General features: G+C 40.3%; 2 pseudogenes; both read right to left on the bottom strand.

The window, feature by feature from the left end:
• Positions 1–49,910: 49,910 nt before the first annotated feature.
• On the bottom strand, positions 49,911–50,489 carry LOC143675547 (dnaJ homolog subfamily C member 5 pseudogene; annotated as a pseudogene).
• A 5,900-nt stretch (positions 50,490–56,389) lies between these two features.
• On the bottom strand, positions 56,390–60,250 carry LOC143676059 (ubiquitin carboxyl-terminal hydrolase 32 pseudogene; annotated as a pseudogene).
• Between the last annotated feature and the right edge of the window lie 11,839 nt (positions 60,251–72,089).

Raw genomic sequence — 72,089 nt, 5'->3', positions numbered from 1 at the left:
GGAGCTCACAGTCAGGCAAAGACAGCCTAGCAAACAACGACTTTCACTTGACCGGTTCAGGCCAAGTGACTTTCACTTGACCGGTTCAGGCCAAGTGCTCGGAAGGCAGAGAGTGAGTGAGCTGTTCTTCCTCGCAGAAGGAGAGGATGCTATAGAGATTGGCCTTCAGCACTTACCTATGAGATCGGCATTCAGCACTTACCTGTGACGTAGATACTATTGTTCATCCCATTTTCCAAATCACGTCTCTGAGTCACAGTGCAAGTGACAGAAAGACAGAATTCAATGTAATTCCGCCTGGCCCCAGGGTTCACAAACTTACCCACCCATCCACTGCCACTTTAAAAAGGAATAAAATTATTATAGGTAGGGAGGAATATTCCAGACAAGGGAGGGAAAAAAAAGCAGACTCTGCTTTGGTCAGTATTTTCTTATTTTCCCAATAAACAGAGCACCAGAGTAGAAGTTAAAGGAGAGGGGAGAAAGCTAACCTTAGCTTTCCTTGTAGTTAATTCCATCAATCATAAGATTTATTTTATATGCCTTTTAAAAAATGGCATCAACTAAATTTTCACACTCCATTGATCTTAAAATGTGGAAAAGAGAATGTGCAGCTTAGAATTGATGAAATCCCTTATTAGCAGTGCGGCGTTTGTACAACTCTCCTCTGCCTCAGTTTACTTATCTGTTAAATGAAGAGAAAATGATCCCCTACCCCCCTGACCTGCTTCCTTGTAACTCAGAAGTTGTGAGACATGATAGCAAATGGCATAATGTGCGAGCAGTTGGTCAATTCCTGAAGTTCACTATTCAAGGTTGCTCAGTGCCTCACTCCAACCCCACTGCCACCTTCAAACAGACCACCAGGGGCCACCCAAATTATCACGCTCTTTCACCTGTGCCCTTGCATGAGAAGCATGTTCTCTCCAGAACAGGAGTTGTCCTGGCTTGGTCCCCCAGTGAGCTCCATGTGGGTTTGTCCTTATTACCACGGAAAAAAGAGCAGAGGAAATCAAGAAGACTGTAAGTTCAGCTACAGGAACTATACAATTTCCAACTACTCTCTGGTCTGGGCTGTCCTAGCTTTTGGACATTTAATAATGCAGAGGAAAGTCTCTTGTTTTATTAATTATTAATCTCTCTTTTTTGCAGTTCTAAGGACAGCAAGGAGATGAGCTCTAAGGCGGAAGAGAATGGGGCTGAAAGAGATGTGTAAATGGCACCAAACCTCCCTGCCCTCTTTCTGCAGGTTTCATTCTAATCGTGTCCTGGGACCCAGCTGCATGTGACAGACATTGTTCTCTCCAGCCCTGCTTGTGTGTCTGCACCCACGATGCATGGGGAAACTAAAATTTCCAAGTGCAGCGATGGGTCCTCTAGCAGGAAAAAATAAACAGGTAGGTTGGTTTTGAAAGAATTTTCTTTGTCTCTGAAAGCAGCGAGTAAGCTCCCCACCCCCTTTCTGTTTACTTGGGAGAAGGTAAAGCACAAACCCCACATGTGGGTCCAGACGTGATAATTTCCCTGTCAGCGATGTGGTGGGGAAATCACTCTTCCTGCTAATTGCGGTGAATTAAGGTGTTTTTTTTTGTTTTGTATTTTTTTTTTTTTTTTTTTTTGCAGCATGCCCACTGTTCTTTCTGAGCAGCCCTCTCTCCTGCCAGCTATTTCACACTCGCAGCCATGGTGCTCACAGCTCCCTGCACCCACTGCAGGCCAAGGTGGAGCCTGCTGGGGAATCTGTCAGGCACAGCTATTTCCAGTCCCTGCTCTCCCCGGCTCTCCCTGCTTGGCAGTGGAGCTCATTACAATCAGACACGCAGGGGCAATTATGGTTGGGATGGAGTCACTCTCTCACTGACAGAACAAACATCTTTCCCTTCCATTACATAGTCCCCTGTTATCTTACCAATGTGTCCCTTGCCCTTAAGAAGCAGAATTAAAAAAAATAAATAAAAAGAAAGGAAACTAGAAATGTGTTGCCTCAGTTGCACATTGTTTTAATCCCATTCTTTCAAAACACAGGAGGGAGGTCGCTGTATTGCATTCTCTCAGGGGTGAAGAGGCTAATGGAAGGGGAAGCAGGGAGCCCGGCATTCTCCTGCCTTTCTTTGTGACCTTGGATTAGCTTCATAACCCGGCCAGGAAAATAAAGACCAGCCAACATGTTCTAGAGCCTAAAGGAAGAAAAAAAAGTGCCAATTGGAAAGGGCCATAAAAAAATTGTTTCTATACCCACAAGGGGCAAAACTGAGTCCAAAAAGCAAAGGGACTTGTTTGAGGTCTCAAAACTAGTTAAACACAGAGCAGGACCCAGAACGACAGAATTTCTACTCTTCACTGGGTGCAATTTATACTGTCCCACCCCACTCTCAGGCCTGGAAAAAATCAGACATCAGGCCTAAAATTGTCCTTTATTAACTTCTTAAGCACTTGGGAGGTATTTAACATTGTCCTAGGACTGACATGTCTTCTTCTATAAAAGAAGAGGAAGACTTGGCCCCTGTCCTTGAGGAGCTTATAGTTATCACCAATACACATGAGAAGAAAACATTTACTTCTGGCCCATAGAGGATCTCTAAGAGACACCCAGATACTCCAGCCTGCAATTTGCCCATGTCTACACAGTAAATCTAACACTTAGACAGGGAACTTAAGAATTTTCAGAATCTCAACCAAGCTTATTTTCCTACCTCTTTTCCTACTTCATGTTCTGCTCATGAAATTCTGTTGACTTCCAGAATATGCCAGACCCATGTATTATTTCTACATGGGATGTCAACCCCCCCTACCTTGTAATTTCCTGGTCATCTTTCTAGACCTACCTGAAGTTTACCTCTTCTCTTGTTAGCTGGAAAATATGCTTGTCCTAGCTGAGCTTAACAATCTACTCTTTGTACTTAGTTCTCATAACATTAACCAGACCTTCGCAGTTCTGCTTACAGAAATAAGATAACAGAAAAGCATTAAGAACACCCCATGGCTCAGTGAACCAGGACTTCCTCTTCAAAAGACAAGTTTGGCATTCCTGAGGGTCAGCTAAGAAAAGCATCATGAAGACCCTGTATGTAAGAGCTTGTACATCAATATCTGAAGCTAGTCACTGAAGCTGGAACAAGAGATGTACTTGAAACAAGATAGGATGAGACGTTTGCCCGTGCCTTCTTCACAGAGATTCAACATCATTGCTGACCTGACAAGAATGCATCATGTGGACATTGCTTAGTTTTGATCCCTATCCCCCTTCCCTTTACCTATAAAAACCCTGACCCATATCCCCACTTTGAACTTGTTTTGGGAAGATTCCTCCAGTTCTTTGCAAAGTGCACTTGCAATAATTAACCTTCACACTCAGAGATATGTTTCTCCTTTGTAGTGTTGCGTCAGGTGGGTTCTTCTATGGAAAGTACCTTCCATGCGGTAACCCTATGAAAACTTCTTGATATCCTGAACAAGAGTTAGCTAGTTGTTTCTCTGTGATCTAATCACTTTTTATTCATTACTCTGTTATGACACTTTGAATCCTATTACAGTTTATTATTTGTGTGCATTTTCTTTACTAGATTGTAAGCTCCTTGGGATCATTGCATACCTATATTGGCATAAGTAGCCTGCTCCTTCATACCAGGGTGCAAGGCTTGGCAAGTGGAGCAAGCCTCTTGCCCACTTCTTACCCCTTTGATGGGTGCTCTTGTGGAAAACACACACTTTCCACCTTGATGTGGCTTCCCTGAAGTCCAAAAACATGTCCTTCTATCTCACAAGGCCTAGCGCAGGGTCTGGCAACCAGTAGGTGTGCAAAATGTGTCTGTTGAATGAATGAAGCCTAATTGGCCTCTTTACGTCTTGGTGGAAACAATTAGAAATCGCTGAACTGCATTTAAGTTCTCTCCCCATTGTTCCTGTAAATGCCTGCAGCTGTTGAAGAATACTGCAGCCAATGGGGGAGATATCACGGACATAAAGCAGCCACAACAAGAACACTTTCTTCTCAAGAGTGGTCAAAAGTAGCCATGGGAATACACAAATGTGGAAGAGACTGCAATGTATATGTGGTATTTATCTCTATTTTATTCTGTTTCTTTATTGTGTGTCTGTGGGGTTTGGGTCTACAGTGTAATCAAGAAGATATTGTACTCTGCTTGAAGCCCCTCGAGCATTTCCATCAGTTTCAGAATACCCAGTCATATTAAGACAGCCAAAGTTTCATTCCCCCTCTCTGGCCCTGAATTTAGCAGCTTGAGCCATTTGAGGGTTTGAAGGATTGGGTGACTTAAGCAATGAAGCTATCCTTCTTGACATTTCAACTTACCCAAACTCCAGAAATATGGCACTAGCACAGGTATCATTTTGAGTAACTATAGGAGTCTATCTGTAGAGAATATTTCTCATCCATAAACCACAGCAGATCAAAGGCATATTGATGTTAAAACATGTGAAATAGAGGAAGAAGTGTAATAAGTATTGCGCATTTCTGTGCAATAGTTTTGCACGTTTCATTGACACTTTAAGGTGGATGTTATCATCCCCTCTTAAATGGACGAGGAAGCTGAAGTCCGAAAATTTAAGTAACTTGATTGAAGTCACCTAGTTAGCTAGGGTTATTTGATTCTGCAGTCAACATTCTCTCTACTTCACCAGGATACCTGTATGGCAGGCTCTTCAGCAGAGGTAACACTTGGGTCTGGCAACAGAAGGTGTGCAAAATATGTCTGTTGAATGAAGGAAGCAATGAAGCTATTCTTCTTGACATTTCAACTTACCCAAACTCCAGAAATATGGCACCAGCATAGGTATCATTTTGAGTGACTATAGGGGTCTATCTGTAGAGAATATTTCTTATCCATAAACCACAGTAGATCAAAGGCATATTGCTGTTGAAACATGTGAAATAGAGGAAGAATCAATCCAGGGTCCATTTTGATCAATCCAGACAGAAATGGGCCCTGTTAATGCACCATTCTGTGGAGGAACTTCTTTTCTCTCTCAGCCTACCTGTGTTCAAAGAGGACTGCAAGAGTGTATGTACTCCAACTCAGGTCAGTAGTGTCTCCTCTAAATACCTGAAGGGCTTCTTTTAACCCAGGTCTTTATAATGACTGCAACGGAATTTGCATACGGAGAAACATGTGAAGCTGTGCATAGTTCCCACAGCCTTAACTGGCTTTTGTTACCAGTCTGCCCTCGACAGGTACTAGAGAGGCTCCTGCCAGGAGTGGCCCGTGTCTTCACATGCCCTTTCTGCCTTCATCCCCTGGACCAGCTTTTATGTCTCATGCCACTGGCCTCTTCCACTGACCTACGTATGGGAAATGCAGTTTGCTGTGTGTTGTTTTCAAGTTTCTTTGCCCTGTCTGTACATTATTTATATTCTCTACAGAGAGTATTAGCTGAGGAGTCAAGGGATCTGGATTTCCATCTAAATTCTCTTAATGGTTACGATGATTATGTGATTACCATGTGTCAGATGCATTATCTCATTTTTATTCTCACCACAGTCATGTAACATGGGCATTTCTGTCTCTGTTTTACAGAGATGAAGCTAGAACACAGAGAGGTTAAGTGACTGACTTCAGGTTACAATGAGTGGGAGAAACCTTAATGGCTAAGAACCTGGCTTTGGAATGCCACACTGTCCTGGGTTTCAGTTCCTGGTCCTAACTCACTGAATTGCACACATCTATCTTGGTTTAATTACTTTCATATCAATTTATTGTAAAAAATTTTTCTCTATGCACGAAGCTCAACACATTTACTCTTATGTGCTTAATATTATATTGTATGGAAGTACTGTCATTTAATTAACCATTTTCCTAATTGTGTATACTTGTATTGTTTCTAGTTTTAATATTATAAATAGCATTGCCATAAACATCTTTGTCAATGAAATTTTTATTCTTGTTTTAGGCTATTTAATAAGAAAGTTTCCCAAAAGTGGGCCAAATGACCTAGACCCTAAATCCCTCGACACCTATTGTTTTTCAGAAATACTGTTTTATTTCAAAATTTTATTGCCACCAGCAATATACAAGAAAGTCCTTATCACTACATTTTCATTGGTAACAACCTATACTATTAATCTCTTCCAATTTGATTGACATTCATTACTTCTCATTTTAGCATTCATTACTTTGATGATTAATGTACTGGAATTTTTTTCCATATTTTCATTGGTTATCTGAATTTTCTCTTCTGGAAAGCATCTGTTCCTGGCAAGAGGATTATTGGGATCTTAGCCCCAGCAGCCAGTGGAGGCTGGAATTAAGTCTTGCTATATTGGTCTGCCGTCTGACATTCGAGGACCTCAATCTGCAACTTTCGTTCCGTCTCATACCTCTAAATTTAAGCCTAAGGTCATCTAACTGGGATTTTGCGAAGGTTTTCCAGCATCCACCCAAGCTTCCCAGAATTGACCATTGCATATTTTGCAAGTCCATGATTCCCACCTAGCATGACCCACCCTTGAGGACTGCAACATGTTGCCAGGGTCAAGGTTGGGGCTTCTCTCCCAGTGAATAGGTCACTGAGAATCTGCCTCCATCTCTGTCACTTTGACAATTTCCTGACTCTTATTGCTTTGCCACATTCTTCACTCCCCTTTTCTTCCAGCCCACCAAGGGCCTTTGGACTGGAAAACTGTGGTCATGCTGGTTATTCTAGTCCTGACACCTCCCCTTGGGCTCATCCTGCTAATGTCCTGTCATGTCTCCTGGCTGAGCCACTTGGCTTTCAGACAAAGATTTCTTAACCCTACTGGTCTCACTAAGGCGAATGTGTATAAGAGAATTGTTTTCTCATGAAGCCACATGAGTTAAGTTTGACTTAACTTATTGAAATTATAGCACATCCAAGCTACATGAGAAAACACTCTTCCGTTTTAGCCACAACAGAGGAAAACTGTGAGAATGAAGAAAATCAGGTTTTTTAAAATGCAGTTAAAAATTACAAAGAATTCTTGTTATTTATATTGAGTTTCTTGTTTGTGCAGATGGGCCTCAATAGCCAAAGGGGACAGACAAGCTAAGGAAGGAAAATTCTCAATTCATAATGAATTGGAAGTGAAGAGGAAGACTTAGATATTAAACGTCATGCCATGGAAACTATCATTTGCATGCCACCTTAAAAATGGATGTTGAAGTTTTTCTTGAACTACAGGCCAGGTGACTATAGCTGTTTTGTCCTGTTCTATAGGCAACATAGAATATGAGCAGCTGTCAGGTCTAAACTGAAAATATTAGAGTAGGTGACATTGGCTTTAGTATGGCAGCATCATGGACATCATTTTAAAGAGCTGGGATTATATCTAAACCAAAGCTAGGGAATGATCTCTGTATTTTTTTTTTCCATTTTACAATGGGAAGAACACCATTTAAAGCCTTTCTACTTATCCTTGAAAATGATAAAATTCTATAGCTAATCCACAAGTAATTATATTCCCATTACTACTATGGACAAACCTCTTTCTCCACTTTTCTCATGGAGTCTTTTCCCACCTTCTATTTTATTGAAATTTCCCTATTTCTAGAGGATACCTTATCTCCTGCCAAAGTTCCCTCCAATGGACGTTGTTGACTCAGCTCCACCATCTAAACTTTGTCAGCAAATATTTCAATCTGTAATCCCTATCAGTGTGGTTTCTGATCTGCTTGCATCTAACATTGTGGCGGTGGTAATTGAGTCACCTCAGTGTCCCACGGTCCCTGAAATCCATCACCCCCAAACCGGAGCATCATATTTCCCTATCCCAAACTTCCTCCTCCTCCTTTGTCATTTAAGACTCTCCGCCAAATATTTCAGATCAGAGACTTTGAGTCATCCTTCATTCCCTCCTTAGACCCCTATGGCCAATTTAGCACTAAGTTGTTTACCATATTCCCATTTGCTTTTCTATCCCAGCTCCTGTCACCCTTGCTTAGGAGATTTTTGGTTTTTTGCCCACAGGAGCACAACAGCTCCTATAACAGGATTCTCCTTCTATTATTGACTCCCTCAACTTGATCACAAAAATAATCACCAGAGAGATATTTCTAAAATGTCAATCTTGATGGTATGACTTCCATGCTTAGAACATTCAGAGGCACTTCATAGCCCCCATGGTAAAAATCTAAATTCTCTCTCAAGACCCATAAACTGTCCGTGACCAGGTACTGTCTACTCTTTCAGTTGCACATTTTTACCATATATCCTTCCTCTTCCCCCATTCTTCCAGCATCGCACACATACACCCAAAATAGACTAAGACTACCTTGAATATGCATTTTTGTACAATGTTTAAAAGAATCCAGTCACAATGTATGTTTCTTGAATGAATGCATGACTCAACTTTTTCAATGGCCTTTTCATATGTCTTCAAAATGTAGTTCTTCATTGTCTTCTGTTGCCATGGTAGGTACCTGAATTATCCATATTAATGACCCATTAAGAAATGAACATTTGTGGTCACTTTATAATAATCTCAAATTCAGAGACCATCCTCTCATCTCAGCTCCTTTTAGCCAAGATTTTGGATACATCCTCAACTTCATCAGAACTGCTGCAACATCAGAGTCCTTAAAATTGCAGGATTTTATTAATTTTTCTTTCTCCTCACATCTGCCTTGTATTTCACCCCTCCTATTTCTTCATATATGAAGATTTCTCTCCATCTTCCTTGAGGTTTCAAATCTCTTAACCCCTCACTATTCCCTCCATCCATATGCCTTTCTGTTTTCACTTACTTATACCAGTCATTCATTAGGCTTTGGCTAGTTCCCCAGAAACTAGAAAAATTTATCTTCTAACCTTCACCACAATCCCCTTTCCAATTGCTAGTTCTAAGTTTTTTCCAAAACCCACTTTCTATGCTTTCACTTTTAGATCACTATGTTTAATGGAGAAAGCCATGAAAATGTAAGAATTGATAAGGCAAACCAAAAATGAACATTTATCAAAATTCTATTGGACAGGGGGTGCAAGGGTAGTTCAGTGGTAGATTTCTCACCTGCCACGAAGGAGACTTGGGTTCGATTTCTGGCCCATGTACTCCCTAAGAACATACAAACAAGCAAAACAAAGGAATAAACAAACAACAGAAATGAAACAAATGGCGCTGCAATAACAGGATAGTCACATGGAAAAAGAACGACATATGACCCCCACCATACAGCATACAAAAAAAATTATATTGGACATACACAGTTGTTCTTTGCTCCCCAACATCTGATACTCTAATTATTACTTCTTTCTGGGGTAAAAAGAATGAATGAAAATATTGTTTTAAACTTTCTTCTTCCATGTGTTTTTTGACATCACATATTTTGACTGTTTCCCTAATGTTTTCTTTATCTTTCACCTTTCTGGAAATTCTTTCTTGCTTACTTCCTAAGTCTATTTATTCTGTAGATTCTTTGTTGACCATGATCTATCGCTATATAAATTTTTTTTATATTTAGGAATGAGGAATATTTCTCAACCGTGTTCCTTTCCACTGGCACTTGGTCTTCAGCCTTCTCAACTCGACTTTCTATCGTTAAAAAATGTTGACATCTTTTACCTGTTGTTGTGTTTTCTGATTTTGTCTACTTTTCTTCATTCCTATGTGTTTACAATTTTTATTCCTTTGGCTTTCATTTCAGAAAGAGTTGAGGAGAGAGCAGAGGTAAATGCTTGTGTGCAAACCACCATGTTTACCAAAAGTCTCTGATTACCTCTGCATCAGATTCTTCTAGAAGCAGAATCACTATGTCAAAAGGCAAGTACCTCTTACACTGTGAAACATATTGTCTAATAGCCTGCCTGAAAATGGTATTGACTTACTCTCTTATCAACAAATGTATATGAGGGCTGGTTGTTTTTATTTTATGAATACTATTTTTCTTTCATATGATTAAAAAGGCTTCTACTCTAGAAGTGAAGCATGATGACACCGGAGTATTTTAATTAGTGCACTTCATTATGGAACATCAGAAAAATAAAATTAGTGTGATGAGGTAACTGTGTAAAGTGGTAATTCATTGTAGTCACTGCTGATAATGTGAACTGAGCCCGAAGATGTATAGTGCCTCTTTCCAACTTCAGCCTGCCTGAGGAGGGATAGTTCAGGTAGAAAATGTGTCTTGACCTATAGTGCACATTGTGTGAAAGATGTGTAGCTTTGAGGGACCAGTGATTTTGCATGAAGCCCTCACAAAAGCTGAAGAATTTGACAGAATCTGTCCAAGGGGAATTTCTTCTGTTGTTGAATTCTCTTGCTATATTAGTCAGAACAATGGTGGGAAAGTGAAACTGGAGTTAAAAAGAGCTCCCTGACCCTTAGAAAGTAGATGAAATCAGCTTTGTTCTTTGCAAGAGAAGAGAATGAAAGACACAGTCATTGTATGTGTGTGTTAGTATTGCTCAATGAAGTCTACCACTAGTTGGTATTCAGGCCAGCTGTGTTTATGTAGATGTATGTGTGTTGAGAAGGGGGTGATCACATCATTAAAAGCATAAGGTTAAAGAAATACAGGTTTAGACAGGAAACTGGTGCTCTATGTCTTATTTCTGGCAGTCAGTAGCATTGGGTTGTCCAGAAGATGTAAGTGTTGAGAAGGTATCTTTGAGGATCAATAGCCAGGGGGAAGAAGAAAGCACTTTGAAGAGGGGCTGTTGCTCAGGGCTCTTCCTGGATAAGCTAAGTTGGGGAACAACACGGTGGTCCCTGTTGCCATGGAGACAACCTTCACTGACAGTAGTGAGGAATGAGCAATTCATCAGTGGAACGCTAATTCAGACTTCAATTAGAATTTCCTGGAATACTCCACTTATATTTCCTGATCTTATTGTTCTTTTCTGGGTTTCTCTTTTCCCCTTATTTTTCCTTTGTTTCTGTTACATAATCAGTCTTCTCTTTTTGGAAAAGAAGTGTGGGCAGACAGGTGAAAGAGTCCTGTTTTAAAGACAAGGACACTAAATTTATGGAAGAGACAAGGGCATTTAACTTGGTAAGCAAACTCTCTAAAGAGCCTGTGTCTTAGACATAATAGTTACTAAGAAAATGTGCGTCGAATTGAATTAGAAGGAAATATGGACACTGTAAAATCTTTTCCTCTTTGTCCAGCCTATATTGGCTACTATACTTTTGGAACATCATTAGAGATATAAGCCGATTGCTCCACATTGTTCCCATCTAAATCTTCACTGTGTCTGGGAGAAGAATACTATTTTGGTTTATTAGAAAAGAAATGTAAGTCTAGCAGGTTAATATACTTTTCCAAAGTGAGCCAGGATTATGTTTCAGAAGGAAGGCTAAAAGAAGTCGGTTTCTAATCCTCAAGACTACAACAGTGTGTGATAGGGGCTTCGAGGTCCATCCATTCATTCAATGATATTTTTGAGCTAAGGTAGGGGGTGCTCTGTAGCTATAAAGATGGATTATACTTGCTGCATCCTTTCATGGGGCCTTACCCTGGATCATCTGTTCTGCATGACTGTTTAGGTAGATTCTGTCTACCAAGAAAGAGAATTGATGTCAGAACCTGTGATATATTGGACAGTGTCCATTTTCCAAGGAGATGTTTCCTGAGACACATACTGTTAAAAGCCATTTAATAGAAAGTGTTTTAAGTAGGACCCTTAGGGACCACATGAATTCTTCCCTTCTTCTGCTGAAGATTAGAGACTGAAAATAACTTAAAGAACACTGATAACTGATGACCTGTTATCAGGAAAATATATTCAGCAAACACTTATTGAGCACCTATCTCATGACAGGTACCAGAACATCTATGTCAAAAGGATACTTATGCAATGACCAGGCATGAAGAAAAAAAGAAAGGCTCTGTTTCACAGAGAAGTGAACACTTTACCTAAGTCAGGAAGAACGAATAAAACTTGACCATATATAGAAAAGGGAGGGAATTGTGTTCTGAATGACATGCAGGAAGAAGATAATGAGTGAAGACGTTGACTTTGGGATATTTTAGAAACCTGTCATTAGAAGGGACTTCTGGGAAAATGTGGTTCAATGGTGTTCAGACAAAAATTTTAAACACTGTAGTCCAATATATAAAAGTGAGAAAACTGGGCCATTTAAGTAGAAATGGGGTGGGGGTCACAGAGCCCTGCCCACTAATCCCAGTCTTCCAAGGACCCTGAGGCACCTCTAAGAAATCCTAAATTTCTTTAGAGCACAATTCTCAGTTAAAGAGTCTAATCCTTTCATTTTAAAGAAAAGGAAGCAGTGCCTTCTTCAAGGTCATAAAAAAATTTAATGACAGAACTGGGACTGTTGCTTAGGCTTCTTGACTTGAGAATTCTTTTCAACACCCTTCAGTGCTTCCTGACACATCCAGGAGAGAGAAGCTTTCCTTTCTTACCATGGGGCCCTGGCACATTCAGACAGCAGATTCAGTGTCAGGTGGCATGTCCCATTGCCACAGGTTCGTGGCTCTGGCTTGGCAGTTAACTAGCCCACTGTAGGAACACCCAGTTCTTAGAGGGGGCTTCTCGCTCCTCTTTGGTTTCCTCTGAATGTTAACATCGGGCAACAATTAAGTGAGAGGCTTTGGAGGCCTGGGACCTCAGTGAATGCTTAAACTTGCGTTGTAGCCAAGGAACCTTCAGGACCTTCAGTAGAGAAGAGACTGTTTCTTGTGTGCTTCAGAGGCAAGACAACCCAGTGATTCAACAAAGAGAATCACTCAGGGCAATAGCAATGAGAAAGCAACCTTGAAAGAGAGAAAGAGCTGTAGGAGCATGCCTTAATGAACAGACAGGTCAAAATACAATGATTCTTGGGTGACTCGCCAAAGGCCATTCATACACCCAGAATCTCACACCTGCTGATCTGCCACATATCTCTTTGGCATTGATGAGAGGTAGTCATGCAACACTACTCAGCTAAAACTTTCTAAGCTTCTCACATATATCAGTCTCTGTCCTGTGTGTTTCCACAAGTTTTACCTCATTTATTCCTCACAGAGGGCTGAGTAAGGAATCTAGAGGTGAAATTGAGGTTTGGAAAAGTCAAGTGACTGACTTCATATTATACACCAAGTGACTGGCTGAGCTGACGTCTGACACGAGGTCTGCCTGACCCCACTTTTGGGCTTTTATTAACACTACTAGCTTCTCCTTTTCTTATTGTTAAATTAAAATGTTTGTTTTTCTGAAAAAATAAAAATTTGATTATCTGACACCTCAGAACACAGACCTACCTCTATACCTAGGCCCAGAGCACATTTCTGAAGGGCAAGTCCAAGAGATGCTTGAGTTTTATTTTGTGCATAAGCAAGTTAGTATGAGAAGAGAATAAAAAAGAAGGATCCAGATTATGCCATGTTGCCCAGACCGAGGAAAGCATACCCTGAGCTTGCACTAGAGGGTAATACATGGGACATGAGAGGCTCAGTTCTGGGCTGTCAAGAAGAGCTAGGAGGTACAAGGACTTCTGGCTTTCAGGGGATTGCCTGGAGCAGGCCTTCTGAGAGGGCATCCCCCTCGCTGATGCTGCCTGCCAGGCTCCATGCTATCTCAGCCCAGAGATCACAGACTGAGTGACGGCCCCACAGGCAACCACTCTATTGCTCAGGCTGACCTGGCTGGCTCATGGCCACCACTTCCCTGGGGCCAAATGGCCATTAGGACCAGAACTCCAGCAATCTGTGGCTCCATGGAGACCGTCTGTCTTTCTTAAACTTTGTTAGGAACTTAATTACAATTTCTTCCTCTCTGCCCATTCTTATCCTCAAATTCAAGCTTTGCTGCATTTGTCCTATGAGGCACTTTGACATGTTGACTTCACCATGGAAGAAAAAAGAATTGCTTAGGGGGCCAGAGTGCCTTTAGCTGCAGCTGAGGCATAGTCTGGTGTTCCTTCTGAGCTTCATAGCAGGCTGCATCCCTGTTGGAACAGGTGGTCAGATGGGTTGTTTGCAGGGCAGTCGCCGGAGATGATCATGCTATTGATGTGCATCTGGCCGAGGCAGACAGAGCTGATCTGAAGGGCCTCTGGTCCTCAGTTCAACTAGAGTGGGACACCCTTGCACACACAGCTGTTAGCTAGCCCTCCTTTACACGTCAGCATGCCTGCATTCCCCACCCCACCCCTAACCCATGTACTCAAGCAACAAAGCAAGGCTTTCATATTTCCCCAGGCCCAGTGCTTTCAGGGGAAACACTTCTCAGTGTCTAACCTCAAATCCTCATGTGTTACAGGGAGATATGTTTTGTTTTTGTTTTTGTTTTTGCCTTTAATTAGCACCATGACTCACAGAGACCTTGTTGTTCTGATCTTTAGGATGGCTCAGGATGACAGAGCAGCAGGGAAAACTGTGGTTATTTTATTACTATTAAAGGAAAGATAAAAGGAGAGGGAATCTTTTCTAATTCAGCAGCTAATCCAGATCACTTATAGAGTGATTTTGAAATGCAAGTGGTGCTTTACACATTGAATTGTAGAAAAAAATTCAATCTTCTGCACTTTGTTGATTAATAAGATGACTACTGACATCGGATTGTGAATGTCTGTTCCAGGATAGTGGGCACCTCTTGTCTTGGGCAGTCAAGAGATGGGTCTAGATATATGATGCCATGCTGGGAGACCACTGGGTTTTTGGGTAGAGGAAAGGAGCTGGAAGAGGTTCTGGGAGCAACTGTCTAAAATGCAATGAAGATATGGCTAGGGGAACCATTTGTAGTGAGGGCATGCCCAGGAAGAAGGATGAAGGAAGAAAGGAAGATCAGGCAGACAATCTGGAAGTCCATATAAGCTAAATTTTAGACCTTAAGAGTTAACTCTTAATTGGATGCCAACAAATTATGCCCATACTAGTGGCTCCTGGGAGCTAACAGGGGGAATCCAAGAATTGTCTAAGGTAAGAAGCCCTGACCTGAACAGTTTCTATCCTCAGTGGTAATTATAAGGCTGGGCCAGCCAGGTTATGAGTAAGAGAGTTCAACAGGGAAGGTATCTTGAAGATAAAGGAGACTGGTACCAATTCAGAGAACTAGGGAATTAAGGAAAGGAGACAGCATATGAAAAACTGAAAGCCAAAAGGGGAACCTGAAGATAAATCAGAGAAAATGCCAGAAGTCAGCTCACATGGAAAGAGGTACAAACTTGAGTTTAATGCGGAATGCAACAGTAGCCTCTGGTCGGAGTGGATGAAGAGATGTGGGTAGCCAAAACCAGCCCAGCAAGATCATCACCACCTCACAATTACCCCATTCCAAATCTGCACATGTAAGAATAACCAGTCAACCCATGCACACCCCATGACAACTACCTAAGTGTCAACCACTGGGGAAAGCCCCCTCCATACTAGTGCTCATCATTTGCATCTCGTTTTCATTTCCCTGAACCCAGAACTTTGGGTTTTATATGTCAAAGTGAATATACAGCTTTGGGCCCTTAGCCTTATGACCTCTTCTTACTTCCTATTGGTCCTCAATCCTGCTGGAACCCCTGATTTCAGTCTCTGAGACCTTCCTCCAGTCTTGTCTAGTTCCAAGGGACTGTGCCATTATCCTGTCAGGGAAAGCTCTTGACATTATGGGGAGGCAGTAGGAGCAGAATAGGAGACAGCTCTTGAAATTATATTGATGATGCTCAGCTCAGTTCTTAGGGCTCCTGACATGGTCAGCTTCTGCTGCTCCACGTGGCTTTGGCTTGGCTATAACAAATCATGTAAATTAGTGGTCAGGATCCTAGGCAACCATGAAAAGATCTGCTAATTACATTGTAAACCTTAGCTCAAATGTTAGAAGGGAAAGTAAAACCTGATTCAAATGTTGTTTGAATTAAATTTTGCCCAGATTGAAAGATTTTCCCCAGTAAGAGCAGGGGAAAACAGACAAAAGTACCCAAAAGAGAGAGCCCAGAGCCAGGACAAACCTTGCCTGCTGCATATAACAGCAAGAGTCTCAGCTAGAAATTCAGCTGGGTTTGCTCTCTGAGTCACACCCTAGTTTGGGCATGCCAGGAGAGCCTGCGAAAGAAGCCTGTCTTGTGCTATTTGCATGGAGATTAGGAGTCTACCCAAGATGGAGAAAAGGAGAATTTGAAAGAATTGTCTCAAGGATGATGGACCTTGATCAGAGAGAAGACTATGATGCTGGGTCCACCTTAGTGCCAGTCACATCAGCATCAAACATTGTTGCCTCTGCCTGCCCCTTAGGGACTCGTGTCTGAATCCAAAGATGTGTGTGTGTGTGTGCGTGCACACACAGTAACAAGCCCAGTAAGAGGAAAAAGAAGCAGAGATCCTAATACTGTTCCTCAGCATCTCTTCAGGACTTGGAAAGCCCCAGGTGACAGTACAGCTTCCTAGGCCAGATTACAGAAAGAAGCACTTAAGCTCATGCTCTACCTGAGCGCTTTTAAGAATGTGTTGGAACCCAGAGTGGACATGTCAACCTGAGCCCCCATCTGAGCCACCACAGCTGGGGGCTTTGAAGCAGCTTTGTGGAGCCTGTGTTAGAGTTATTCAGAACTCAACAGATTTGGGATATTGGTGGTGTCAGCCAGTCACTACAGGGAGCCTAGTCGGGCAAGAAGAAAGCAATCTGCATCAAATATCAGCTAAGTGAACCGTGTCCCTGAACACAGAAATAGTTGGGAAGGACTCTGCTTTGAGTCTGTAGCCTTGAACTGGTTGATATGGACAGAACTGGAAAAAAACTGTTTTTGTATCCATGGTTCAGCCCCAAGTCCCCATCCCTGGCAGATGCTAGTTGGGAATATTAAATTACATTAATTTTGACTGAAGCAGCCTCTCATGGCACTTCCATTCTCAAAATGTCCCTACTGAGCTGGATCACTTAGGTTCCTGATAAGACCTGTGCTCTTATTTGAGCATTGAGGAGCTCTTAAACATTACCATCCATGGTACATGCTTGGTATATTACTGCCATGTTCACTGAAATTAGTACTCCACAGGGAAAGAAAAGAACAAAACAGAGGGTGGGCTGCGGTGGCTCAGCAGGCAAACTTCTTGCCTGCCATGCCGGAGATCCGCATTCGATTCCCGGTGCCTGGCATGCAAAAAAAAAAAAAAAAAAAAAAAAAAGATAGGAGGCACACCCAGTCTTCAGAAAGGGCATGCAATGAGCATTGTTTGAGGATTAGGAACACCTGACTACCCCAACTGCTAACTGCCACAATATCCAGGCTTTCATGAGGAATGGAAATAAATAATATTAAATGACAATTTGGCTGACAATGGAATGGGGTCAGAAGAGCTAGCAGGATTAGTTAATGGGAGGGTGTAAGGATTTATTAGGCCTGATACAGGAGGTATGACTGGGAGTAATGGGACAAATTGAAGGAGGAAAAAGTTGGTTGAATAATCAGAAAGAGCAGGTAGTGAGCGCTATTGCTCAGTGGAAAAGTCTCCCTGGAGAAGTGATGGAGTTTCCTGAGACATTGAGGACCAGAAGAGGCAAAGACAAAAAATCCACCAGAGATCAATTCTGCCCTGGCAAAGAAATGATCCTGATGATCTAATGGTCTTTCCTGCCTCTGACTTAATGACAAGGTGTGCAGCAACACCTACCTGGAAGATCATTTGCTTCAACAACAAAGACAGTTTTATTGAAAAGTGCATATATTCCCTTCTACACTCTTAGGAGATTTGGCACTTAATATTGAAGTAGACATTACCAGAAGGAACTATAATTTTAAAATCATTCACTACACAATGTCCCAATGTCCATCTGCTACCACAGATCTGAGGTTCAGCCTAGGTAGTTTAAAGAACATAGTTGTTGTATTTGCAATGATACATATTTTAAGACTCCTAATTGCTCTTGAGTTTTGCTCTTAAAAAGTTTAGTCTTTTTTAATCTGAATAGTTTATCCTACTAATTCAGGTTAGCTTAGTACTAAAACTTTCCCAATAATGTTTGTGTTCATGATACATAATATAAAATTTTAAGACACTTTCTTTAAAAACCTCCACGAACACTGTCTCCGATAAGCTTATAATCAACTTGGAAAGATGAAAACATAAATGGACAGGTGAGAACCAGCCACGAGAATCTGGATTCCATCTCAAAAGTTGAGGGAAGGCAGATGGAGCTTCACATAGATGCATAGAGGATGGGGAGAAGCCTATGGTCAGGGAAGCATGAGAAAGATACATTTAACTGTGAATAGTTTGCAATCCATACTAATTAAATAATGAGAACTGTCGATGAAATGGAAGCACAAAGTATGTTTGTAATGACAACCACCCTAGCCTGCTCAAACCAGTTATTTGATAGGTGTGGTCCATCTGCCCGAGACCAGTCCATTGCTTGCACCTCCTATCATGTCCATCTCCTGTCTTTTCAAAGGCATAACAAGATTACGTCCCTTTTCTCTCTTGCTTATTCTACCTCGCTTTCTCCATAGGCACCTCAAGTGCTCAAATCTCTCCCACTTAAACAACACATAAAACTAAAAACCTTTCTTGGTTCCCACATTTCCCTCCATGAGCAGCCTATTTCTTCTCCTCACACCCACATTTCCTGAAAAAATCATCTGTATTCTTTGTCTCTTTTGTGTCCTTCTCATTTAATTCTCAGCCCACTCCTGTCTGCCTTCCAGCCTATCACTCCATCACAAAATTTATTGCTACACTCACTGATACCCTCTTTAATGTTAAAGATGACAGACACATTCCGGCCTTTGTTTTCCTGACCTTTTCACTGCATTTGACCCAGGCGACCACTCCCTCCTTGGAAGGTCCTTCCCTCCTGGCTGCCATCTCACCACACTCTTCTAGATTTCCTCTTACCTCTCTAACTGCTTCTTTTTTATCTTCTTTGCAGAGCCCCCTTCCTCACTTGACCACTCCCTATTTTATCATAATCACTCTATATGGCTCTGCTATAATGTTCTTAAATTTTCCATAAGATTAGACAGCTTAGCTTCTTCAGGCTAAACTTATAGAATTGTAAATTTTTACTTTTTTAAACTAAGCTGCTTCAATATGTATTCCCTGTGCTTTCAAGCCTTGGCTTCATTACACCCTAACCCCTCCCCCACCCCCAACTTTTATTTCCAAATCCTTCTTCCAGAAAGCCTTTCCTAATTCCCCAATAGGAAGTGATCTTTTCTCCTCTGAATTACTTTGACCTTTTATCGACTCCGTTATGTCGTTTATCACTTTCAACCTTGTATCATGGTTATTTTCATCCAAGCTTCCCAGAGGCAGTTTCAAGTTATATTCATCTTTACATTGCCATATAAGTCTAACAAGACACTGGGTTGGAGTCTCTGCCCTGCCTTTTAACACCTGAAGTCAGTTCATTCAAATTTCTAACCCTCAGTTTCCTCATGTGTAAAATGGAAACATAACACCCATTTTCAGGGCTAATATCATGATGAGAGGTTGCAAACATAAAATCCCTGGTATCATCTCTAGCATTTTATAAGAATTCAATAGATATGACAGGTGATGCTATTAGTAATGAAAAATGGAAAAATCTGTTAAATGAATAAACGGAAAGATAGATAGATTAATAAATGTGTGTAAAGACATTTCTTAAGATAAGAAAAAGGAAAAAAGTAAACAAACAAAACCCCCAAAATAGCCAGCCAATTAATTAGCCAACTAACTTAACTTTGTCTTGCTATCACTTAAATTGCATATAAGCAACTCTTAAAAAGTAGCTTGTACTAACTTATTAGGAAATTCCTTCAAAACCCTCCCTACAGTTTCCCTCATTTTTTCTACTGTCCTAAATAAAGGAGGGTTGTGAAGATTTTGGGGGGCAGATGTTAGAAAGAGATTTTAAAACCTTAAAATAAGAAGAATTAGAAATTATCCAAAATTTTATGTTGAGAATTATTTTTATCCCTATGGATTTAGTTTCAAATCTAAACTTGCAGATTAAAATGTTGTTGGATGAAATGATTTACACTTCGCATTTCTTTAAGACCTTCACCTTATATGCACTCAATAACATGGTAGATTTAAAATATTCATGTAGCTATGTTGACAGGACTCAAATTGTTCCTCCCCATGGAAATTCATCAATATTATCTATTGATACTGCCTTTCATAATCAATGCACAACTGTAATCCATCTCCATCTTTTCATATGTTCATCTGTGAAAGGTCTTAGTCTGATTTTCCATTGCATATTCCCACTCGCATTTTAATAGCCCAGGTCTGTGAGAAAGAGCATCAGAATGGAAATTACTTCTAGAGAAAGTTGCAGCAGTTGATTGTAAGTGAGGGCTTCCCTATCTTTGATTCTTTGAGGTTGTTGATGAGGATGTGAAAATTCAAAGACATGATCTGTATTTTAAATTTCCAAATTTATTACAGAGGTAGCGGCATGTTGATGTGCATGTCTTCTTGTAGATCTCCAAAATGAATTTCCTGACATTAAGCTCTTAAACAAAATGTATATGTGTTACCTGTCAAAAGCAGGCTTATTTATATGTCCTGGGATTCCCAGTTTCCAGCAGCTAATCTTCAAGAATATTACTTGATGGGCCATTATGGAGAAGATTTACTTGATATTTGTCCTTTTTCTAAATTTGCACATTTATTTAAAATAGTATTTGGGGCCTTCTATTGAGGAATGGTCTCTAGACCTAGCCATTGCAAACCTGGATTGTTGCCAAACATTGATTGTTCAAAAGATAACAGCATCCACAGAAGCAAGTGAGGGAGGGGAAGAGGAAGAGTAGCTCTCGTAAGTTCAAAATGAATTTATGAAGGCAGCTGGCTTTCTGCCGAGCAGAATGTGGAGTAAACACAGATAAAGCAGATGGAGAATAGAAGACATTGCAAAAATATTTTTTTTGCATCTTCTAATGTACAAAAAAATTTTCCTTGCATTATCTCCCAACATTGTCACCCTGATGCTGGGAAATAGTGATGGCAGGTGTTATTGGTCCCACTTGACAAAGAGAAAGCAGATGATGAGAGAGGGATGAATTTGATTGTCCTAAAGTGTTGAACCAAAAGAATGTTTGTATCTGAGGTGGTCCTCAATGCCTAAGAGGTCCAGCAAGGAGACTGTTTCTCCTTTAAGCAGCCTGCACATCAGTTATGGGTAGTCAGAAATGAAAGCCAAGAGATCATAAATCTGAAGTCTGGCTGGGAGGCTGAGGTCAAAGACCTGCCTTAGTGGGCAGAAGATCTCCATCTGAGTCCTTGTTCTGCCATCACCTGGCTCTGTTAACTTAGGAAAGTCCTTTTACCCACCGTGATTCAGTTCTTCTCACTCATCAGATGAAAAGGTTGGGCTGGCTGGTAACTGAAGTTCTTGAAAGCTTTAACATTGCATGATTTATTCTGACAATTTATTTTTGACTGCCCACTAGGTAGGCACAAAGCAATGCTAGGTGCTGGTAATACTGAGATAAATAAAGTATGGCAAAGGAGAAACATGTGATGGTACCTGAGAAGCACCATGGGCGTGGCCTTGCATGTTTCTAAATCCTCTGCCATTCCAATTCCTGAAATTTGCAATCCATTTTCAGAGAAATCCTTTGTTTACTAAACCATGCGTGATGTTCCCTTCACCTTTGTGTGCTAAGTGAAACTTGTTAGAAATAATGGCGATTTTTTTGTTTGTTTTTCCCCATAACTGTCTCACCACTGGACTTGGAAGTGGAATAGATTGTATAATTTTCCATTGCCACTCCCAACACATTTTCTAGCCATTCTCACTAAATTTCCCAAGTTTTATCTCTTATGTCATTAGATTATATCATTAAGCACCCCAATCGTTGCTGCAATCTATAGACTTCTGAGTCACTAGTCCTCATTTCTGGGTGTTTTAGTTCCTGACTCACAGTCCTTCTTTCCAATTGCACTCCTATCGCAAACTCTTGGAGAACCAACGTACATGTAGATCTTTCCAATAATCTGGATATGATTATATCCTCCACCCTGTGTCAGCCACAGTCTTCCACTTTTATTACCTTTTCATTATCAGTAACTGCAACACCTCCATAAACTCAATTTCATGCATCCCTACACCCAGATACCACCTCTTTCTTTCTAGCTTATTCCCTCTGGTATTTAACACCCAAAATTGTTTGACTTCACCAGGAGCTCCAAACTATTGATGCAGCCAACTTTTCCCTTCCCTCATTATCTTGAGGTCCTCTTTTCTCTTCTGACTGGCCCACTTTCCATTATCCGGGATTGTAATCACTCCCTTGCACACTCTCCCTTTACCTCCTAGAACTCTTTTGGGAAAACCACAACTCCGGCTAAATCCAGTTTTCCATCTAGGCTTAGTGTGCATGCTTTCAGCTAAATATATTTGGATAAAATGTACAAACACACTGACTGGTTCCACTTTAAATTCATGACTAAGAACCTGGAGTGACCCTTAATGTCACCTGGTCATTTCCCTTATTTACTCACTCTCCCAATCTGTTAGACCAATATTTCTCACCTTCACTTTTCCTCTGAACCCACCATTATCTCATCTGCCATTTTCATTCTTAGATGATCACCTTGTTTTCTTCTTCACTGAAAATATTAAAATAGAAAATAATTTGCACAGCTCACCATCCCTCCCCTTGTGCAAAGCCTGTGGTACCAATTGTTCTTTAGGTCCCTTCCCACTTAAAGTTTTCATTCCAGAAATTGTCTCTCTGTCCTCGAGTATTAATTTTTTCTTTATACGAAATCATTCCCATCAGCATTCAAACATGCTGCTATTTCTGATTGATATATATGTATATAAGTATGTGTGTATATATATAAAATACATATATACAAATATACATACATATATATTTTAACCTTACTTCCTCTTAGCTATTGCTCTGCTTATCTGCTTCTCTTTACAAATAAAGCTCCTTGAGCATCTAGTTAATTCCAAGTTCTCTTTCCTTGGACTTTTGCTTCCACCATATTTCTTAAGCATGACTCTTGTGTGGCTAATAGCATGGGGACTCTCAGCAGCATTTTTCATGTCTCATCTTCCCTGAACCAAATTCTTCACTGGCTTGAAGGACACCAGGCTATCTTAGTTTTCCTTCTAACTCTGATTGCTTCTTTCCAGTCTCCTTGCTTGTTATTCTTCATCTCTAAGCCCTCCTAACTTTGGAGTGCTCCAGGGCTCAAATATTGGTCCTCTTCTTGTCTCATTTGCTTTTTTCTTTAAATATTTTTATTGACATTTCTTCACACACATACAGCCCCTTCTACAATGCAAATCTGACCATGCCAATCCTTTGCTTCATGTCTTTCTGAGTTTACCAGAGTGTTCAGAATAAACCTCAAGTTTATTTCTATACTATTAAAGACTTTTTATAATCTGGCCCTTACTAGTATTTATTCACTCATTTCAGCACCCCAAATCAAACTTTATAATCCAGCCCTAGAGTTAAGCACTGTTTTAATTGCTTAAGACACATAGTAAAAATACAACAAAAATTCTTGCTATTTTGGAACTTATATTGTCCTGGGGATGGGGTGGGGAGGGGGAGACAGAGCATAAACAATAAACCAAATGAAAAGTAAATTACAAAGTTTGTGCAAAGGTTATGTTTTGTAAAGCAAAAAGAAGAAAAATTAGAGCCAAGTAAAGATTATTGAGAAAGCAGCTGTAGGGGATGACTTGCAAAAATTAATATGATGACCAAAGTAGTCCCAGTTGGGAAATTGACATTTGAGCAAAAGCTTGAAAGAGGTGAGGAAGTGAACCATATAGATATCTAGGAAAAGAGCATTTCAAGTAGGCAGAACAGCCAAGACATAAACCTTAAAGCGGGAGGATCATGCTTAACACATTCAGGGAAGAGCAAGGAGGCCAATGTTTCTAGACAGAGGGAGTAGGGGAGAAGAATAGACATGAGTTCAGAGAAGTAACGGGGAGCCAGATTATACAGGGACTCATAGGCCATTGTAAGGAATTCTCTTTTACTCAGAGTAAAATTGGAGCTATTTGAGGATTTTGAGCAGAGGCACGAAAAGATTTAATTTGTCTTTTTAAAAATAACACTGATCGTTAGGTTGAAAACAAGACTACGTGGGCCAAGGTAGAGGCAGCAAGACCAGGTAGGCTATTCCAGTAATACAGCTGAGAGACGACAATAATTTGGTCTGGGATGATAGAGGAGGAGGGCATGAGCAGTGATTAGACTTTGGTGATATTTTGAAGATAGAACTAGCAGAATCCTTTCATGAATTGAGAAGTATCAAAGATGACTCCATGTTTTTTGGCCTGAATTGCTGGAAGGATGGAGCAACCACCAACTGAGATAAGGAAGAATGTGAAGAAAGTATGTGAGTAGAGAACGATCAGAAATTCAGTTTTGGACTATGAAGTTGGAAATATTTATTAGACATTCAAGTAGAGATATTAAATAGACATTGTCTATTTATAGGTGGAACTCTATAGGTAGAGTTCAAGAATGGGGTATGAGCTGGAGATAACAATTTGTGAATCCTCATCACAGGGGCATTATTTAAAATCAAATTATGCCTAAGTCACCCCTAGTGAACGTTCTTTGCTGCTCAGATGTGGCTTCTCTCCAAACCAGCTTGGCTGGTGAACTCACTGTCCTCCCCACTATATGGGACATGACTCCCATGGGTGCAAATTTCCCTGGCAACATGGGACAGAAATCCTGGTATGAGTCAGGACCTGGCATCATGGGATTGAGAAAGCCTTCTTGACCAAGAGGGGGATGAAAGAAATGAGACAAAATAAGTTTCAGTGGCTGAAAAATTTCAAACAAAGTTGAGAGGTTATCCTGGAGGTTATTCTTATGAATCATTTATATATCCCTTTTTAATTTTGATATATTGGAGTGGCTGGAGGGAAGTACCTGAAACTGTTGAACTATGTTCCAGTAGCCTTGATTCCTGAAGATGATTGTATAAAGATATACCTTTTACGATGTGATTGTGTGATTGTGAAAACCTTGTGTCTCATTTTCCTTTTATCCAAGGTTTGGACAGATGAGTTAAAAAAAAAGCATGAAAAATAAATAAATAATAAAGGGGATAAGGGGTAAAATAAATTGGGTAGATGGAAATACTAGAGGGGAATGAGAGGGAGGGGTAAGGGATATGGGATGCATGAGTTTTTTTTTTTTTATTATTTCTTTTTCTGGAGTGATGCAAATGTTCCAAAAAATGATCATTGCAATGAACACACAACTTTGTGATGACAATGTGAGTCATTGATTGTATACCATGTACAGACTGTATGAAATGATTCAGGGACAGGAAATAGCAACTGTTCTATGGCCTAGTTAAGGATTGTAGTGGTGGAGAGAGTTAGGTTAGAGTTAAGAAATATATACATTTTAAGGTAGAATTTAAAAGGCATTTTTGGTTTGGACAGGTGACTCCATGGCAAGGTTATCAGAGAAGTAAAAATTACAGGAGGAAAGCCTGGTTCAGGGTCAGAGATATTTGTTTCAGTTTTGAGAAACTCCAGTTCAGTAGGATCATCTAGTAGGCATTTGGACCTCTTGATCTACTATTTGCCAAGCAGATCTTTGGAAAACTACTCATTCTTCCTAAATCTCAAGGTTGTTTTATTTAAAATGTATGCAATAGACATTAAAAATAGTACCTACATTATAAGCTGATATGAACATTAAACAAGATAACACATATGAAGTGATTGGAAGAATAAATGACACATGGTAAATGCCCAAATATAGCAGTCATAAATGTTATCTTAGGAATCATTTGGTCATACAAGTGCATGGAAATCAGCTCAAAGGCACAGAATAGACAGTTTTGAAGGACACAGGGATAGCACATGGAATCCAAAGATGAGATCCAAGCCTTCCCATCTCTGGGTCTGGAACAAGTTACCAAAAAACTATACAAACCAAGGTGACTGCTCTCTCTGCCTGTTTCACTCTTCCTGGGACTCAATGACTTTATGTATTAGTTAGGGTTCTCTAGAGAAACAGAATCAACAGGGAACACTTGCAAATATAAAATTTATGAAAGTGTCTCACGTGACCATAGGAACGCAGAGTCCAAAATCCACAGGGCAGGCTGCGAAGCCAGTGACTCCTGGATGAATGCCACAGGAGAGGCTTACCAGCCAAAGCAGGAATGGAACCTGTCTCCTCTGAGTCCTCCTTAAAAGGCTTCCCATGATTACATTTAGCAACACTAATTGCAGAAGACACTCTCCTTTGGCTGATCACAAATGGAATCAGCTGTGGATGCAGCTGACGTGATCATGACCTAATCCTATGAAATGTCCTCATTGCAGCAGACAGGCCAGCGCCTGCCCAATCAGACAAACAGGTACCACAACTTGGCCAAGTTGACACCTGTCCCCAACCATGACACTTTTCATCTCTGACTTTCTCTACGTAATCCTATTGTCTCTATTTCTATAATTCAAGCATGCCTTTCCCTCTCCAAGGAATTCACCTTTTAATTTCTTCTCAGTTCAAGCATCCCAGAGAGACTGAGAAGAATATCTGTGTCTCTATTTTCCATAACTGGGAAAGAAAATAAGATTGGCCAATTCATCCAGTCAACTTGGGAGGCTGGGTTCTTGTGTCTGTCTGTACTGTCAGGTCGCACTTCCTTCGGGTATAGTGACAGTGAGAAGAGATTATAAGACACATGGCCAGGGAAAGTAAATAGGTCACCTCCATGGCACAGCCATTTAGAGTGGTAGAATCCAGGGGTTTGAACCTAGCAGAGTTGAGTTCAAGTCTCCCACTAATTAGCTGCTGACTTTAAAAGATCATTTAGCCTCTAAGACTCAGTTTTCTCATCTATACAGTACACATTACCTCATAGGGCATTTGTGAGGACTAGGTATGGTGAGACAGAGACACATGTTTTGGAAGCTGTAGAATACAGTGCACATGGAAAGTGTTAATGTTCAGTCCTCCAGTTCTGGATCGGAGAAAATCCAGAATGTGGAGAAAATTCTTCTCAAGTCTTGAGTTTGTGAAAACTGTTGAAATGATCTGTCATGAGATGACTTCCTCGCCACCACAGTTATTGCCTCAGATGCTTTACAGAGAGGTTCTAAAAATTTTAAGAGTGGAAAAAATAAGGAGACCTCAAAGACACTTCGCTTCCCAGTAAATTAAAATGTTGTCTCACCTCTCAGTCTGAAGGTTTGGATGAAGGGGACCCTGAAGCTCTGCCTGGAGCCAGGAGCAGATACATCAGATATTTGCTGATCTCCTATTCGATCAATCACCATCCGGGAACAATTCCTGCCTCCTTCATTCCACCATTGGACCAGGTATTTGCCAAGATGTTATTATAAGCCAGAGTAGGGTGGTTGATGGGACCTAGAATAAAAGTTGTGGAGTATTGCTCACAAAGCTCTTGGAACAGACAGGGAGCAGGTGTAAGTGGGACAAGATTGAAATAAATCTGTTTGCGACGTGTACCTGGGGTAAGCATTGTTTCTCTAACTCGACTCCTGATATTTCCCCTTGGTTTCCCAATGAATGAATGTTCACCTTTACAGCCCTTCTTAAATGGCAGTCCCTCAGTTCCTGATCTCCCCCATTCCACTTCTCCCCCAATTCCAGATAACCCTTTCTATGAATTAATTTTGATGCATAACATACTGTCACAAGTGCACATGCCTCATTGTGTTTAAATAATTTATCAATCTGTTTTCCTCATTAGGTTCATACGAGATTGAGGGTGAGTATCTGGCCCTGTTCATCTATACATCTCTACCCCAAGTGTGGTACTTAATGCTTTGTTGACCTTGGAAACTAATGTGGACCTTGGGGGCAAAACCGGCTCTGCAGCAGTAGAATGATGGAGGGGGTGTTATTTTAGATATAAAAAGCAAATGCAAAAGCACAAAGTAGGGATAGGCCAGGAGTGTGTGTAGGTACAGGTGTAGGGAGAGGACAGTAATAACACTGACTATTAGAGCAAAACCAGCATGCCAGGACATATTGGTGACTTAGGGTCATAGTCAACAAGGCTATTGTTGACAGGCTGCTAGGACCATTGGGATCATTAGGCAATGTTTTAAGAGAGGTTTTTATGTCATCAAAATGCTAAGAGTGCGGTTCTTTAGAACCAGTCAAGATTCTTTTGCACAACCCCTCTGAATTTCATTTACTGTGATAGGCAATCTGAAGGGTTGGTTGTTTTCATGGAAGAAGCTTATTCTTGCCAAAACCGCAATGTGGACAATGACTCCAGACGATCCCTCGGTTGCTTTTTCTGGCCTCATCCTTTGCCTGGCCTCTCTCCAGATGACAGTTTTAGACAGTAGTAAATTACTCAAAGGATGCTTGAGTTACATTTAAAAGATGACCTAGAATTTGGGACACATGTCCAAATATCCTGATCCACTGGAGATGGAGGAGTTAGTCAGAACTTCAGTTTTCATTTGTAAGACACTGAACTATCTTCATAACTGGTCCTCTCTTTGGAGGATAAATGGATATCTCCATCCAATCACTGCTGTAGAAGCAACTCCAAGGTATCTCAAATCTTCTTTATTTAACAGTTCTGTTTTTCTAACCTCTCTGTGAAATCTTTGGCATTACAAGAAATAAGTTGAACAGATATAGCCTTAGACACACTCAGTCCATTGTATGTCTGGCCTCTTATTCATCACACATTAATGAGCAGTATAATAACCAAAATATAGCCAGGTCCCAAGAGGTAGCAAGACCCACCAGGCAGACCAAAGTTCAGGGCTGGGCAAAGGCAAGGTGCAACATCATGAACAGAAATGAAGTTAGAGGGAGCTGCCGAGAGGGAAGCCACTAAGTCTGAAGGGCAGGGACTTGGAAGATGTCTGAGCTCTGAGACAGAAAGTCTACCAAAGAAGGCACAGGAGCTGGGAGCCAAGCCCAGCAAACCCTGGATTGATTTCCTAGGACAAAGTATACTTGAGCTTTTTAAGAGAAGAGAATTATTTATATTGCTTCTGCTATGAAGTAAGAATTTTACCTCTTTGGAATTAATCTTGGCAATGACTCCATAAAGCATTTTTTTCACCACTTTGCAGAGAAGAAAACTGAGTTTCAGAGAAATTAAATTCTAGTACCTAGGATATTTTACGTCACATTTCAAGTCTGAGGCATCTGATCCCAAAGCTGATGTTTTTCACTATATTTTAGCTTTCTAAACATAAGCTACGTAATTATGGAGGATGGGAGCTAACATTTATTGAACAATTACTATGTGCCAGAACTTTTCATATATATAAGAAATAATTTTATTTCTCTTAATTTCTATAACAAAGCTGATGCATTGAGATTTGTACTTAACAGGCGAGAAATTTACTGGTGCCCAGCCTTCCCTTCTCTTTACCACATGGTAGATCCATAACCATCTCTTCTTTGCCCTTTGCTGTAGACCATAAGACAGGTCCTGAAGAATGCAAGTCTATGCTGTCATGCTACCTGAGAGAGAGTGATGGGAAAGTCTCTATGCTTCTCACCTCTTAGTTTGATTTTGAATGTGAATGTTGAGACACCTCACAGACGCCCAGGAAGAGGACCCTACTCGAAAGAGGCAGGAATTCATGGGTGAAGACAACCAAAATGTTTGCATGAGTCCATGCAGACTTCAAATGATACGAAACACTGAACACAGTGCTCATTTTTCCATTTAGTTTTCTATTAGGCTCAATTAATTGCCCATATTTCAATGTAGTTGGCTAAAATCAGCCAAAATTCTTATCAGGTATTACAGAAAGCTAATGGCGAATTTAAGAATTCTCAAGTTCAGGAAGTAGTGGTGGTCCTCATGGTTTGGTGTAGGGCTGGACCTGAACAGACAGCGGCCTTCCCACACTTCAAAAGAGGAATAACTTTGCATGATTTTTCAGTTCATGTATTTTCCACTTCAAGTTCAAACAGCTCAATGTTGTGCTATATATGTATCCCACATCAGGCTTTGCGTATCATTTGGAGCTTATTTTTTAGAAGGTAAATAATAGGAGTCTTCTGCCAGCCTTACTCTCTCTCAAATATGCCATGATCCTTTTGCCATTTCAGGATTGGTTCATGGAGGAAAGAAAAAAAAAGGAAATTAGTGAAATGCAGCATATATACTTTAAAAGTATGAATAAGTATAGAAGGAAATTAACACTCCTGTGTATGATATCCATGTATTAGATTGGGTATTTCAAACTTTCCAATATTTACTCAATAGGCATTTGTTGGGCCCTTGCTAGATTCTAGGCATTGCAAAGTCCTAGGAATGTTGAGAGTTATTCATGCAGTAACTATCTATGGAGAGCCTTCCATACCCCAGGCACTTTGCAAGGCTCCTGAGATGCTCTTGTGGTATCAAGTGGAGGATATAGACATCTGACAAACACTCAGAATTTAAAAAATATTTTTAATTAAATTTAAATAAAATTTTTAAATATTCATGTGGCACATTCCAGTAAGGAAAGTACAATGCGAAGAGAAATCATATAACTAATGATGGAACTAACTTTTAAAAACAAGCTAGTTGGCTATGATATCAGGTAAAAATGGTGCATTTGGTAGCAAGGTGAGGGCAGAGTGGATAAAGTGCTGTGGAAATACAGTGGAAAGCTAGAGCCTGATGGGAATCAAGGAAGTCTTCAAGGAGATCTGATGCGCCTTGAAAAAAGGATCTGATTTATACAAGTAAAACTGAAGAGTAAAATAAATACCCCAGGGAAGAACTAATTTAACTGCAAATGCATAAAGCCCCAGTGTTTATTGTTATGGGGATCGAGAAATAGTGAGGCTTACCTCAGACAAGGGCCTGTTCAGCAGGACCATCTAGAGCCTCCTGCTGGATGGGAGGGAAATGTCATTGGTGATTTATTTACAGTACCTGGGTAAGGGAGAGGATTCTATCGCCATAGCTATTGGGGGATGCAAAAACCAGGAGCTGACAGCATATGCAGATTTGACTCTAATTTGACTCTGAAATATCCATATCTGTGAAATAGCGTTCTGCGGAGGGATGGGCTTCTCCGGGTGGTACTACAGCCTACAGGCTCTGCAGCGAGCTGACTTGTAATTAGGCTAGCGTTTTTGATGGCAGGAACTAGGCAAGGAGCAGGGCAAGGAGTTGCAGAGCCGCATGACGCAAGGAGAGCAGGGCGGCTGTTCCTGCACAGTCAGAGAAAGCCGTTCTTGAGAGCAAACCCGGTAGTGGAAACAAAGAGGGCTAAAACAAATAAAACCATAAAATTGAAGGCAAATGCAGGAGTGCTTAAAACGGCTTGAAGAGTCCTGTGAGGTGGGAAGAAAAAGCAGCCTCCTTAGAAATCCTCTCTCCATTTCTGCCCCTGTAGATTTCCTCTTGGAAGTCCGCTTCAAAGAAGCAACGCCAGGGAAGCTGTGCGCTTCTGTGCGCGCGCGCGTGTCCCCAGTGTCCTCTGCGTCTGCTGCTCGTTGATGACTTGTAAAGATGCTGCACCTGTACGTTTTCATCAACTGAGCTTGCCCTCTGGGGGCTCCCAGGGAGTCAGTCGATAGCTAGTAGGGAGAGTCTTCCAGCAGGGCCCCAGGGGCCTCGGAGCGCATGCGTGGGAGGCCCATGGCGCCTTCCTAAGTCAGTCCTTTGGCTCCCTTCCACCCCCGCACCCCACGGGTCAGGCACATGGAAATACTGGAGAGTGCTTTCCTTTTGTAGCCATTGCATGGGGAGAGTGCTTTCATTGTCGGGGATAAACCTGCCCATGTATTGAGCTTCCAAACCCAGGTTTTAGCTGAGAGAACACAATTTGGTAGCCATGTGCAATGCCCTAAGTGCAAGTAGAAATGTGGAATGGGTTTCACTCAGGAACATTTTCATTAGTTTCTCCTTCCTTTCTACAAAATGTCATGGGCACTGCTTTGAGTTATACTTCCTTTTATTGGTCCATGGAGAGGAAGCGATTTCTTCTATTTCTGTTGAAAAAAAGTGGAAGTAGTGTAAAGTGGAAGTAGTATTTCCAAATTTAACCAATATTTATTAACTGTTTCCCTATGTGCTATGCACAAAGTCAGGGCAACACTGGGGAAAGAGGCTGCCAGCCACATAAAATCCTACCGTGCAGTATGGGGAGAAAGACACAGAATGTTATTCTGGTACATTGAAGTTAACTCTTGGGTTCAATGTGAGGATTTTTGGTAGGAAAATGATGTTACTGAACGGGATCAGGGCAGGAACTCCAGAACACTTTTTACAGTAACCAACTTTGCATGCACCTATTCACATCCAGTGAGGTCCAGAGACCTTAAAAGCTTCTTGGAATAGGAGGAAACTGCCATCATTGGAAGATACCAATGTCTAAGTGGTCTGTAGAAGTTGTGCCACCTAGTACAGATGTGGACATAAGTAGCAGTAGTAGTGGAGGCAAGGAGGGCACCTCATGGCGTTCATAGACCTACCAGTGGATGATCATGCTGCAACTAAGAATGGAAAGTGGAAAAAGAGGTAACTGTACTGGTTTGAAAGAATGTATGTACCCTAGAAAAGCCATGTTTTAATCCTAATCTCATTTTGTAAAGGCAGCTGTTTCTTCTAATCCCTATTCAGTACTGTATGTTTGAAACTGTAATTAGATCATCTCCCTGGAGATGTGACTCAATCGAGAGTGGTTATCAAGCTGGATTCGGTGGAGACGTCTCCACCTATTTGGGTGGGTCTTGATTAGTTTACTGGAATCCTAAAAAAAAGAGGAAACATTTTGGAGAAAGCGAGAGATTCTGAGAGGGCAGAACGATATAGCAATGAGAAGCAGAGAGTCCACCAGCCAGCAACCTTGGGAGATGAAGAAGAAAAACGCCTCCCAAGGAGCTTCATGAAAGGTAGCAAGGAGAGAAAACTAGCAGCTAATGCCGTGTTCACCACATGCCTTTCCAGATGAGAGAGAAACCCTGACCCTGTTCTCCATGTGCCTTCTCACTGGAGAGTGAGACCCTGAACTTCATCAGCCTTCTTGAACCAAGGTATCTTTCCCTGGATTCTTTTGATTAGACATGTCTATAGACTTGTTTTAATTGGGACATTTTCTCAGCCTAAGAACTGTAGCAACTTATTAAATTCCCCTTTTTAAAAGCCATTCCGTTTCTGGTATATTGTATTCCAGCAGCTACCAAACTAGAACAGTAACTAAAACCAGGACACGATCAGGTACATCTGAAAGATGCCAGCAGATGCCAGAGGCTGGACACAGACTGGGCACCCCACCCTGATGCCTCTTGGCAGCCATATGAGACCTCTCAAAAGTTAGATGCTATTCCATGGAGTAAAGAGAGTCTCAGGTCAGGAGGTAGTCACATTCTCAGTGACTGAGAAATCACAGAATTGCCTGATTTTACCTGGAAGACACTATAAAGCAGAAGAGGACTAGAGATTATAATGAAATTTGTTGAGACATAGATAAAAAGGAAGTTACTTTTTTGCACACTTGAATACAGTATGCACATTGTAAAATGTGTCCATGCCGCACATTGTGAAATCATTTGCCTAGAGAAATCCTCAAAAATAAGCATTAAGGATGACACTTTAAGGAATATGCTGTTTATTAGAATGATTGAATGATGAAAAGAGAAGGTGGCTTTTTGAGTGTTTGCTGTTGGTTGTCCAAAATACTATGCTTGATACTTTATACAATTCATCTCACTTAACTCTTGCAGTAACTGCATGGTTAGTATAATTTTCTTCATTTTTAAAATGAGAGGACAGTAACTCAGAGAGAATAAGTCATTTAACCAAAATCTCACAGCTAGGAAGTAGTAGGATTGGGATGTGAAACTATATCTGATGCAAAGCTGTCATGCTTAACAGGTGAGAAATCAGTTTTTGTTTAGCTACCATCCACATGAGATGTTCACTTCTCATGTGGATGGTAGCTAAACAAAAGAAGAGGAATTTTCTACTCTGCTAGAATAAGTTCAGAAGTGAAGGGCCTCCTAGAGGTCAGGGACAGCAGAGGTGATTGCCACTCAAGTCCAGGACCCAGGAAGAATGTGGATGAGTCCTGTTCTGCCTTAGAAACTCCCTATGAGGCCATAGGCTTCTCTACCTTCCCCACCATGTGGGCATATGAAATTCAAGCCTGTACCACCAGATGGGAAAACAGACTCCACCAAGAAGCTGATTTCACTCTTGTAACACACATGGGGAATTGTCTCTTGGAGGGAGTGTAGTTTCATTAACAGAGCCACTCCTGTCCCTGTAAATCAGTGCAACTGCTAAAGAAGGGACAGCTGAGTCTGCCAGCCCCATGACTACAGCCCCAGATTGTGAATTCCTGCCAGAGACAGCAGGGAAACCACCGTTACTTGGGGGCAGGTGCATGGATGATAGGGAGTGGAGAGGGAGTCTGACATTGGAGCTTATAAACAAAAGCTTCCAGCCACTCCAGCTGCCAGGGTATGGAGTAGACTGCCTAGTAGGCAGTGAGCTACTCTTTGCTGGAGGGAGCTACAGAAATGTCTGGATAATTGCTTATTAGAGGGATGTGAAAAAGGTTCCTACTGCACTGGCTTGAGTAGTAGTAGCTGGTTTAGGCATTGGTGGTGCGTCTTGAAGCTAGGCAGTGCTAGTAAATACAAGCTATGCTGGTAACTCCGAGGTAAGGATGCTTCCTCTTGGTAAATATGAAAAGCACCTCAAGGAAGGAGGCTGCAGAACCCAATCTGAAGTTGGAGCATGACAAAGTTCTAAGCTAAGCTTTAGTTGCAGAGGGCAGCTGGTTTGGAACAGGAGATTGGGAGCCTGGGAAGTAACCAGGGCAGGCAGAACTAAAACAAAAAAACAACAACAAAGTAAAAAATAGTTCTTGGAGTTTTTCTCTTCTGCCACACACTCCGCTTCATTGTTGCTGTTTTCTGTCCCTGATCTACCCATTTTCCAGGGCACAATTCACCCCTTAAAGACCAGTCATGGGGCAGGCAACTATTCCATGTCAGACATGCCCTACTGTGGGAATACATTCTCCGTCTCACAGGCTTCAGTCTATAGTTAGTCCTTTCTGTTTGATCCACTCAGGTTGTCAGACAATGCCGCCCTCAGGGCCGGTGATCCCACTCTCAGACCTGCTGCCTTCACTTGACCAACTATTTCTGCCCACATCAACTTGCCTTCACTTCCTTGTCTTTCCATATCACCACAGCAGGAAGAGTCGCTTTGGTGTCTCAGACTACATTGTTATATTCCAGAGCAGTCCTTGGCCATAACCCTGACACGGTTCATTTTGTTTTTCAGTGTAAACCGTAGTTTGTTTCTGTGACTCAAATGTTGCCAAATAAGCCATCTTCTTTCCATTATATTTTATAGCTGTCATTTGCTGCTAATCTGACCTGTTTATTTTTTTCACCATTTTTTTGGTTCTGCCTTGTGTGGAGGCAAACCTGTTTTCTCTTAGATTCTTAATTCTACTGATTTTTAAATGACTATTTGAACCTCAACATATTAATATAGCAATTTGTCAGTTTTGACGTTCATTGTTTTATTCCTCAGCCATGGTTGCATAACAATCCTACAAGTGGGTATTTTTATTCTTCCCATTTAAGAGATGAAACAAACAAACAAACAAACCTAAGGTTCCATAGTTTATTTATAAAGTCAATACTATTATTACTCCTACTGTACAAATAAGGACAGTGATTTTACATAGCTACTTTCTGGGAGAAGTAAAAATGGAATTTCAACAGTCTAGCTCTAGAACCTGCGTGACAGATCTCTATGCTATAGTGCCACTAACATCAGCCATTCCAACATTATCTTTACCTTGCTTTTGCCTTTCACCTGGCAGAGAAGCAGAATTTTTATGGATCTCTTGAATGGACAGATTCCTCAAGGTCTCCATGGGCTGGTCTGGAATGGGCTGGTTTGTGGTCTGGAATGGGCTGATGTTGACCATAAATGTTAAGCAGGGTTTGTACAGATGGGCAAGAGAGGCACGGCAGGAATGAGGACTCTGTAAGGGCACTGACAGGTGGGTGTACGTGTTCGTTATGACAACGACAATCATCAAAATAATTTTCTACCACATTAGCTCATTTACCTCTAAGTGATCCTTTGAGGTAGAAGCTATTCTTATTTCCCTTTGAGAGATGAGGAAGTGAGAGTCAGGAAACTGGAGAACTTTGCTTCATATGGGAGCATCTGGACTAGAAGCCCCGTCTGTCTGTCCTTAAATCTCTCACACTAATATTATTAGCGATGCCAGAAGTAGGTGGGGGTATCTCAGGTGGAAGAAGTAGGCCTACGTGCCTTTTCAATAGAAAAAGTGACTTGTATTATCAAAAGATGTGTATAGTGGACTAGGGTATAAAAAAAGGTAGCTGTGGAGTAGTCAAATCCAGAGTTTACTCCTTGCTCTTTTACCTTGATCGAGTAGATTTACTTCTCTGAACCATATTTCCTTTATCCTTAATGGGGTAGCTTTGAGGACTAAAGTTCACAGCTCCTAGAACATAGCAGTTGCTCCAAGGGCAGGGGCAATAGTTGAGACACTATCTGGGTGATGTAGTAGCACACACGATACTGTCAGTACTGGAGTAATTGGGTAGGGAAGAGGATTTGGGAGAAATAGTAAATTCAGCTTCAGATGTACTGAGTTTGAATGAAATCCAGTTGAAGGTGTTCTAAAGACACAGCGTGAAGGTGTTCTAAAGACACAGCGTCAAGGTCCAGGTGAGAAGTCAGACCTGTATGCAAGGATCTGAGTGTCATCTGCGCTTGCGGGTTTCATTAACACTAGGAAAAGAGAGGGAGAGGTCTAAGGAGCTGCAGAAGATGAGGTTTCCATCACATTTTGGGGTAGGAACATTCCCATCATGGTATGATGAAGACGCCCCAGTAAGACCTGCACAGTGAGCAGTGCTTAGCCAAGAGACATTGGAGACCCCTCCACCTGTAAGCTTTCTTTAACACCTTCCCCACCTCTCTATTTTAATTTTTCAAATCCATAGTGTAACATGAATAGCTCCAAAATATGCCTTTCCTTGCTCCAAACTCCAAATGGATATTGTATTTCCTTTCCTGGCTTTTCAAGTCTATTGATTCTTTCTTTTCTTCCAAAGACATCCACAGCCAGTGTTAGAAGTTACCTCCTGCAAAGTGTTAAATAGCAGCAAAGGCTGGCAGATTTCCAAGACACTGAGGCTGGATGGGCAGGTGGGCAGGCTGGCTGGCCCCACTAGGAGGAAGCATTTGCAATCAATGTTGATGGATATGCAGAGTAAAAGGTGAGCCCTTTCTGGATCACTTACTGCTATGCAAAAGCCAGGCTGCTGCCCAATTTTATTTCTATTTTCTCATAAACCTCAGACAGAGACATGAGGGTCTATAATCTGAAAGTTTAAACATGCCAAATTCAATCCTGTGGGATACAAAAATGCAAGACAAACAGCTCTCTGGTCTGGAATCTGGCGGAGACCACCACTGTTTTTCATTATCTATCCTAGTTGTTAACCCAGCACCGACAGCCGTGTGCAAGGGTTCTGGTGTTTCTCACCTTTCCAGTGGTAAAAGCAAAAAGTCAGCATCTCTGGGTGGTAGCTGTGTGGGATAGGTCACTGCCTCCCTGTGGGACAATTTCCTTCTCTGTCAAGGGGTGATAAGCACTGCTCTACCCAACATGGTGATATTTGAAAGATACATCCTGTAGTGAATGTGACTGTGTTTTACAAACTGAAGTCATCTGAATAATCAAGATATTATTAATATAGGCACTTTGAGTATAGAATCTATTCTTATAACTAGACCGTCACGGCATGCATGTATTTCTTTAAAAACTACTCTTGCCTCTGTCGACACATTTTTGATAATTTTGGTTTTCCTTTGTCCTGGAAATTATTAGTCTATGCAACATTGAAGTATACCTATCTTTGAAGAATGCTCTCCACGACGAAGAAGTGGAAGCTCTTTGAAAGAAATTACTTTGAGCTGATGCAGAGCCACGAAGACAAGGGCAATGCAACAAGGAGCATCGTTGTAGATTTCCAAGGTTGTAAATGATCTTTGAGGTCCAATTTCTACCTCCTCTTGGGTTCCTCCCCACGGCATACTGGCCAGGCAAGCAGCCCTGCAACTTCTGCCTGGCTGTTATGGGCATGACACTCACAATTGCCCTGAACTTCAGGGCAACTCCTGTAGTTAAAATGTATCTTCTAGGGGGTGCAAAGGTAGTTCCGTGGTAGAACTCTTGTCTGCCATGCAGGAGACACAGGTTTGATTTCTGGCTCATTCACTTCCCAAACAAACAAACAAACAAAAAAACAGGAGCAAACAAACAAACAAACAAAAACAAAAAAGTTCAGCAAATGGTGCTGCAATAAAGGGATACTCACATGGAAAAAAGAATGAAAGGTGACTCCAGCCACACAGCATGCCAAAACAAAATGTGTCTTCTAATCTTCCTCCTAGAGATCTCCTTCTTCCACCTGCAGGTACCCAGGGTGGTCAAAACCCATCAATGATCACTCTTCAGCTACCTGAAGATGCAACACAATTCAATCCCTCAGGCCATCTCCTCACCTGTATTCTTTTATGCCCATTCCTTCTAAACCCATCTTGAATCACTTATTTATAAAACAAGCTATTCATAGAAGAATATGTTACACTATTTTGAAGATATCTGAGCCCTCCTGTATGCTTATTCTTCCCACTTTCAGTGAAATACGTATTAGAAAGGAAGTGTATATTATGGGTTTTAGAAGTGCATAATCAAATAGAAATGTGGAGAAGTATAAGGGGTAACTTGCAAAAAAAAATCATATGTAAGTCCATTACACAGAGATAGCTATTGTAAATGTTTCCATGTACATTTCTTTTTTTCTGTGAATTCAGTCCATTCATTTCTCCATTCATTTCTATATGTATTTTATCGGAATCATGTTGTACTTATTGTTTTATAGTATTGTTTTTATTCTAAAATATCATGTATTATTTTTCATGTCATTCATTAAGTATTCCTTATGATATTATTTTATGGCTTCCTACTCTTTCAGCTAAAAAAGCATATTAGTCAAAGTTCTCCAACTAAACAAAATCGACGTTATATAATAATGTAAATATTATGAGATTTTTTTAATAGGAATTGAGTAATGCAACTGTGGCAAGGGCAAGTCTGAATTCCAGAAGACAGGCACACTCTGGAAACCCTGATGAAAGCTTTTGATGAATTCTCCTGGAGAAGCTGGCAGGCTAAAGTAGAGATAGAAATTCTTCCTTCTGATTGCGGAAATAATCAGTTCTCCCTCTAAGGCCTTCAACTGATTGGATGAGACTTCTCTCATTTGTTGCAGGCAATCTCCTTAGTTGATTTTAAATGTAATCAGTCAAAGATGAAATCAACTTACTGATTATTTAAATTCGTAAAATATCCTCACGGTAACAATCAGGCCAGTGCTTGCTTGACCAAACAGCTGGACGATGTTACCTGGCTCAGCTAACACATAACTTAAACATCACAGGGCACCCCTTGTTGATTCAGCATCCATACACATTTCCTTAAACTACAGTCAATCTCTAACTTAAAACAATTAGCAGTCAAATATTCACTTAACGTAAGTCAGCTGTTAAGTGAACAACCAGAAGTCCACTAACTCTTTCCTCAGAAAAAGGTGCAAGTCCTTGTGTGATATTAATTCTTAAACTTGATATCCTATAACTTAAATACAGTGACATAAAGTTAATATAGCTTCAGTTATATGATAAGGGAATAACACAGGGAAGAAAACAAAGTTACTTACTTTATGTATGTGTTTGTGTATGTATATATAAACGTATTCATAACAAAACAAGGAAGAAATAATCAACCCTTACAGTCCTCATTTCTGTAAAGGGTCAAGTGGTCACAGCTCAGATTTGTGATTTCCTTCTTCCACTTCCATATTCCTGTTACCCTTAGCGAGTACATTAGCTGATCAAGGTTCTTTGCCTGGTGGAGTGAAACAAACCGTCATTCCTGAATTCACGTACTTTAACACAGGGCATGGTAGTACCAAGAGATACCCTTAGGGATCTCCTGTATTTCAAGGGAAACTCTTTATCTCCATTGCGTAGTAGAAGTTCTATTTCTCCATGATAGTCAGGCTCAATCACCCCAGCCAGTACATTAATATCTTTCTTTGCCTATTGATTCAGAGGCATAAGAAGCCCAAACTGGTCGGATGCCACTCTTAACTTCCAATTCAGTGGAAGACCTCTAGACCAACAGAGCATAATGTTGCAGGGACAGGAAGCAAAAACTTTTCTAGTGGGTCACTAGATATTAGTGAATACAGTGCCACTCCCATTCCTGCCCCTCGATTCCTGGGTTCGTGAATCTTAGTTATGGCAGAAACAGCACCACCATACACTGGATACTAATTTAGAGTATAATAGCCACCTGGAGAACAGCACCGCAGTCCTGCAAGGTGTTGCTGTCTAGTTGGTGCCATAATTGATCCTTCAAAAGGCCATTCCACAGTTCTGCCAATCCAGCTGCTTTGAGATGATGGGGAGCATGGTAAGACCGTGAATTCCATGAGCATGTGCCCATTCCACAGTTCATTTGCTTTGCAGTAGGCTCCTTGATCAGAAACAACACTCTGTGAAATATCATGATGGTGGATAAGGCATTTTGTAAGTCCACAGATGGTAGTTTTGGCAGAAGCACTGTGTACGGGGAAGGCAAACTCATATCCAAAATATGTGTTTATTCCAGTTAGAACAAAATGCTGCCCCTTCCATAATGGAAGTGGACCAATGTAATCAACCTGCCACTAGGTAGCAAGTTGATCACCCTGGGGAATGGTGCCATGTCAGGGACTGAGTGTTGGTCTCTGCTGGTGGCAAATCAGTCACTCAGTGGCTATAGCCAGGACAGCCTCGGTGAGTGGAAGTCCATGTTATAACTCAAGCATAACTTCTATCTCTTTGTGGGCCACTTCGTTTATGATCCCATTGGGTAGTGACAGGATTGGCTGGAGAAAAAGGCTGACTGGTATCTATAGGGTGGACAATATTACCTACTTAATGGTTAAAATCCTTCTCTGCTGAGGTTACCTTTTAGTGAGCATTTACATGGGTCACAGGTATCTTCATGATTTTTGCTCACTCAGGAAAGTCAACCCATGTACCTCTCCCCAGTTTTCTTTGTCACCAAATTTCCATCATATTGCTTCCAAGTCCCTGACCATCCAGATGAACAAATGGCTATGCCCTTGAATAGTATACAAAAGCATCTCTGGCCATTTCTCCTTCCAAGCAAAATGAACAAACATATATTGCTAGAAGTTCTGCTCACTGGAAGATTTACCTTCACCACTGTCCTTCAAGAATATCCCATAAAGAGGTTGTACTGCTGCAACTGTCCACTTTCAGGTGGCAGTGTATGTTGTGAAGAACCACTGGTAAACCAGACCTGAGTTCTCTATTCCTCAGTCAACTGAACACAAGGAACTCCCCATGAGGCCATAGTTGTGATCTGAGAAAGAGAAGGTAATGTGGCAGCAGTGGGGGCCATTTACCCTTGCACAATGAAATTTGGGGGCTGGTTTTCAGAAATCTCCAGTCTGCAAAATAAAGACAGTCTGCACAGAAACACAAAATGAGGGTTTCTTTCAGGGAATCCATAGAAACTTTCATGTCCTTCATTTGGCACTTAATCAGGAACTTGAAGCCTGAAATCATCCTTTTCTTAAACAACTATATCCATCACATTTTGAAACAACCAGCCAATATCATTATATTTTTTAATTCCACAAAATTTGTTAAGATATCAAATACAGTCTCCCTCAGAGCGTTTCCTCTTAGCTTAAGCATTTGAGCAGCAGTTTGAAATACGGATATTTTGTGTACCTATATTGTCAGTTCACACTATGTACTATCAATGCCATTTTTTTTTTTATAGCTCAGATGCAGCTTCATTCAGTGTTTTAACATGATTACTTTACAATTAGGTATTATTGTGCTGTCCATTTTTGAGTTTTTGTATCTAGTCCTGTTGCATGGTCTGTATCCCTTCAGCTCCAATTACCCATTATCTTACCCTGTTTCTAACTCCTGCTGGACTCTGTTACCAATGACATATTCCAAGTTTATTCTCGAATGTCGGTTCACATCAGTGGGACCATACAGTATTTGTCCTTTAGTTTTTGGCTAGACTCACTCAGCATAATGTTCTCTAGGTCCATCCATGTTATTACATGCTTCATAAGTTTATTCTGTCTTAAAGCTGCATAATATTCCATTGTATGTATATACCACAGTTTGTTTAGCCACTCGTCTGTTGATGGACATTTTGGCTGTTTCCATCTCTTTGCAATTGTAAATAACGCTGCTATAAACATTGGTGTGCAAATGTCCGTTCGTGTCTTTGCCCTTAAGTCCTTTGAGTAGATACCTAGCAATGGTATTGCTGGGTCGTATGGCAATTCTATATTCAGTTTTTTTAGGAACCGCCAAACTGCCTTCCACAGTGGTTGCACCATTTGACATTCCCACCAACAGTGGATAAGTGTGCCTCTTTCTCCGCATCCTCTCCAGCACTTGTCATTTTTTGTTTTGTTGATAATGGCCATTCTGGTGGGTGTGAGATGATATCTCATTGTGGTTTTGATTTGCATTTCTCTAATGGCCAGGGACATTGAGCATCTCTTCATGTGCCTTTTGGCCATTTGTATTTCCTCTTCTGAGAGGTGTCTATTCAAGTCTTTTTCCCATTTTGTAATTGGGTTGGCTGTCTTTTTGTTGTTGAGTTGAACAATCTCTTTATAAATTCTGGATACTAGACCTTTATCTGATATGTCATTTCCAAATATTGTCTCCCATTGTGTAGGCTGTCTTTCTACTTTCTTGATGAAGTTCTTTGATGCACAAAAGTGTTTAATTTTGAGGAGTTCCCATTTATTTATTTCCTTCTTCAGTGCTCTTGCTTTAGGTTTAAGGTCCATAAAACTGCCTCCAATTGTAAGTTTCATAAGATATCTCCCTACATTTTCCTCTAACTGTTTTATGGTCTTAGACCTAATGTTTACATCTTTGATCCATTTTGAGTTAACTTTTGTATAGGGTGTGAGATACGGGTCTTCTTTCATTCTTTTGCATATGGATATCCAGTTCTCTAGGCACCATTTATTGAAGAGACTGTTCTCTCCCAGGTGAGTTGGCTTGACTGCCTTATCAAAGATCAAATGTCCATAGATGAGAGGGTCTATATCTGAGCACTCTATTCAATTCCATTGGTCGATATATCTATCTTTATGCCAATACCATGCTGTTTTGACCACTGTGGCTTCATAATATGCCTTAAAGTCAGGCAGTGCAAGACCTCCAGCTTCGTTTTTTTTCCTCAGGATGTTTTTAACAATTCGGGGCACCCTGCCCTTCCAGATAAATTTGCTTATTGGTTTTTCTGTTTCTGAAAAATAAGTTGTTGGGATTTTGATTGGTATTGCATTGAATCTGTAAATCAATTTAGGTAGGATTGACATCTTAACTATATTTAGTCTTCCAATCCATGAACACGGTATGCCTTTCCATCTATTTAGGTCTTCTGTGATTTCTTTTAACAGTTTTTTGTAGTTTTCTTTGTATAGGTTTTTTGTCTCTTTAGTTAAATTTATTCCTAGGTATTTTATTCTTTTAGTTGCAATTGTAAATGGGATTCATTTCTTGATTTCTCCCTCAGCTTGTTCATTACTAGTGTATAGAAATGCTACAGATTTTTGAATGCTGATCTTGTAACCTGCTACTTTGCTGTACTCATTTATTAGCTCTAGTAATTTTGTTGTGGATTTTTCCGGGGTTTCGACATATAGTATCATATCGTCTGCAAACAGTGATAGTTTTACTTCTTCCTTTCCAATTTTGATGCCTTGTATTTCTTTCTCTTGTCTAATTGCTCTGGCTAGAACCTCCAACACAATGTTGAATAATAGTGGTGATAGTGGACATCCTTGTCTTGTTCCTGATCTTAGGGGGAAAGTTTTCAATTTTTCCCCATTGAGGATGATATTAGCTGTGGGTTTTTCATATACTCCCTCTATCATTTTAAGGAAGTTCCCTTGTATTCCTATCTTTTGAAGTGTTTTCAACAGGAAAGGATGTTGAATCTTGTCAAATGTCTTCTCTGCATCAATTGAGATGATCATGTGATTTTTCTGCTTTGATTTGTTGATATGGTGTATTACATTAATTGATTTTCTTATGTTGAACCATCCTTGCATACCTGGGATGAATCCTACTTGGTCATGATGTATAATTCTTTTAATGTGTTGTTGGATATCAATGCCATTTTGATCATTGCAAATAGATCATTAGTGCCTTTGAATCTAATAAAAACAGAAAACCAATTCTAATACCCCAGAACCAAACAAGAAATCCCACCCTTGAGATTCTGTTTCTCTGGTACCAAATCTGTATTAATAAAGTTCTTCAGGGAAAAAAGAATATATATGTGTATAATGTAAATATTATGAGATTTATTATAAGAATTGGCTCCTGCAACCTCTGGGGATGGGCGAGTCCAAATTCATAGGGCTGGCTACAAGCTGGGAACTCAACAAAATTTTTTTATGAATTCCCTAGGGGAAGCTGGCTGGCTGAAGTACAGGTGGAAATCCTTCTTTCTTACTATTGAAATAATCAATTATCACCTTAAGGCCCTCAACTTCTCTCATTGTTGGAGGCAATCTATTCAGTTTATTGTACTTGTAATCAGTCAAAGATGGAATCAATTTACTAATTATTTAAATCCATGAAATATCCCCAAAGTAACAATCAGTCCAGTGCTTGCTTTACAAAACACCTGGACACCATCACCTACCTAAATCGACACAGGAACTTAACCATCACAAAGAGTATGCTCCATCACTCTCCATTTCATTCTCTCCTTTATTTTTCTTCATAGCATGCATCACTGTCTGCCATTTAATTATACATTTAATTGTCTATTATCTGTGCCCTTTGCTAAAGTAAAAGCTCCAACAGGACAAAGGCTTTGTCAGTTTTGTTATGTTTTGTTTTGCTTTTCTGCCTTTTTAAACATGACATCTTTATTGAGATATATTTCACATACTACACACAATTCACCTATTTAAATTATACAATTCATTTTTTTTCACTATCTGTGAATATAGTAAATACAGCCATGACTATGACCAATTTGAGAACATTTTCAATATCATTAAAAAGAAACCCAGTACCCCTTAGCTGTCACTCTCATTATCTCCCCGAACCCCCCAACAGTAATCCCAGGCTTAGTGTCTATTTTCTATCCCTACAATTTGCCTCTTCTGGATAGCTCACATAAATAGGATTTGCACTACATGGTCTTTGGTGACATTCTTTTTTTTCACTTAGCATAACATTTTCAAGGTTCATCCATGTTGGAAATGTATCAGTACTTCATTCCTTTATTGTTGCTAAATAATATTACATACATTTTAACTATTGTAGTAACTAATACAGACCACAAATTTTCACTTTTTAACTGCATTCAATGTATAGGAGTAGTATTAACTATACCCACAGTATTATGCTATTATCCCTGGCATCCATTACTGCACATTTTTCATCACCTTAAAGTAGTTAGCCTTTAAGTTGCAACTCCTTTAACTCCCTCTTCTCATCTCCTATCTCTACCCCTTTCCTGGCAAACTATAAACCACAATCTATTTATATGACGTTTGCCTTTTTTAGGTATATCATATAAGTGAGATCACACTATATTTATCTTTTTGTGTCTGACTTATTTCACTAAACATGATATCTTCAAGTTTCATCCGTGTTGCAGCATGCAACAAAACTTCATTTCCTTTCATGGCTGAATAATATTCCATTGTGTGTATATGCCAAATTTTGTTTATCCCTTCATCTGTTGTTGGACATGGGTTGTTTCCATCTTTTGCCTTTTATGAATAATTCTGCTATAAACATTCATGTACAAATATCAAGTCCTTGCTTTTAATTCTTTTGAATATATATACTGTCTTAGTCAGGGTTCTTTGGGGAAATGGAGCTGAAAGTAGATAGTTGTAAATATTATGAAGGTTTTATAAAAATTGTATCACGTCAGTGATACAAGTCCAAATCCCGTAGGGCAGGCTACATGCTGGAAACTACAATGAAGGTTTTCAATGAAGTCCCCTGGAGAAGCTGGCTGCCTAAAGTAGAGATGGAAATTCTCTCTGAATTTCTGAATCATTGCTGAAATCATCACTTCTCTTTTTAAAGCCTTCAACTATTGGATAAGACTTCTCTCATTGTTGAAGACAATCTCCTCAGATGATTGTAGATGTCATCAGCATAGGTAACAATTGATTTACAGGTTATTTAAATCAATGAAATGTCCTCACAGTAACAGCGAAGGCTAGTGTTTGCTTGACCAAACAATTGGACACCAAAACCTGGCAAATTGACACATGAAATTAACCAGCATATATACCAAGAAAAGGAATTGCTTTTGGTCACATGGTAATTCTATTTTCAAATTTTGAGACATGCCAAACAGATATCCGCAGTGGCTGCATGATTCAACAGTGCTACCAGAAAAGGATAAGGGTTCCTCTTTCTTCACATCCTCAACACCATGTTCATTTATTTATTCATTCTTGATACTAGCCATACTAGTGGATGTGAAGAGGTACCTCATTGTGGTTTTGATTTGCATTTTCCTGATGGCCTTTGTTGCATCTCATAAGTTTTGGTATGTTGTACTTTCATTTTCATTCATCTCAAGTTGTTTCCCAATTTGCCTTGTGATTTCTTCTTTGGCCCATTGATTGTTTAATAGTGTGTTGTTTCACCTCCACATATTTGTGGATTTTCCTGTTGTTCTTCTGTTATTTCTAGGTTCATTCCATTGTGGTTGGAGAGGATGCTTTGAATAATTTCAATATTTTAAAAATTTGTTGAAGCTCATTTGTGGCCTAACATGTGATCTATCCTGAAAAGAATGTATATTCTGCTATTTTTGGATGCAATGCTCTGTATTTGTCTGTTAGGTCTGGTTTACCTATGGTAATATTCAAGATTTCCATGTCCTTATTGTTCTTCTATCTAAATGTTCAATCCGCTTATGAAAGTGTTGTACTGAATTTTCTAACTATAATTGTAGAGTTGTCTATTTCTTCCTTCAGTTTTGTCAATATTTGCCTCATGTATTTTGGGGCGCTGTGATACAAGACAAATATGTGTACGATTGTTATATCTTCTTGGTGGATAATTAATATAATAGTGACCTTCTTTGTCTCTTATAACACTTTTTGACTTAGAGTTTATTTTATCTGATATTAGAATAGCTACCCTCCCCTTCCCCACCCAGCCAGTTCTCTTTTGGTTACTATTCATATAGAATATTGATTTCCATCCTTTCACTTTCAACCTGTTTGTGTGTTTGGATTGAAGGTGAGTCTCTTGTAAACAACATGCAGTTATGTCATGCTTGTGTATCCATTCTGCCAGCCCATGTCTTTTGATTGGACAGTTTAATCCGTTTACATTCAATGTAACATCTGATGAAGTAGGACTTACTTGAGCCATTTTATCCTTTGTTTCTTATACATCTGATCATTTTTGGCCCTCTTTTCCTTCATTGCAGACCTTTTTTGTGCATAGTTGATCTTTTATGATGTAACTGATTGATTCCTTTCTCATTTCAACTCTTGTATATATTTTAAATACTTTCTTTGTGGTTATCATGGGGTTTATATTAAGCAGCCTAAGTCTATAAACTACTAGATAAAAAATGATACCAATTAACTTCAATCAGATACATAAATTCTGCACCTATATCCCCCCCATTTCCCCACTCTGTGTGGTTTTCTCTCACACATTACCTCCTTATATTCTGTATGTTTATAACATAGAAATATGATTATTACTTATTCAATAGTGTTATGAATGTTATAGAAAATAACATAGGCACAGGGTACCAGGTGAGCCCAGACTAGGCTGGGGCCAGGCACCCTGTATCCACTGCTAAAGTACCACAGCATTGAAGACAGTGAGGTTTCTACATGAAGGGGAACTTGAGTGCAAGTTTTGAATGTGGTTTTTAGCCATTCTGGGGCAAAACAATTCACTTGTTATTCCCAGAAAAATTACAGAGGCTCATTAGAGTGTATATCTCCAGAGGAATTCTCCATTGTGTTTTTGAATCAGCACAAGACTGCCCTCCTGTCTCACTCCTCCCTCTGCTTTCATGACCCACCAGTTAACAGACTGTCTCTTAGATCACTGCTCTGTCTGCCCTCTCGCCAGATGCCCTCATGATCATCTTAATGTGCTAAAAGCAAAAGAATGGGACAAATGAGATGCCCAAGGACCAGCCTAGAGTCATCACACTCAAGATTGCTCTTCCCACAGCATGGATGGGGTCTCCACCCCAGCCCCAGGCTGGGCCCAGAATCTCTTTCCTAAGCAACATCCAGGTTTGTCTTCAACTCGCTGTGACTTCTGACCATTTCCTGGTCAAGTTGAACCAATCCTCGTCTGGGTCTTGGCTGTGTGGAAAGAGAAATGGGAGAGGCATGCAGGGAAGACTGAGTTTGAAACTGGGCCTTCTGGGGTATGACCCAGAGAGCAGTACACCATGCCACCTCTTCTCCCCCTCATTCTCTCTGTTGAAACTGATGACTAGGCAACAGCTGTCAGGTATACTCTGCAGAAGCCAGGTCTGTCAGCAACCCCTGCTGTCCTCAGGACTCACCAACCAGCCCAGGGCTAGGACCAGCTAACGGAGTGGTGTGGCAGTGGCCCCTCGGTAGGAGCACAGTTCAGAACCCACAACCCACATTTCCCTAGCTTCTACCTGGCAGGGCACTCCCACAACATCTGGGATGGAGAAGGGATTCTGTGAGCTGGCTGCTGATATCTAGTCCAGAAGGGCCCAGAGTCTCCCCGAGTTGGCCAGAGGACACGGAAGGCCTTCCTCCAGGGACATCAATGGTCACAAAAGGAGGAGATGAGGAGAAACCAGGTGCATAGATCTGGGAAGCATGAAAAAGGGGGGTGGGAAGCAGCCCATCACCAAATCACCCCTGGAGTTTTCTTTCCAAAGACTTAGGAATAGGTTCACCCATTAGCAACCCTGAAATCTCCACCCATCAAAGATGCATTTGTGTTAATACTACCATTTGTGTAGTATTACAAAAAGGATGACAAAAAGGAATTGCAGACTTGAAGGAATGTGGTGTGATGCAGAGGAGAGAAGCAGGGGAGAATGTAGAAATACGGTGCCATCCACTCAGATCCTGGGAGCCCTGGGCCCTTCCAGAAGCCAAGAGAAGGACAGGAATGCAGGAAGGAACACAGCACACACCTGGTGAGGTGCCACCTGCAGAGACAAAAGCTTCGAGTCACCTGTGACAAGGAAACCTACAGTGAGAACACTATAAGTTTCAATATCTAAAGGGCATCTTCCTACACTTTCCATAACACATTTACCTCCAGGAAAAACCCAACCACAATGTGAGGTAAACAAAGGTGACCAGATCCCATGTAAACTGTATCCGACAGGAAGGACCCAAGAAAGAGGAGGCCGCACGCTGGCTTAGTACTGTCATGAAGCTTGTTGTTGGAGCTGGGGACGTCCGAGACTACATGGTCTAGTCTTCCTCCTTGTAGGGGAGACTCCCAAGCCCTGCTGGCAATGTCTTGGCCGGCTGGGAGAGGCGAGTTGGCACATGGTGCTAGTCGCAGCACTGGATGCAGCTGCCACCCAGCACTGCCTGGAGACTGAAGCCGTGACAGCATGTGACCTCAGGATGCAGAAGGCTTCCATATCTAGTCACTGCAGAAAGCTGCAGAATACCACAACGCAGATGGATGCCAAATGTAACCCATATGCTACTAAAAACAAGTAAAGGGAAAAGAAGATGATAGCTAAACTGCTTTAGGTACTGCATACTACTGCATTTCATGGGCCAGGGGTGGCGCTCGGGCAGGTATGGGGGTGGGGGCAGCAGAGGGTCCTCATAGGTCCATAGCTGCCCTTCCTCTTGGCAGAGCAGCTCCCTCCCCAATCCCTCCCCAGTCCTTGATTCTCAGGTTGAAGTGGCCAGTGCTGACTCATCCTTCTAATCACAGCACTGGCTGGATTAGGTCACGGTGGTAACTGAGGTGGGAGTTGGCTGTGAGCTGGGTGGTCTCTGTGGCAGATTCTAGGGGTATCACAATGGGCATTTCTGTGGCCTCTTCTCATCTGACCGCAACTGGGCCTCCAAGTCCTCTGGGAACACACAGAAGGTGGTCTCCTTGACCAAAGGGGCTTGGGCTTGCTCTTCCAGCTGCAGTTGAAGCAGCAGCAGTAGCAGCACATCAGGAACCCACAGAACACAAAGAGGGCCTTTGCCCACCACCTGGAGAGCACAAAGTAGGTGTTCAGGTTCTCCTCCCAGAACTCCTTGTCCCTGTAAATGTCCAGGGAGCCATACTTGTTGTAGATATTCTTCTTGGTGGCATCGGTCAGGATGGCGTGGGTGTTGTTGATCTCCTTGAACTTGTCTTTGGCCTCTGGGTTGTCCGGGTTCTTATCAGGGTGGTATTTCAAGGAACATTTCCAATAGGACTTTTTAATGACATCTGATTTTGCATTCTTATCCAGCCCAAGAACATGGTACAGTGGTTCCCAGACAGCCAGTGCTGCCTCTGATTAGCCATGTTAGAGCACTAGTTTTGAGGCTGAGAAAAATGTCCAAATCAAGGCACCATCAGGGTGATGTTTTCTTTCCAAAGACTGGCTATGGTCGGCCCTTGGCTCCCCTGCCACATGGCAAGGCACATGGTGGCATCTGTTGGTCTCTCCCTTCTCTTCCGGATTTCATTACTTTCAGCTCTTTGCTTTCACAGCAGTTTTTTTTTTTTGGGGGGGGGGGGGGTTGGGGGTGCATGGTCCTGGAATCAAGCCCGGATCTCCTTCATGGAAGGTGAGCATTCTACCACTGAACCACCCTTGCACCCTCAATGGTATTTTTGAAGGGCAGTTTTGCCAGATATAGAATTCTTGGCTGGCAGGGCTTTTTTTTTTTCTCTCTCTCTTTCAATACTTTAAATTTGTACTGCTTTCTCACCTACCTGGTTTCTGATGAGAAATTGCTACTTAATCATATTGAGTATCTCTTGTATATGATGAATCGTTTCTCTCTTGCTACTTTCAAAATTCTCTATCTTTGACATTTTGGTTATTATATGTCTGTTTTGATTATTCTATGTCTATTTCAGTTTATTCTGTTTGGAGTTCATTGTGATTCTTGGCCATGTATAATCATGTCTTTCATCAGATTTGGGAACTTTGGAGTCATTATGACCTCAAATATCCTTTCTGCCTCTTTTCCCTTCTCCTCTCCTTCTGGAACCCTCATAATATGAATATTGGTTTGCTTGATGTTACCCTGTCTCTTTATGCTCTGCTCACTTTTTTCATTCTTTTCTCTATTGACTCTCCAGATAGTATGATTTCAACTTTCCTGCTCTTTAGTTTGCTGATTCTTTTTCCTGCCTGTCAAGTCTGCTGTTGATACCTCTAGTGCATTTTTAACCTCCATTATTGTGTTTTTCATCCCCATAAACTCTGTTATGTTCCCTTTTAAACTTTATAATTCTGTATTTTGTTCACCCTTTTGTTCTATCTAGTATCTATCTTTCCTTTAGTTCATTGGACTTATTTAGGAGCTTTGACTCAATGTCTTTGATTAGTTATTCCAATGTCTGTACTTCCTCTGTTGTTTTCATTTCTTCCCTTGAATGAGCCATCTCTTTCAGTTTCTTTGTATGGCATGTGATCTTTTGTGGATGTCTGAACATATAATTATTTTGATGTGCTAATTCTTGTAAGTCAGTTTCTCCCTCTTGCCTAATGTTTTAGTACAGATTGGCTGTTCATTAATGATCATCTTCAATCTTTGGCCTAGTTTATTTGAAACCTTTAGAGCAGTCCATTGGTACCAGTTTGTTTTTCAAACAGGCTTTCCTGTGCCTTAATCTTGCCCTGTATCATACCTTAAGTATATGCAGTAACATTCAAGATTACCTTAGTAGGTTAAACCGTTTCCCCATACGAAAGAGGATTTCCTTTCCTCTGTTCCTCTTCTGGAACTCCCGGGCTGTTCTCTTTGTTTCAGTACAGATTTTCTTCTCCATTGGCTGCAGTTTGTTCTGTTCCACTCCTATGCCCTGGATGTCCCTTTTACTCCTGCTTTCAGCCCTGAGCCCACACTGCTGTACAATGACTTACTTCCCCATTTCCATGTGGCTTTTCTGCCTACAGTAACTTCTGGATTGGGGGATCCCAGCGTACAGAGTCAGATGGGGTCAAGAGACAAAGCATCCAGTATTTGAATTTAAGTGAACCAGCAGTTAGGTTCCAGGTTGCAAGTGTGTACAGATTGTCAAATATTGTGCCATGGGTCATCTGATTTCAAGGACCCACTTAAAATGCATATGCACAGATTGCTAAAGTGCTGCCATGTGTCTGTACGACCTTGGATCCCTACGCATGAGTGCACATGGGATACTAAACTGCCACTGTGTGAGGCTCTGTAGTCAGTGAGTACAGCAGGAGGTGCCTGAGCTGGGAAGAAGCCACCGTGGATCACATAAACCGTGAGGGTCTGAGTATGGAGGGGGTGGGGCGGGAAAGATGTGGACCAGCAAATTTGCGCTGCCCCTCCTCTACCGTTTTTAGGCGATAGGTTTTTTTCAATTCAACATTTGTAGACTCAATTCTTTTTGTTCATCCTGTGGAGTTCCAAGAGAATTGAAATTGCCCTTTTATTTAGCTGTCTCTAAGGGAATATACTCATAGGATGTGTTGTGCCGCCATCTTGATCAAGCTTTGTCAATTTTTTCTTCCCTGCTGTACCCTATGAACATACAATTCTATCTGGATCCTAGTAGAAAACCAGTATCCTACCATTAGCCACTTTAAATGAGTATGTATTAAATCATGTTGTATATAAATCTTTGGTTGTTTTTTTGCCTTTTTATTTAGGGAATATTGCAAGGCAATGTTTTTGAGCCAACAAGTATGGACATTTTTATGGCCTTTGATAAAAATTGAAAAATTATCATCCAGAATTATTGTACTAATTTACATTCTCACTACTGACATATGAGAGAATCATATTTATTTTCTCACTTATTCCCACACAGTCATTTCATTTATTTTCATCTCTGCCATTTGATAGGGAAAAACAGCATGTAATTTTTATATTAATTTGAAATATAGTTCTAATGAATCAGAATATTTTTTCACATACTATCTAGTTGTGTTTTTAATTGTCGTCTATTTTATTTGTTAATACTATTTTTAATTTTTCTTACTTGTTTGTAACATTTCTTTGTATCTCAAGGAAATTGAATATTTATCATTTAATTTTGTTATGATGTTTTACTATGTAAAATTATTACATTTGTATACAGTCAGATGTATCAACCTCTTTCTCTATGATTTCTGCTATCTTATGCATGTAAAATTTGTTACAATTCTTGAGTAAAGCCTTGCTGTAATGGCAGGAGGTCTAATTAAATGAGGATCTCCTTTATGAATTTAGGATACTGAACATCCCTGCCGAAAAGAAGGGATGGAGCTATACATCTCTCTCAGAATGCATTAAATTCCAGTCATTTAGCAGAGACAAGACATATAGCACATTTATAAGAGCATATGGAAATGGGACCTAATGGGGACTGAGTCTTGGGATCCAACCAGCAATGAAATATTAAAGTGGGAAGAACATTTCAGAATCAAAAAAGGCCATTCTGTCCTGCACACCTGTCCTCTTAAAATTTATCTTAATCCTACATTCCTGATGTTTTACCATCTGTCGACATACCTTTCCTCTTGAAATAAGTCAGGGGCTTGAATTAATTTTTTGCTACATTTGCCTTGTCTGTTCATTTATTCCATATGTTCATTATCTTCAATGTGCAGTCATTCCTGCCCAAATTTCCCAGCTTTCATCACAACTCCCTAGTTTTTATTCCTTTACCTTCGTCTGCACAATATGTTTTATTGTCCTTATTAATCCCTCAGCTGAAACCACCTCAAGCTCTATTATTTTTCAAGAAAATTAGAGCAATTTTAATACCCTCATTATTTCATAAGTATGAAATAAAATGAGATATATTCCAATGGACCATGTCTTCCTCAAATTTATATCTTAGCTAAGTCTCACTCTGAGAAGATTTGGATATTTTCAAGATCTTGAATGTATAATTTGACTCAGTAGTAAATCAAACCATTGAAGGGAACACAAAAAGACCATTAACACAAAGGATTCTAAAGAGTCTTAAAGGGAATGATGATAAGCTGTTTAGAGTTAAGATTCAAATCATTGGTTCTAAATCTTCCCTGTAAATGAGGCATGCATGGGTTAATTTCCATTAACTTTGGTGGAAAATCATACATGGACATCAGAAGGGAAACCCTTATGCGTGACTCATTATGCATCTTTCAAAAGGGAGGGAAAAATGCAGATTTTCTGCCTTTTTTATTAACCTATTTGCTCTCCTCTCCTGTATTTCTCTCTCTCTCTCTCTTTTTACACCCACAGTATTTAATTTGCGTGGGTAATAGTTACAGATAAACAGGGATACTCCATATACAACTACCAATACTTTTTCATACAGTTCATATCTCAGTACATCTTTCTAAAGTCAGTGCATTGTCAACAAGTTTTATATAGTAATTTACAAGGTGAACTAGTTACTAGTTAACGTAATAAATTTTCTGCTAATTCATGGAATTCAAAAATTAATTACAACCAATATGACAAACACAGATCACACAATATTAGTGGATTGTGCTACCTGTTTAAATAAAACATCTGTAAGGAAATTATTTAAAACTTCTACTTTTTCATGGGACTTGTCCAAGTAGGAATGAATGGATTCCTGAAACTATAAAGTCTACAATTTGTCTGACTTCATCACAGCATACTCTTTAGATCACTGCTTCTTACTTGCACTGACAGTCATCTTCTGGAAAGGAATTAGAGTTGGATAGCCATTGAAGACAACCTTCCAAAATGCTCTGAGAAGAACTGGATGGTAACTGGCTTCATATTTTTTAACACAAATGCTTAATTACATTGGTACCTACTACTTATGAGGAAGGAAAGCTAAAGGCTAAAGGCATCTGGAAATTAATAAGAATCCAGGGTCCAAATGAATTAAAAATTTAAAAATACACAACCCCAAAAGAGACATTTATTTCAAATTTATTTCAAAGCAATTCAGGGAAACTTTTAAAAATGCTGCCTGAAATAAGTAACATTTATGCCTTTTTTTCCAGTCTTGAAAAACCAGAGAAAATAATGAAGCAAAGAAGCATAACTTTTGATGACCTCTAGTGTAAAATAATTTTAAAAAGACAAATTCCAAAAAAAGTGGCTAATAAAACAAATAAATCTAAAGTTTACTTCTTAAAATTACCAATCTTACTAACAATGCTTAACAATTCTCAGTGTTTAGGATGTGTTTTGCTTTAAGTTTAATATGGGGGGGATACCCCAGTCAAGTTAAATTATAGACCTAGAGCCATCACCTATGAGTAGGTCTTTAAAAGTTCTTTTGCATGTATTCTCTCCTTTTAAAGTGCAAAATAAACAAGCAAACACAAGTAGTGTTCCACTAATTGTAAAACACCCTGTATCTTTGATGTTGCTTTTCTTCCCAGAAGCTCTTTGTGCAATGAAGATGCTATAAATAATAACAACTGTTCCACCACACTCAACAGTTGGGGGATTCAGTTTTGAGGACACTTGAAATATCCTTCAAAGTAATATGCCTCTATCTGGAGGGCCATTTTAGCTGGATTTCCCAGAATGCTTTCTCTTACCACAGGGTCACCCAGCCAAGGCTCTGGATAAAAAGCAGACAGCTCTTAGAGATTCTTCTCTTTCATACTGACCATTATATGCCTCTACCACCAAAGATTGGTTGTGTCTCAGACGCAAACACAACAAAAACAAAACAGCTAGAAAGACATAGAAGAGTGGGAAATGGCTTAAAAGGAAACCTAAAAATCTGTGTCCCTGCCATCAGAATCATTTATAAACCTTCATGATCTTGCTTTCCCATCATGTTAATATCACGGAATAAAACTTCAGGAAAAAGAAAGTAGCATGTCATGTCATCCTCAGACAAAATTAAAATGTATTGATTTTTAACTTTAACTCCAAAATAAAAAATCCTTAGCATTCTGTTCTTATTTTTGGTAAACTCTGTACTCACTACATGTTTGTTCATATCTGGACAAGCACAATTAAATTCATATTTGGTCCCAGGTGACTGACACCAAACCCTTTTGTTTACAGGCTAATGGTGGGCTCTATCAGAAAGTTCTCTGCCAGAGAGTTTGTGTGAGCTACTTCAAAACAAAATTGTTGCTATTGTAAATGTTAACCTCTATTTTAATTAGGATTTTTATTTTGTGCTTCAGGGTCACAGGATAAAATAAGTACATTTAGCTTTTCTTTAAACAATGCTCTTGCCACATGTCAGCTATGGAAAGTTACCTCCCTCACCACCTGCTTGTCTAGCAGCCAGAGTGGTAAGCTTTACTGTAACACAAAGTACTTTTTGTAATCAGATTCAAAGTCTTCATCCATGCTGTTTGTGTCTGCCATCTTTTTCCCATCAGTCTTTGGCAGAAATTGTGCACAGTCTATCCCCTGCTGCTCATAGAAAAGAATGTAGGCAGACTCAATTTCTTCAAGGAGAAGTTCCTTACAGCTGCTGTCATTGTAACAATACTACATGCTGTTTGGGTTTTTGGCATAAGTGATGTAATGGCCCACACCCAGAATTCCTGCATGGTACGAAATTGCATATAGATTATAAATAAGCTTAATATGAATAACTTCTCTTTGGTCATCAATGCTGTCTTCCTTGCTGTGGTTTTCAAGCTTACCACTGCTGTAGCCATTGCCACATGCCTCATACTCATAAAGGAATTCATTGACCAAAGTTACCTCACAGTCCTGAGGAGTCAGCTTGGGTTGACTGCCCTTGGCTCAAGGCATTGGCCAGCTCATAAATCTGCCCAGCCTCATTCTCTTTGCTGGAATCCAAGCTCTCCTTACTACTTGACAGTTTGCTTTTGCTGATTATCTGGGGCAGCTGGAGCCTCCCTTTGCTCCTCCCCAAAGTCTGTGGACTGCTGTTAGGGCTGATGTTTTTGCTGGAAGGACAGCTGGTTCCACTTTTTCTGGCTGAAAAAGGTGAACCTTTTGGGTTATTGATGATGTTTTCACTGACTGAGGATGAACTCTTGCTTAGTAGCACATACTCTTCCCCAGTTGAGTTCTGAGTATCTACTTTCTTCACTTCTCACTGGAATCCTTGGCTCAGAGAGGTCATCCCTCTGGGGTATGAGTGGTTTCCATTGGCAGACAGTCGGATCTTTTGGGACGATTAAAAACACCAGGGTCACAACTTTCATGGGGAAATGTAACAATTTTCTGTGACTTTATCCATCTGCCATTCAAAAATTGAAATAATTTAATGTGAATAATCAGGATGAATGGAAGCCTCCAGAGATCCAGTTTCTTGGTTGCCGAGCAGTATGTCTTACATTTGGAGCAGTAGCGCATCTTATTTTCTCCCATCTTCTCCTTACTGGTGAAAGCACTGAGACAACTGTTCAGGTTGATGGGTTTAGTTTGTGCTTGCCGACTCTGCTCCACACTCTCATGCTCATCTACAACCCTTTCCTGTGATGTCTGATGTCAGAAGTGAAGGGCTGTGGGGTCCCATCCACAGCAATACAGGTATTTCCAATGAAAGCTCTGTCTTCCCCACAATCAATTTTACAGCCTGTACATAATCTATAGCATGGGCGCTCAGCACAGGAGTTCCTATCTTTCTGCAAAACTCATCGAGTAAGTGGATATTGGTAGCCCATATTGTCATATGGGTAGCCCATATTGACTAGCTTCCTGTGGTGGGAGAGGGCTGGCTAATAGAGATACTTGAATCCAAAAGGCATCATGCAGGTCTTTCTTCCAGGTATGCACAGTACACAGAACAATCAGTGGCATTCCAAGGAGGCTGGGGTGATTCTTCTGAGATGACAAAAAATAAAATTCTGTCCTCATATTTTTTCAGTGGATAGCAATGATGTAGCCTTTAAAAGGTCAGGAAGAAATGGCATATGACCTTTCACCATTCTATCTGTAACGTTCTTCTCAGTTCCATATGGCACAAAAGTGCTTGGCATTCCGTTGGGGATGAATATCTGTCAGGGCAGGTCCCCACTGGTGTTCAGGGTGAACATTCCATTTGTAGATGGGGAAGAGGAGAAATTTGTCTGTATTGGGCTTGAAGCTGAAATTGGAGATCCAGGGAGAGGAATTTCAAATGCAAATAGAAATTCATTCATTGAGAGTTGCACTTTTTTGGTTGTCCCAAGGGTAGCTGTTTATGCTGGAGCCATGTATTTCTGCAAGAAGGATTTGTTCTGATTTAAGTCCATAGATATCACTTAGCTGTTTTTTAAAAATCTGTGTACTTTTCATTCATATTCAATCTTAGTCCATAGTTTGTAGGGGTAATACCATCTAATTTAATAACTGTTATTTCTAAGAGCATATAACTGTCCATTGGTAGAGGTAAATACAAAAAATTGAAAGGGTCAAATTGGACACTTATAAGTCCACATGTCTTGCATTTGTCTTGAGATCTTAGTTGCCCATGGAACAAATCCACAACAATTGATCTATTCCTTCTCAAATGGTTGTCCCAAGCCTCTGCAGCTACTTCCCAGTCTGGTCAACCATCATTATCCTTCAGTACCACATATGGTTTCTCACAGACTTGGCTGAGTCTTTATGAACTTATCCAAGAGAAAAGCCAGAAGTTCTTGGGAATCTTGTTGCTGGAACCCATTAAACCTGGGAGTGTATTTTGCTATGGTCTGCCATAGATTTACATGAGCAACATTCTTCTGAGTTCCACTCCAAAGTTCCTGTACTAAATCCCCAAAATATTTAGCCATATGCCCCTTCATATCAATGGGATTTGTTCTGTTGAGTTCATAATGATGTCTTCCTGAGATAAAATGCTGTGTCAGTGGTTGTGCATTACTTATACATTGGAAACTTAAGTTCATGAAGCACATGTTTCCCAAGTTACTGAGATCTGTTGCTTCCTTTTTTGAGGGAACCTTGTGTCTATCTATTTTACTACTGTTTGCTATAAAGGATATCTCTTCAGGCCAACTCATATTTTTGTTGCAAACTTTAGTTATCAAGCGCTGCTTATCCTGGATTTTCAAATATTCCAATCTATAATCTTCATCATCCATAAAAGTAAAGTAGTTCTCACCATTGTATAACCACAGGTGCATATCATCCTCTTTTATATGAAACCTCTGAGATAGCTGTTCATGAATTTCCTTGATGGTCTGCATTTGACTAAAACAGCCTGTATAGGCTAATACCCACTTTAAAGGTGCATTCGGAGATGGTACATTCCCTCTCAATAAATGCTGAGGAAACATTCTCAGGCTCTTCATATCCATATTCACCCAGATGTTAGACTACTGTGTCCTAGTGGCAGGCTGCTGTCTCATGAAGAGAAGATAGCAAGGAAATAATTCCAGCTCTGGGATATCTTTCTTGCTATTCTTGATCACAAGTCTAGGTAGGGCCAGGTGTGCACCATACCAATGATAAAGTGCTATCCACACAGGTTCTGGGACCATTTCATAATCTTTTCCACAGTTATGGAATTCGTTTCCATCATCCTCCTTCCAATGTTAATGAGGTAGCCTTTACTGATTCTTGAGTTACTAGCAGCTGGTTACAAATAGCCCCTGGTTTCTGAGGATTGAGACATAGCAAAATATCCCCACTGGATCCTAGTAAACACTGGTTGTTATTGTCAGAAGTAACATGTTGTCAAGCAAAATACATATCTGCTCTTGTTGTAGTAGAATGCAGAAAACCACTGCCAGTGGTTTCCGAATCTTCAGATACAGTAGAAATGTTGTCTGAAAATTTTTCTTCTGTGATGTTCAGATAACTGAGGCTGCCTCTTCCACTTCTATCTTCAACCAGGATGTACTGCTATTCCAAATGAATATTTTCCTCCATTCAGAATAGACGATGACTCAGTTACAACAGGGTTGGTATCATATTTGACATGTTCTTTTCACTACTGCCACCACTGCATAGAGATGATAAACCAGTTGTGTCTTGGTTGCAGACCATATTTTCCCTCTCTTTCTAACCTTCCTCTAATAATTTGCCTTTCCTCTTCTGGAGTTATTCATCTTAACCCCAGAACTATGTGGCATACCTGGAAAAGGAGATTCAAAAACCCATTGGCAAGAACATTTTTCACACTCCAGATCTGATAGCCTTCCAGAGTAAGATGACCCATCTTTGTGTTTCACTTGCATCCAATATGCCTTCTACAATGTTTCTTGAATCATTTAGTATCTCTAAACTGCTTTTAGAATGACTTCTATGCCCAAAACCTGCTGGCTAATTACATCACTGGACAATAATGACCCAGAGTCCATAACTTCACCGATGTCATCAAAATTTATTGAACAACAGCAGAGCATTTGGTTAGGTTCTAATACAAGATTTGTAATGTTGGGGTGACAGGCTGAAGTTAGACGTATTATTTTACAGTGAAAGCTAAAGGTTAGGTGGTTGAGATGGATAATGAGTTATGATTTAGTGGCAAAGGTTTTGGTGGGTTGAGCAATTTGGAAAAGGAGATTGGATTCAGATTGTTTTCCTTAGATTGTATCAAGAAGCCCTGGTGAAGGATTGCATGCTTCTATTATAAATTGAAATAACCAATGGATGTTTCTTTGAATGAGAATCTACTTCAGAGGTTCTCTTTGTATCACAAAAAGTCATCTTCTCATAAGCTCCTGCTTTCACTAACAGATTCCCAAACCCAGAACTGCAAAGTGTGTCTTTGTATGTTCTGGGGAGTGCAGCATAGGGAATGATATGGGAGAGTGAGCCAGGAGGGCTGCAAAGGTCATGAGTTCTGAAGCTAGATAAGCCCAAGGTCAGCATCTTGCTTTGCTGTTTATCCTGTGAATATTGACTTAACTTCTCTGAGTCGTACTTCAACCTTATTTTTACAACAGAATATTTGGTGAGACAATGTCTAAAATGCATGTTGGACAATGTAGGTTTGGTACCCCATTTCCTTTTCTCATCTCCTCTCTTCCCCAGAATAGTCCTGATTTCCTTATTTATAGAATGGAAGGGTTACTAAGATCAAGTTTTGGTCTCTAAACTTCTGAGACTCTAGCTAAAAGTTGGCATTGTGACTTCACTCACATAATTTCTTGTATCATCTTTTAATCCTGACTCAATCTTGTGGAGGCAGCTGTTTCTTTTAATCTTAATTCAGTACTGTAGGGCAGTAACTTTGATTAGGTTATCTTCAGGGAGATGGGACATGCCCAATTGAGGGTGTGACCTTTTGATTACATGGAGATATGACTCCATCCATTCCATGTGGGTCTTGATTAGTTCACTGGAGTCCTTTAAAAGAGGATACATTTTAGAGAGAGTGAGAAACAACAGAGCCAAAAGAGAGAGTCAACATAAACTTCAGAACTGACAAGGAGAGCAGAGACACAGATGTTTGGAGAAGCATGGAGCCCAAGAGACATTGCCATGTGCCTTCCCATGAGATGTTAAGCAAGCCAGAACCTGTAGAGAGCTGAGGGAAGCCAGGAAATGAAAGTCAGCCCCAGAGAAGCAAAGTGAGGAACCCCCGCAGGAAGAGAGGCTGAAAGCAACGAAGCCCAGGAGCAATGGACCAGTAGATGCCAGCTACATTGCATTCCAGCTGGCAGAGGTGTTCCATATCCATCGGTCTTTCTTGAATTAAGGTATATTTTCCTAGATGCCTTAGTTTGGTCTTTTTTATAGGTTTAGAACTATAAAATTTGTAAGCTTATTAAATTCCCTTTATTAGAAAAGCCTTTCCATTTCTGGTATATTGCATTCCAGCAGCTTAGCAAACTAGAACAGCTGTCCGCAAGCTTGAGCTCAGATCAGTCCTGCCTTCTTACCTGCCCCTAAAGCTTCCAAAATAGATCATTCTTATTATAGCAGTTTTAGGACCCAATACAAAGGGCAAAGCAGAGCAACAAAAGAGCAACTCATTGGAAAAATTTTAGAAGTTCATGATATCCTTACTGTCTTGACCTCTCCTTTAGTTATGGTTTCTGACTTTCATTGAGAGTGTATTCAGGAGACTCTAGTGGACTTGCTTCCTCCCCAATTGTAAGTCTCCCAGAACCTCCTTGGTTCAGACTTCTTTCTGCTTCTGAATAAATCTAAGTGAAGAGATAGTTTATTTCCATATGCCCATCACACAGACTGAACTCCTCCAATGACCACTGGCATTTCTGAGGTCATCTATCTTAAGGACTTACAGGTCTGTGTGAGCACAGAAACACACACACACAACACACACACAGTATGTCTATAATCCACATTTTTGTTTATTTACTAATCAGAATTCATCCAAATAAGTAAATGATGTCTCCTTAGAATTACTCAGATTTCTCTCCAGAGACTATACATATTATTTTTCTTTTTTCTCCCCTTCACTGTTCCTTCATCCTGGGATACCTCTTCTAACCCAGGCTTCCTACCTCTTCTGCTTATAGCTGAAAGACACAGCTAGATCTGTATTTTTTCCATCCTTGTTGTTTCCATGAAGCAACTTTCCCTCCTCCTTATTCTCTGCATCTGAGACTTTTCTAAAAACATATCATATGCTGTCATGTACTTTTATATTTACAAAGCTCTCATAGGGATAGAATGGGCTAAGAGGGCACTAATAAGGGAGGGGGATAATTCTGGTGTGGGCAAAAAGAGTGAATAGGTCAGGAGAAATGATATTAGAAGAAGACCCTAAGTGATAGGCTGAGCCTGGCCGAAAGCAGTGCAAGTTCATGGTGTATCTTGTGAATGGAGGAGGTGGTGGGGAGGGCTGTGGCAGGGAGCAGACAGAGATGGAGCTGCAGAAGTAAAGGGGCCAAATCATGAAGGCCCTCAAATAGCAAGCTATGGAGTTTTTATCCTACAGAAAATGAAAAGCCATGAAACATTTTGAGGAGAGTGGTTGGTATTACAAAGTCTGGTTTGCTTTGCGATAGATGTCAATCTTTAGGGAAAGTATAGATAAAGGAAGGATGTATGATGTGGAAGGGTTAACTTAGGTATTAAAAACACATGAAAGGGACAGGCAGTGGTGGTGCAGTGGTAGAGTTTTTGCTTGCCATGCTGGAGACCTGGGTTTGATTCCTGGTGCCTGCCCATGCAAAAAAAAAAAAAGAAGAAAAACCAACAAAAAAAGCACATGAAAGCTGTATTAGTTTGTTAAGCTGCCAGAATGTAATATACCAGAAATGGGATGGCTTTTATTAAGAGAATTTAATAAATTACAATTTTGCAACTCCAAGCCTATGAGAATGTCCAAACTAAGAAACCCAAGGAAAGATACCTTAATTCAAGAAAGGCCAATGGGTCTGGAATACCTTTTTCAGCTGGGAAGGCAAGTGGCTGGCATCCCTTGCTCCTGGGCTCCACTGCTTTCAGCCTCTTCATGTGGGGTTCCTCATTTTGCTTTTATGGGGCTAGCTTTCAACTCTTAGCTTCCCTTGGCTCTCTTTACGTCCTGGCTTGCTTAATATCTCATGAGAAGACACATGGCAACATCTGTTGGGTTCCAAGCATCTCCAAACATCCATGTTTCTGTTCTCTAAAGCAGCAGTCCTCCAAGCATCACACCTGCTCTCTTTGTCAGTTCCATTGTTTCTGAGGTCTCTTCAAAATGTTTCCCTCTTTAAAGACTCTAGTACATGAATTGAGACCAATCTCGAATGGGTGGAGTCACATCTCCATCTAACCAAAAGATTACACCTGGAATTGGGCATGCCACTTCTCTGGGGAGATAATCTAATCAAAAGTTTCCACCTACAATATATAATCAGGATAAAAAGAAATAGCTGTCCCTACAATATAAGATCAGGATTAAAAGATGGCTTACCTGGGGTACATAATAGTTTTCAACCCAGCATATTCTATCCTCTGGCCCCTAAAAGAGACATGTTTCTTCCATATACAAAATACATTCACTTCATTACAATATCATGAGTCTTAAAATATTTCAGTAACAATACAAATACAATACAAAGTTAAAACCAGTATAAATCTCATTAAATCTGTCACAGGCATGGTCTGTCCTAAGGCAAAAATTCCCCTCTGGTTATGGGCCTGTGAAACTCAGAACAAATTATTTGCTGCCAATATACAAAGGAAAGCTATATTTCCATTGCTATAGGGGAAAATTGAAAGGTACAAAAGAGTCATGGGCCAAAACAGTTCCTCAAACTTGCAGGGCAAACTCCATTGGATTTCAAAATCTGAAAGTCATTCATTTATCCTCAGGGCTTTAGAAAGCAGCAGTCCCACTCTTTCCAAAGGCCCATACAGCAGTCTTGCTCTCTCTCCAAATGCTGGGGTGACTTGCAACACTAGGGTTTGTTGCAGAGAAACACTTTTTTTTCAGCTCTACCCTTTCCATACATCGGGGCAACATCTAGTTTCTCTGCCATCTCTAAGGCACACGCTTGACTTCTCCAGAACAATGGGGTGGCAGCCAGACTCCCCCCAAACCCCTCTCTAAGGCCTGAGGTGGCACAGTTCTTCCTGAGCAATGAAGCAGAAGGCCTATCTTCTGCTTCTGGGGCAAACTCACCCTCTTCATGTGGATGGGTGGTGTGTCCACTCTCTTGGCCTTAGATTTCCTGGCTCCAGACCTTAGGTTACATGGTTCTGCTGTGAAGTCATTTTTCCTTCAACTTGCCCATTTTCTGTCCCTTGTAGTGCAGAATGGCAGTGATTCTGTTTATACAGATCCCGCAAAAAAAAAAAAAATTGTTGAATCTCCATGTAATAAACAAGGATCAAAGCCATCATACAATCAGACTTTCCACAAATCCTTTCTAGATTAACTCCATCTTCAATCTTCGTTTGTCCCATAATAGTTGACTGCTTCCATGTTTGAATAATCCTCACATGGGGCACTATTCTTTGGGTTTTTACAGACCATCAATTTCTGTTTTCTTTTTACCCAAGAGAGTTCAGTTCTCAGCTTATCTCTTTCCTGTCACATTTCAGTATTAGCTGCAAGGAGAAACCAGACTGTGCTTTCCAAATTTAATTGGAAAATCTCTTCTGCTAAAGATCTAAGGTTATGGCTGTTAAAATCTGTCTTCCATCCAAAACTAGTAGTCAATTTTGCTAAATTTTCTGCCACTTTAAAACAAAGATCACCTTCTTTCCAGTTTACAATAACACACACATCATTTCTGTCTAAGGCCTCATCAGAAATATCTTTAGAGTCTACACTTCTACCCATAGTCTCTTCAAAGAATTCCAGGCTTTTTCTATCCAGCTGCTCACAACTCTCCAGAATCCTCCCCTTATTTATTTAAAAAGCCATCCCAACATGTTTGGTATTTGCAGACCACAGCAGCACCCCACTTATACGGTACCAAAATCTGTTTTGGTTTACCAAAGTTGCTGGAACGCAATATACCAGATATGGAATGATTTGTATAAAGGGAATTTATTAAATTGAAAATTTACAGTTCTAAGGCCATGAAAATGTCCAACTTGAGGTACCAACAAGAAGTTACCTTCACATAAGAAAGACTGATGCTTTCTGGAACACCTCTGTAAGCTGGGAAGGCACATGGCGACATCACTTAGTTTTCTCTACTGGCTTCTTCAAACAGCTTCCCCAGGAGTGTTTTCTTTCTGCATCTCCAAAGGCCTCTGCCTGTGTGGGCTGTGTTAGTTCTAAAGTTTTTTCCAAAATGGTTTACTCTTAAATGGCTCCAGTAAGCACCTTCACTTTGAGACACATTCCCATAGAAGCTACCTAATCAAAACGTACCACCCATAATTGGGTGGGTCATGTCTCCATGAAAATCATAATAAAAGATCCCACCCAGTACTATTGAATGAGGATAAAGAGCACGGCTTTTCTGGGGTACACAACAGTTTCAAACCAACACAAAGACCCATACCGCTAAGTTCACAGTGATAGCAGCCTCCTGGCTTTCTCAGAACTTTTCTACAGCATCCCACTGTTGGGAAGTTCAAATGGTAGTCTTTTCGTTTCCAAAACAATCTGTTAATAAAAAGTGAGTCTCAAGTTCTTTTTGTGAATGTGCCTATTGCGGCCAGGCAGAAAAATCATTTCCTACATCTCACATGGCTATGTGGTCTGTCCAGTTGTGCAGAAATACTGTGTCATCCGAGAAAATTGTGTAAGCTTGAACAAAATAAATGTCATCCACTCATTTATGCAATAAAAATAGTTATTAAATACTTTCTGTGTACTAGCAGAGACACCATGTTTGATGTCTCTGATTTCATGGAGTCTAATCAGTAGTCTAGTGGGGAAATGGACAGGCAGGCAAACAGGACTAACAATGTTAAGGATAATTGCTTTAGTGGAGACAAACATTAAGTGTCATGCCAGAAATATTTATTGAAACACTACTATGTACTAAACAATGTGTTAGGTTTTAGGAACACAACAGTGAGAAAAATTAGATGTGGCTTCTAATTTATGTCCCACTAGGGCTAACAGCCTAATAAAAAAGATTGATAATCCCATTTTTACACAAGTTATTAATTAAAATTATAATAAGTATTAAGTTGAAAAAGTAAAGAAAGCTTTATGGAGACATTTGAACTGAGTCTGCAAAGTTGAACAAGATTAATCATGAGGACAATGGGAAGATTGTCATAGACTAAAGGATACCCATGGGAAATCTATTAGGTTTTTAAAGCTGCCAGACTTCGATGTACCAGAAATGGAGCAGCTTTTATAAAGGGAATTTGTTACATTGCCAGTTTATAGGTCTAAACCCAAGAGAATGTCCAAATTAAGGCACCAACAAGAGGCTGCCTTCACTGAAGAAAGGCTAATGCTGTCAGGAACACCTCTGTCAGTTGGGAAGGCATGTGTCTGGTATCTGGGGTACTATGCCAGTTTGAAAGTATAATGTACCCCAGAAAAGCCATGTTTTAACCCTGATTCAGTCTTGTGGCAGCAGCCATTTATTTTACTCTCGATTCAACATTACAGGGTGGAAACTTTTGATTAAATTGTCTCCATGGAGATGCGATGCACCCAATTATGGGTATGAGCTTTCCATTAGATGTAATGTAGCTCTGCCCATTCAAGGTGGGTCTTGATTAGTTTGCTAGAGTCTTCAAAAAGGATAACATTTTGGAGAAACCTCAGAAATGACAGAGATGACACAGATGTAGATGCTTGGAGAAAACTTGCTTCAGAGCTAATAGAGACATGGGCAGAGCCCAACAGAAGTCACCATGGGCCATTCCATGAGATGTTAAGCAAGCCAGAATCTAGAAAGAACCAAGAGAAGCCAAGAAATGGAAGTCAGCCCTGGAGAAACAAAGTGAGGAATCCCCACAGGAACAGAGGCTGGAAGCAATGGAGCCCAGGAACAAGGGACCAGCAGATGCCAGCCTTGTGCCTTCTCAGCTGACAGAGGTGTTCTGGATGACATAAGCTTTACTTGAGTGAAAGTAACCTCTTGTTAGTGCCTTAATTTGGACATTTTCTTAGCACTAGAACTGTAAACTTATATTAAGTTTCCTTTTTAAAAGCCGTTCTTGTTTCTGGCATATTGCATTCCCTCAGCTTAGCAAATTAAAACAGGTACATGATAGTTTCAAAGAGAGGGAGTGGGCAATGCTCTAAAAAGTCTAAGATATTGAGACTACCACACGAAGTACAGGTTGATGACTGGTGGAAGATGTGACTGAACATATAGGCAGGGGATGCATAACAAGAAGCTCATAAGACTATGTGTGGCAGGGGTCTGTCTACTCAGAGAAGTCACATCATCCAATTTCTGAGAGAAATATTGCTTGGTTAGAACTTGGGTAGAAGTATGGAGAACTGTGAGAATAATCAGGAAGAAGCTGGAAAGTCCATGTAAAAAATGACCAGGTCAGCGAGGGCAGGGAGGGTTATGAAGAGATGGGGGCAGATATAAGAAATATTTAAGTGAAATTGACAGAACTCAGTGCTTAGTTGAATGTGATTGGAGGATAAAAAGAAAGTACTCTAAGGTATCTTGGGCAATTGCCTTTGATATTTTCATGGGCAGGATTTTCACTGTCCAAGAGAGGGAGTACAAAAAAATGGGGATGATTGAGGGGACGTTTTAGGAATTTAAGATTGAGATAAACTATGGTTTAAGTCCCAATGAGATACCTAAGTTGCAATATTTGGTAGGGTGTTGCATTTTCTAGACTAGAAATACATAATGGGGGTGGTATAGGAATACCCTTGGTAAAATCATATACTTGGTTAAGATCTTCCTGGGGAAGTGTCTAAAAGAAGGCTCAGAATAGAGCCCTGGGGAACAGCTATATAATGGAGCAGGAAGATGAAGGGGAACCCACAAAGGAGATTGAAAAGAAGTGGCTAAAGGGGTAGGAAGTGAAGCAGGAAAGTGTGGTTTCAAAGAAACCAAAGAGGACTGATTTGGGAGGAGGAAGAGATTAATAAATTCAAATGCAGCAGAGACATTGAACAAATGTAAGTTTGAAAATTGTCCAAAGAACTTAGCAAAAGAGATTCTTAGACACTTTTGTCAGTTTCAGCAGAATTCTGGGGCTAGGATTCTGATCGCAATGAATGAGAAATAAAAACGATGTGAGGAAGTGGGACTCATCCATCTAGCAATTTGGTTATTCAAAGAAGGCAGGATACAAGATGGTAACAAGTGAGGGACATAGGGTCAAGAGAAGCTTTTGTCTTTGCTTTTTTGTTTCTGCAGGAGCAGAGTCTGTTGACAGAATCTTGAATATTCTTAAATATTTAAAACATTCTTAAAAACAAAGAATGTAGAGGTTGAAGGTAAAGGGAGTAGAAAGTATATACAACAGAGGAAATAACATTTGCTAAATGGCTTCACCTTCAATACGATGAGACACTTTCCTGGAAGGGGGAGTGAGGGGGTGAGAAATGAAGTGAAACAGCTGAACTCATAGTCGGGCATATAGCGAGAGATAAATTATTGTTTTGTTGGTTTTAGTCTAGTGACTTCTTAATTCTATGTATAACAATACAAAGAAAAGATACATTTTTCAAAGTTTATAGCTACTGCCCAACTCTCTGAATAGTCTAAGTAATTTCTCACTTTTGGGAAAATGTTCATTTATTTAATAAAATCATTTTCTTACTGAATTTTATTGGCTGTTAACACTGTGCTTAGCACTGAGCGTTCATTGCTGAGCCACACTAAGAGAATCCCTTCCTTTTTGGATCTTACTAGTAGACAGTATTAGAAGTTTCTTTCCCTGATATCCTTTCTTCCCTCCTCCTTAAAAGTGAACCTACAAGTTCTTAGCTGGACACATGGGCGTCTAAAATAAAGAGCATAGATCCCTCTCTTCTTTCCAGCATAGCCATGTGGATAAATTCTGACCAAAGGGATATAAGCAAGAGAATCATGTTCAAACTACAAAAAGTGTGTGTTAAGAGAGAAAACATATTATTTAAAAATTGCTCTTCTTCCTTCCTAGTGGCTGGAATATGAATATAATGGTTGTAGCTCAAGCAGCCATCTTGAACCCGGCTGCAATCACAAATATCACAAAATGGATTGCCTTAATCAACAGGAATTTATAGGCTTATGGCTTTAAGGCTAAGAGAAATACAAAATCAAAGCATCAATAAGATGAAGCTTTCTCCCCCAGCTAACTGCTGACAATCCTTGGGTCCTTGGCTTTTCTGTCACTTTGCAATGTCCTCTCCTTTTTTCTCCTGGGTTCCATTGACTTTCAGATTCTTCTCTTCCAGTGGCTATCTCTTCAAAATACCTTGACTAATGAAATTAGGCCCAACTTCATTCAGTTAGGCCATAATTAAACTAAAATAATATCTTCAAAAGGTCCTACTTATAATGGGTTCTGTGATGCTTAGATTCAGTTGTCAACTTGGCCAGGTATTGGTACCCAGTTTTCTGGTCAGGCAAGCACTGGCCTAATCATTACTGCAAGGTTATTTTGTGGCTGGTTGATCAACTAGGAGGCTGGTTTATTAAATCCTCAGTCAGTTGATTGCATCTGTGGCTGATGACATCTACAATCAACTAAGGGTATGTCTTCTACAAATGAGAAAATCCAGTCAGTTGGATTTGATCTAATCAGTTGAAGAGTTATAAGGGAGAAGAGAGAATTTTCACTACTTCAGCCAGTCAGCTTCTCCTTTAGAGTCTGTCAAGGAACTTCATTGGAGTGGCCAGCCTTTGAACCTGCCCTACAGATTTTGGACTCTTGCATCCCCACAGTTGTGTGAGACACTTTTATAAATCTCATATTTACAGATACCTCTTGTTGGTTCCGTTTCTCTAGAGAACCCTGACTGATACAGGTTCATACTCACAGGAGTGGATTTAAGGTTAAAAATGTGTTTTTTTTTTTCCTGTGATACACAATTCCACTTCCCACAACATATATATGTTTTTAGTTTCCCTTCATCCTTCCCACTGGCTAGAATGTAATATGATGCCTAGAGCTCAAGGAACCTTCTTTAACCATAAAACGTAAATTATGTGTGGAAATGGTATAGCAACAATATCAAGGGAACCAGAGTCCCTAATGTTTGTGGAACTGTCATACAAGCCCTAGACCGCATACCTCTGCGCTTACTTTATTTGAAATTAAAGCAAACATCTGTCTTATTTAAGCCCCAATTATTTTCAGTATTCTGTTACTCAAATCTGAAGTCATTCCAAATAATGCAGCTAGACAGAAAATGGACATATAAACAAAGAAATATTTTTATCATAATTTGAAATAAGTGATCAGGTTGATATGAACATTATGCATTGATATATAGCATTAGGGGGAGGTACTTAGAAAAGGTAGTCAGGGAAGGTTTCACTGAAGATGAAAGAGCACGAAGGGTACAATGACAGAGGAGAATAGCACTTCAGGCAGAGGAAAGATCATGTATAGTACGATCACATGTAGGTCATGATGTAGATCACAATTATAAGGATTTCTGTGAACAAAATATGGTAAAAATGCACCTCTGAGGATTCACAGAACACTTGAAAGAGACAAATATGCTTGCTCATCCTCAAAAGTGGCCTTAGTTGATTTGTATAACCACACTGTAAGGAGGGCAGGAGTGGGGCCAGCCTTGGAGATGATGGAAGCCAGGGGGAAAGTCCTTAGTGGATGTCTCACCATCATTTTTCTCTGAGTTCAGGTTCCTTCTCTCAAATCAGCTTCTCCAAGAAGCTGGCACAATGGATACTGGCCACTTCCTGCTCAGAAATGTACATCCTCACTACTAGAGAACAGTTTTCTCTTTCTCTAGATTAAAAAAGTCCCCAGAATGATGTGTGGACTATGCCTCAATTGAATAAACATTCTCCAAAGAGTTTGCTGAATGACAGCCTTTTGGCGGCCACTCTAGATGGGGGAGATAAGACATTAGAAGTAGAGGGACAGCCCAAATATTAAATGGTCAGGGTATGACCACTCAACATGGAAGGGGGAGGTATAAAAAGGAATGTATGGAATGAGAGAAGAAGGTCAGTAATGGTTGTTAAGAACTGCCATCCATATTAAATGGTATTTCATTTAAATTTCGCCACTGTCTTATCATTTAATCATAACTAGTGTTGTGTATTGCAGGCAGTCTAACAAACTGGTTAAACACATGAGCTCTGGGGTCAGAAATACTCAAAATTGAATTTCAGTTCTGACATTTACCAGCTTGGGGTCCTTGACGAAATAAGCTAATAAATGTAAATGCATAACACAGTTCATAACACACAGTATATGATTAATAAATGGTTGTTTTTACTAGCAACTATAGAAAAAGATAATTTAAAACTTCCTTCTACAGAAAAGTGATCTCAGAAAGTTCCACAGATTAGTATATTGTTGAAGGGGTTCAAACCCATCTCTAATTTCAAAGCCACTCAACAGCCTCCCCCACATCCTCCTTTATCACCACCTCAAGACAGGCGTAGGTGTGATAAGTACTAAGCTTTATGTCACATCCTTCTTCTATGCCTTAATTAAAGCTCTTCATATTAATTTTTACCTAACTTTCAAATTCAAGGGTCATTCATAGTTCTTCAACAATAGAAATTCAACAAACACTTTTTTTGAGGTAAACAATAATTAT

The sequence above is a fragment of the Tamandua tetradactyla genome, chromosome 3, assembly GCF_023851605.1.
Source record: "Tamandua tetradactyla isolate mTamTet1 chromosome 3, mTamTet1.pri, whole genome shotgun sequence".
NCBI lineage: Eukaryota > Metazoa > Chordata > Mammalia > Pilosa > Myrmecophagidae > Tamandua > Tamandua tetradactyla.
The sequence above is the reverse complement of the archived record's forward strand: the minus strand, read 5'-3'. Positions and strand labels throughout refer to the sequence as shown.